The sequence below is a fragment of the Argiope bruennichi genome, chromosome 7 (genome assembly GCF_947563725.1).
Source record: "Argiope bruennichi chromosome 7, qqArgBrue1.1, whole genome shotgun sequence".
Taxonomy (NCBI): Eukaryota; Metazoa; Arthropoda; class Arachnida; order Araneae; family Araneidae; genus Argiope; species Argiope bruennichi.
The window spans coordinates 60,659,846-60,717,803 of record NC_079157.1 but is presented as its reverse complement, the minus strand read 5'-3'; the positions used below and the strand labels follow the sequence as shown (position 1 = coordinate 60,717,803).

General features: G+C 29.1%; 1 protein-coding gene across 3 annotated transcripts; it reads right to left on the bottom strand.

Moving 5' to 3' along the window:
* Positions 1–8,797: 8,797 nt before the first annotated feature.
* LOC129975095 (clavesin-2-like) lies at positions 8,798–42,499 on the bottom strand. 3 transcript variants are annotated; one of them, XM_056088007.1, is made up of 6 exons: positions 42,351–42,499; positions 30,527–30,704; positions 20,627–20,866; positions 17,703–17,896; positions 13,042–13,152; positions 8,798–9,084 (listed from the first exon to the last, which is right to left on the bottom strand). In XM_056088007.1, the coding sequence occupies exons 2-6, from the start codon at positions 30,687–30,689 to the stop codon at positions 8,860–8,862; spliced, it is 933 nt and encodes a 310-aa protein (XP_055943982.1). In that variant the 5' UTR covers positions 30,690–30,704; positions 42,351–42,499; the 3' UTR covers positions 8,798–8,859. The 3 variants fall into 3 exon arrangements, with proteins under 3 accessions (XP_055943982.1, XP_055943984.1, XP_055943983.1); XM_056088009.1 differs by lacking the exon at positions 42,351–42,499 and adding an exon at positions 40,288–40,569; XM_056088008.1 differs by lacking the exon at positions 42,351–42,499 and adding an exon at positions 33,847–34,633.
* Between the last annotated feature and the right edge of the window lie 15,459 nt (positions 42,500–57,958).

Here is a 57,958-nt window from a genome sequence, read left to right as displayed (position 1 = left end):
ATATAATTAAAAATTTAGAAAGTTCTTTATTATTGAGTACTTACTATCTCAAAAATAACTAAAAATCAAATTTGACATTTCTAGGCTCAAAAGTGAACCGCATAAATTGTTTTAAATGTTATTTTTTTTCATTAAATATATCCTATCGGGCATAATGCAATTTACAGATAGCATACCAATTTATAAACGTCACCATGTTAGAAAAGTCCTCCATCGTCACTAAAATATTGCATTGTTAGATGCTGAGCCCCAAACATTTTGTATAAATTTTGGTGAGTAAACATCTAAAATGCTTATCATCAACATTTATTCGATCAAATCAACACTGGCAATCAACATTTGCAATTCGATAAAAATACGCTGCTGAAAAACAAATGATATTGTTTCTGTAAAAAACTATCTACACGAAGGAAATGCATTTCTGCAGAAGCATAAATCTGATTACAGCATCATTGAGAGGACGAATAAGTTATTCAGTTCCATTTACAAAATAAAATAAGACAAGAAATTATAACTATCAACCTATTCATTTGAGAAGATGTATTGGTAGATTTGTATGATACAACTGTTATGGTAGATTTGTATGATATTTATATGAAAGATTTCGACTGTATTTATTGTTGGTAGATTTCGATTGTATTTATTTGTATTTGTGGATTTCGGTAAAATATGCTAAATTCTATCTGGAATATGATATTTCATGATATCTCTGTGATGTTATTCGACGTTTAAAATGGGGCCCCGGTGGCAAAGTCTCGGCTTCATAACCGGAGGATTTCAGGTTCGAGACCCGATTCCACCGAAGAGAGTCGTGTAAGCGAGTCTGGTGCATTTTAATCCGTCAAAGCCAAACGTCTTCCCACTGGTGTGATGTGGAAGTTTCGAGAGTGGGGTGCCAGATCAGATGTCGTCCTCATCATCTGACGGTGGTTCAAAATTACGAGGTCCGTCCCAAAGTAGACTTAGTGCCTCTTTAAAATGGGACGTTAATCTAACTAACTAAATCGAAGTTTTAAATGTCGCACCTTATCACAAATATCCTTATTGTATTGTTGAGTATTTTGTGAAAATAGGCACCTCTATTCCCCTACCCTAATGTATCCTTACACAACAGTATGGAATATAACGATCTATGGACTTATAAGTTATACTTAATACTTAGGATATTTAATGGAAGTGTAGTGAATAGCTTTTAAGCCAGTTAACAGCTACACTACCCAAACAATTGCTTTTGTATCGTGGTCATGTTACTGGACTGCGAACCACAAGGTCCCAGGTTCTGTCCTCGCTCATCATAATCCGCCACATTGGTGACCTCGGACACTGAACCTTCAACCTTCGTACAGCTGTTGTGGCGCCATCTACCCACAGCAAACCTAAGTCGTCAGTCTCACTTGACGCAGCAACACAAAAAGGCCGCAGCAACCCAAAGTCGTCAGACTCACTTGACGCAGCAACAGCAACCACTCACCCGTACAAGTTTTCATAAGGCTTGGCGCTACTCAAATGGGTACAGGCGCATTAGAATCAACAACTAATACATCACCACTCAACAACCATATCTTTCGTCTCACCTCCAACTCACTGGAGGGAGAGTCTGTAGTGAATAGCTTATATGCCAGTTAACAGCTACGCTACCCGAGCAATTGCTTTTGTATCGTGGTCATGTTACTGGGCTGCGAACCACAAGATCCCAGGTTCTATCCTAGTTCATCACAATCAGCTACAGAAGCTTAGATAATATAGAAGGCTATGATATTATCCTTCTCGCATGGATGTATACAATAGGGCATAGATAAGTATTGTTGGAAAGAAGATACTGATTAGGTGACTTGGGGAGAAGTTGATTATTTCTAAAAGAAGAAATCGCTTAAAATATAGGATATGGATAGTTATCAAAGAAACAAAGCTAGAAACAGGGTGATTTGAGGAGAAATTGATTAATTCTAAGGGAAGAAAGAATAGCTTATACAATAGAGCATGGACTAATATCGAAGGAATAAAGCTACTGATTAGGTGATTTGAGGAGAAGTTGATTCATTCTAAGAGAAGAAAAAAAATCACTTTTACTTTGAAAGTACATGAGATCGTTTAAATCAGCTCGCCAAGGATGACAAAATATTCTTTTGGTTCAACTTCCGTATTGCACGGAAGAAAAAATAGTAGGTCATGACCGGTTTACACCAAAATTTGATGCTGAAAAATTATGTAATCTAGTTTTTACTACACATTTCAAAACATTCGTGAAATTTCCTGATGTTTCAAAAGTTCATTAGCTCCAATAAGTGGAAAATTTCCATGTTACCGCTTTTTTTCTTTCCTTTGCTGCTGTTAATCGAGTGAATATTTGGTATCAAATTATTTTTCCTTACTATTTTCAGTCTAAGCATTTGCGATAAGATTTATGATATAATTTTTAATATATATAATCGTCTGAATCAAGATTTTTTTCCTTCCCATTTGCAATCTAAATGTTTTTGTAAGGCTTATGATTCAATTTTTGATATATTATCACCGAGATCAAAATCTTTTCCTTGCTATTTATAATCTAAGTGTTTGCGCAAAGCTTATGATATAATTTTTGTTAAGTAACATTCTTTATCAATTTTTTTCCTTGCTATTTGTAATCTAAGCTTTTACGTCGGAAGACTTATGACAGAATTTTAGATACATAACCTACTTGAAGAATTTTAATTGATCCACAAATGATAGAAATACTAGTCTGTAATAAACTAAATGTTGTACTTGCCTTTCACCAATTTTAGTTATTGGATTTGCTTTTTTTCTTTCCAAATAAGAAGAGCAAAAAAAGGTTGATTAGAAAATGAAAACTAGATGATTTAAAGAGCTTAGCACAAATCATAAAATGAATCTATGTTTAATTGTCACATTTCCAATTTGAAAATAACGAATTTTGTTGCTATTTTGGATTTTAATATCTAACTTCTCACTAGCAACTTCATTTGAGCGGAAAAAAAAATGTTCCACCATTTTACTTGAGTAAACATTGAATAATGAGTAAAGAAAAGAAAATTTGCGAAAATAAAGATTTTACTTTTCCCCATATGGCAACATTAACTTTTGAGGAGGGCAATAAAAATTTATATATATATATATATATATATATATATATATATATATATATATATATATATATATATATATATATATATATATATATATATATATATATATATATATATATATATATATATATATATATATATATATATATATATATATATATATTTGTAATATTTCTTGAGTTTTTCTCATAGAGTCAATGAAATGTAGTACATTTAATTATTAGGCTTAATATGAACGTTAATTGGACTAAATTCACATATTTCACGTGCTTTTTTTCCCATGTTTTGAAATATATAAATATTTTATTTTTTTTCCCAAAATGATTTTTTATATTTATAAAACGTTAAAAATATCAAACCAGATAATTAAAATAGAAAAGAAAAAAACTTTTATAAATGATTATTAAAATCTATTAATGTGCGCAAAATGAAATTTATAATATACAATAATACAATAGTCCTTTAACCCTTTAAAGGGCCATTTTTTTTTCTAGTCATATTATGTTAAAATATTTTTAGGCTTGAAATTAGAATAAGAAAAGGGATTCATTTAGCTTATTAAAAAATTTAATTTGATTCATTAATTAATTTGGTTAATTAATAATTAAGTAAAAAAATCAAGACACATTATTTTGTCTGAGATAAAGAACTGAAGCACCTAAGTTTCTGACTTACTAAAAATATGCGTCAGAACTTATGCCAACCTGCATAATTTCATACAAAGATTGATAAATTTGGTGGGAAGCATACTTCCCACGGCCCTAGAAAGGGTTAAGTATTTGAATTTATTCTATCTAATTCCCCCTTGACGAACATTTAAAGTACTATCTAAATTATATAATGAATCATATGACATGACTAATGCAAAAATAGTCCAAAACGTTCAATAGAACATTTGATCGAAATCTATTACATTTGACGCATTCACTTATTGAGTAAAAGGAGCTTGCTAAAACAATAGCGTTCACTTTCTCTCATGCCTAGTGGAGGATTTGTTATCATCAAAAAGTTCAAATTCGGGATTTTGATAAATCAGTATATTTCATATTTCCCTGAGTCAGTAAAACACGTTTTTCTAATTATGCCTGCCTGTCTATTTGTTGGTCAGACTGTCTATCAGTTTGTCTGTGTATTTAATAACTCAATAACGCTTTGAGCTAGACGGATGAAATTTCGTATATGGAATTAAGACCAAACTTGTAGATTTTTGTCAAATTTTAAACGAAATCTATTTACAAAGAATCTGTCCGTCTGAACGTTCGTATAAAAGAAAACTCGATAGCTTCAAAATGAAAAGAGCTAGTTAGACAAAATTTGAAATTTTGAACTAAATCCGTCAAACGGTTGACCGTCTTTCGGTTTGTACTTCAGTATGCATGTTAACGTAATAACAAATAAACACAATGACTTAAAAATAATGAAATTCGGTATTGTTATTTTATAAAACGGCTGGGAATTCAGCCGTTTGATATTAGAGTATTGCAGTGGAAATGATGACAAATAAAAAGTCTCCAAAGATTGGGTCCAACAAAAGGAAAGGTTTAATTTAAATACAATTTATTACGAGGAAATAGAATTGAATACATGATGAACTATTTACAGATATGACGGGGAAAACTTACAAATACATAAACGGTCATTACAGGTCCTGAGACCAATACCGAACCAAAACATCTTACAAACATAACGACACGTATTTTATTTCATGTCTTAATTCTAAAGTTTTTATATTACAGTTGCTAGGTTTCATAAATATCAGATGCGATACCGATTAAATAGTTAGATGTTTAATGTTACGTGAAGGGATTTATTCATACCAATGACGCACAAAAGCAGGTTCAAAATGCATTGCATCATTTTTTCAATAAAGTACGGGAGACAAAATAATTTGGAATTTATAACCTTAATGCCGAAATTTCCTAACAGGTATGTTATCTAGTGATTGTAACAGTAATTTTGCATCAAATTTTTGGTGTCAAGCGGCCAAAACAGAAATATCTCCAAAATGCATACCCTCGTGATAGATTCAGTAAAAATGTAAAATTCACATTAAAGATCTATATTTTACTACTATCATTCATCAATTCCATGTAAGGTTTCGTGGCATTACACATGGTTCACAAATATAGGCGGCGGAAGAGAAATCAGACCTTTATTCGAATGTGTACGATAAAGTTTGAGGGCGACAACTCCCGTTAGTTTCAAATTAGATTTACATTTAAAAATTAATTAAAGTCCTTCATCAATAACTTCGGAGAATATTAAAACATTAAAGATTTTTAAGCACGTTAAAAATTATATTTTCAGTGATATTAATTTTATTTTCTTGAAATATTGTGTGTAATAATTTTTAGTGTAATTTCATTTAATATATTTGTCAAATATTTGTTTAGTAATTTGTTAATTTAATATTTTTGTTTCATATTTTAAAAACGTTTATGTATATCTCACAGCGATAATTTTCATTGTTTTTAATACTATATAAAAAAATTTTTAATTCGAAAATAATATAAAAGTCAGTTTATGCAAAACTAATTTTGGGGATAATCTTGGAAAATCATAAATCACCCTAAATTTTTAATTATTTAAATATATAATTAAAATTTTTAAACAATAGCCCAGTGTTGTAAATCTCCACTCTACATAGCTTGCGTATAGAATAGTGGAGAATCTTCTTGATTGTTAAGTTTCATCCTTTTTATGTCATATGCATGTTTAGCTTCCAGAGTTATTTTGAAGACGATGAAAAAAAAATAATAATATTTGACCATCTCTCTGTCTCTGAGCTTTATTTTAAAACAATGTAAATATATCATTACTTTACCTTTACATTTTTTTAAAGGTACCAGAGGAATGATGGCAAAAAATATAGAAAATTGCATATTACGGGGAACCATTCTTAGGTAAAAATGTCCAGGAAAAACTTTTCAAACATTGCGTAAATGCATAGTATGAAAATTACAGAATATATTTATTTCTTAAGGTGTACGTACACACTTGAAGATTTTTTTAAAAATTTTGATGTTAAAAATCCAGTTTTTTCACAGTAGGTTATTAATATATGTTTAAACTCATTTCAATGAGCAAAAAACCATATTACACTAATTATTAATTAATTAAATAATATTTAATGAGCTCATTAGACTATTTTTTGAAACATGATATCTTAAATTCTAATTTGTACAGACACACAATTCTAGTTGGAAATGATGCCTAATATTAGTCTTCATGTTGTCTGCCTCAATCAAATTATAAAAATTCATAGTTTTTTTTTTTTTTTTTTTTTACAATTTTTTCATCCACGATGAATAGTAAAAGCGAGATTTTTTCTGTAATTTTAACATTTAAACAGCTATTAAAAATTTATTTCTATCAATATAACTTTGATTGAGGCACAAAACATCCACTATTTCATACAGATTATTTTGATATATAAATAACTATATTTGGTTCATTTCTTGTTGAGTTATGATTGTTTGAATGAAGCAACAGAGTGGAAAAATATCATTCTTCATAAAATGAGTTTTAAAAACACCGTAACTAGAGTTTTCAATGAAAGCACCTCAAGAAAAATAATTATAACTCGAGAAATATTTGGAATATTGGCAACATCTTGATATCGTTTGAAAGCTAAAGAATCAGAGAACATTATTAAGCAATAAAGAAATATTCGATATTTTGAACGATTTTCGAAGTTTCAAGTGTGCACATACACCTTAATTTACTTAATATTATTAATATTGCCGATGTCATTCTGCCTTTAATTGACCTTGAAAGACCCCGTTTAATTATATTGTAATAAATTCTTTTCATTTGGTTACCTTCTATGGTATATATTTGACATTTTTTTAGATGTAATAAAGGTTATTTTTCTCTGCTTGAAATATTGAAATTTTATTAAACAAGCACTGTATAAAAAATTATAACAAAATTTATTTCAATCGAAAAATACTATTACTCTTCCTGTAACCTATTATTACAAAAGTGTCATTTTGCTTTCCAGCACGAATAGTGTCATCATAAGAGAGACCATTTTACAATCATCTGTATTGGTTGTTGTTGGATACCGAGCCAGTGATCCCAGTGCTTGGCGACCATTTGGCAATAAAATGGATAATGCTCGAAACTTCGAGAATTTTGTCAAGCCGTCCATTAGGAACCGAGATAAGCCTGATTGGTCTCGAAGATTCTAAGCACGCCTCCCGGGAACTATAAAAGTCCGGCACTCTCAAGCTGGTGTCGTCGAGAGTCATCGTCGAGAATTGTAGTCGGAGTCGCCGGCAAGTAACGAGTTTTCCAGAGAATAGCGAAGAAACAGCGGAGTGCTGAGCTGAGCTGTGAGCATAGAGTCCTGTTGCCTACTCTAGAGACAACGTCTTATATTGGGTGTAGTAGCCAGTTGTGAGAAGTAGTGAGTCGGCAACTAAAGCGAGAGAAAACAGCGAAAAGTTCAGCCGTTTGGAGAGAGCGTAGAGCGAAGCTCCGAGGAACCCCTCTCCTGTTGGATTCTTTCTAGCCGCTTCGTGTGCTGTGGACGATTACTACTTGTGGGCTACTGTCTGCTGTAGCGTGTTGCTGTGTGCTGACCTCTGTTCGTCTCGGCTGTAAATATTTGTCGTCTTTGTGTACTCGTGTCTTCGTGTAAATAAATGTCGTCTTTGTGTACTCGTGTCTTCGTGTAAATAAATGTCGTCTTTGTGTACTCGTGTCTTCGTGTAAATAAATGCCGTCTTTGTTTTCTACTGAGGCCTGCTGATTGTGTTCTCTTCACCATATCACTACCACTATCAAGCGAATCCGACGGAGGAAAATCCGTAATAATATAAACAAAAGATAATTTCTGTTTACATTTCCAAATTCTTAGGAACTTTATTTGACTTTCAGTTTCCATAAATTAATTAGGTTTTTCTCTTTTTCCCTAAATTTGAATCTCTCAAAACGTTTCTGCTTGGTTGCGAAGCCACTTTTTTTTTTTTTTAAATTCGCTCCTTCGAACTATATAATGTTGTTGAAACGACAGGATATATGGTATTTAATAAATCTAAACTGAGAATGTGACATATTGTAAAAATTAGAAATCTGAGTGTACAAAAAAAATGCGTTTTAATCTATAAGTAAATATTATAAAGAAGAATGTAAGAACCGCGAATTATTGCAGAACGAAAACACCTCTATCAGTACAAGAAATGCAACAATTTTGTCACGATATCTTCTACATTTTTAGCAACATCAGAGAAATATCGTACAAAAGCAAATCGTAAGTAAGCGAAAGAGAATTTCTGCTGGCATCTCTAATTCTTATGACCTTTATTTGACTTTCAAAATCATAAATATTAATGAATTAATTTAAAATTTTTTCTCCACAGATGATTCTGTCAAACAGTTCCTGCTTCAGGGTGATACTGTTTTTGCCGACTTTTTTTTTTTCGCTACTTTTTGTACAATTTTTCTACGATATCTTCCTGATAATTAGAATATGTATCAACATCATAGAAATATCGTGCAGAATCCTGTGCTAATAAGGCATGAAGGATTTATTTTTTCTATTAATAAACAGTAATAAGAAAATGATCCACTTTTTTTGTTTTATTTCATACTAAGACAAAATTGTACAAACATATTATCACTGAAATTTCACCACATGTATATATATATATATATATATATATATATATATATATATATATATATATATATATATATATATATATATATATATATATATACACTTCAATTTTTTAATTAGAAAATAAATTAGGTGATTATTTTTGCATCATTTATCAGACACAATTATCTTCATTGACATTCTAACAAGCTTTGTTTTCTTGTAACCAAACCGAGATTGTTCCAAATAGTCTTTTTCAAAAGTTTCGACATGTTCTAGAAGGTCGATCAATTGTGTTTGAGGTAAGTATCCTCCAAGATCTTCTGGAAGAATTTCAGGAGGAATGCAGCTGTGGAGACTTTTCCAGTTATCATTATTTGGATGAACGTATACCTGTGAAAGAAATTTTTGTTTTTTTCATTTTGTATTTATTTTATACATGAAGAAGACAGTAACCGTCGCAAATTCAGTAAAATGTAAAAGAAATGCATTCTCTTTTTTTCATTGGTTAATTATTGTAACAATAAAAGTGACATTCGAAAAATTTAAAAATCTGTATACAATGGAATGAAAATAAATAAATAAGTACAGTCATTTTCAAGAATACTGTTCCATCCAAAGTACAGGAATGAAGGATGTCTTTTTTCAAGAATGCCTGTTATGTACATAATCAATAAAAATGATATATACAAATGATATATAAAATACAAATAAATAAAGAATTTTATATCATAAATAAATTGGCACTGTATTTTTTGGATAATATTTTAATAACAAATGGACCAAATAATTTTTTATAATATCAATTGAGAAAAGATGTGTTGCTGCTGATAATTCTGTAGGAAAAAATATTAAGAAAATAATACAATTGAGGTATTTATAAATATTATACAAAATATATGACTTCATTTTTTAAGAAGGGTATGTAGTTATTTTCTAATCTATACAAATTTGGCGCCATCTATTGGCCATTTTCAATAAGACAATATTATAAATAAGACTAAGACCTCAGATAAAATCTTGTACAATTACTAATATCAGCCAATAGTTCGTTGAAATAAAAATTAGACAACAATGCACTATTAAGAATAAACATACCATTATTAAAAGATTAAACTAATAAGATATATATTATATATATATATATATATATATATATATATATATATATATATATATATATATATATATATATATATATATATATAAATTCAATTTGTATATATAAAAAAGGATATTGAATTTATTTATTTATTACAGTCAATGAATACTATTAAATATATGATAAGTATGTAGTTGTTTTATTGATTTTCAATTTCCACTGATTGAGAAATGTTATGTTAAAATACCTTTACAAAATTATGTATATAAATCATTAAAATAAATCCATAATTATCGATACTGAGAAATTGGTAAATATATTTTTCCTGCATATAAAAGAAATATATATATTTACTCATGATTTCAATATCTGCAAATTAGGAGATGCCCAAAATGTTTAGTGATATTATTGAAAACTAGATGAATTGATAAGGCATAAAATTGTAACAAATTCAAAAGAAATTTATCTAAGCTATAAAGTGTTATATGTCAATTTCTTTTTTTAGATTATTTTAATGAATACTTTGAGGAAGAATTTCCATTAAATGAGTTATATTTTCTTGAAGCAGCTGTAATTTGTTTTAAATAATTAAATTCATTGAAGAAAATTAATTATTTTGGTTTTAAATATTAGTTTTGAAAATATTTCTTTAAAAATAATGAATAACATCAAAGTAACCTTACCTTATAACAATCTTAAAAATTTAAACTTCAGAATTTTTGAACTCTGTATTTTTTATTGGCACAAAACATATAATTATTATTTAATGTATTTAAAATAATTGGCCAACTGATATATCATTTTTAAAGGTTCAAATATTGTTTTTAAAACCATTATTAGAGATAATATATTAGTTTATAGATCTCGATGCAAGCGATTTGGATTTCCTTTATTTCATTGACTACTGATTCCTTATTACGAATAAAAAGATAAATTTATTATTATTTTTTTTCAGCACACCTACATTCTACAATAAATATATTATGTTAATTTCAATTAAAAAAAAATACTGAGTATAAAAAATAGTTTGCAAATGTTTATTATGACGGTGCTATTTTTTAAAATTTTTTTCCCAGTAAAACAATTTTTTTAAGCAAGCTTTTCCAGTTGAAATTATAATTGTTGTTTAAATATGCTGTTGTCCGATAGATGGTAGAACATACTTTATGTACAACGTAATCTTTATGACAATTGTGCTGCCATCTAGTGTCTAAAACTCTATTTAAAGAATGATGTGCAGATTTACGGTAAAATAATACATTTCTGTGAGTAAAAGAATATGTGACATAAATACTTTGCAACTCAATGATTCATATTGAAATGAATTTGCATCATAAATGTTTAGTGAAAAGGGTGGGGGGGGGGGTTCTGTTTAAATTTTATTTTAAATAAGAAAAAGAAGCTAATACTATAAATTAGAAAAAGCTGGCTAATACTATACTAACTTTATGTTATATTATTCGATTCCTATGAGAGACTGCATTAATCTTTAAAGACTGATTTCAGGATTAGATAAAATAATGGATGTTTTAGCGATTATTTAATCCTAATAATGGCTAAAATATGGACTTTTTATTACATTGGCTTATTTTGTTGCTCGTGACCTTTTATTTATTATATCGAAATTTGAAAATTTTATCTTTAATATTTGGGGAGAAATTTAGATTCCTATTTATGGTATCAAATAAAATAATGCACAAATGAAAAAATTGCAATGATTTTTTTTCCATGTTATATTTTCTTTTTCCGTGGCGCTTTAAATATTCTAGATTAAAGATACAATTTTCACAATTTTTTAATCTATATCTATTATTATGTATATGAAGAAATTGAGCACGTGATAGACATTAATGATTTAATTTGTTTGATAAGATATAAAATGAGGTACTGATAAATCTTCCCCCCTTTTTTTAACTGTAGATAAAAGTTTAAGTGCTATATTAATATTCATGTTAGATGTTTCTTAAAATTCATAGCCGGTTTAGAAAAATTATTTTCGTGAGGCTACAAATAATACCTGAAGGAAAAATATGCCTATTTTAAAAAGTAGCCTTTAAATAAGGTGGATTTTTAAAAAGATTAGTTCAACTAAAGAGGCTGATGACCGTTAAAGCATAATTAGTTCTACAAAAAAAAAAAAAAAAAAATGAAATTTTTAAAAATGAAAAGTTAATGCTATATTAAATTTAATATTAGATGTTTCTTAAAATTCATAGCCTATTAAGTGAAATTATTTTCGTGAATCTACAAATAATACCTGAAGGGAAAATATGCCTATTTTAAAAAGCAGATTTTAAAAAAGGCGGATTTTTAAAAAGATTAGTTCAACTAAAGGGGCTTCATAACCGTTAAAGCATAATTAGTTCTACAAAAAAAAAAAAAAAAAAAAAAAAAAATGAAATTTTTAAAAATGAAAAGTTAATGCTATATTAAATTTGATATTAGATGTTTCTTAAAATTCATAGCCTATTAAGTGAAACTATTTTCGTGAATCTACAAATAATACCCGAAGGAAAAATATGCCTATTTTAAAAAGTAGACTTTGAAAAAGGTGGATTTTCAAAAATAATAATTATAATAATAAGAAGCTCTAATAAATAAATTATAATAATAAGAGAGGCTGATTAAAATACATTTTAACTTCCAAAGACTATTTTATTTGAAGATTAAATTGCAATATAATAAAACCCGTTTGAATAATGCTTAAAAGAAAAATGTTTAGAATGCAAATTGTGTTCTCTTAAGTATAATGTTTTTAAATTTTTACCATTCACATCTAATTCACCGTACGTGTAGCAATGAATTTGCTTTTAATTAAGAAGATTTTGTTATATTTCAGAGAAAAAAAAAGGGGGGATGGCAGTTTGATTACGGACGAATAAATCTCAAAATATCCTTTAAAAAGAGGATTACTATAGAAAAGCAGGAAAATATTATGCTTCACAACTTTAAGACACTGGAATATAAAATCTACGGTAAGTTAGTTACAAATATAATTGAAAAATCTTAAATGCTTTTGAAATTCAAAAATTTTGACACACTTCTTCAAATTAGAACTCTCTTATAATTGAATATTCTCGCTGGTATGGTGTGGAAGTTTGGAGAGGAGGGTGCCAGCTCAGATGTCGTCTCCGTTCAACCGCGATTCAACATTACGAGGCCCATCCCAAAATAGTGTTGCTTTCAAACTGGACGTTAGTAAAATTAAAACTTAAAACCTTATAATTGGATATTATAATATAACTTACTCTCTTTCTCAGCTTTTCAGACATAGCAGGGTAAAATAACTTGTAGAAAACCCAGAAGATTGAAGGAGCATTGACGACATGAAAAGATCTGATTCGAAGAGGGAATGCTTTCTACAGGATGAAAGATTAAAAAAAAGTTTTCATTAGGTTTCAGTTGTTTAGAAGGGGATTTATCTATACTTATAATAAAGCTCAATGTGTGTGTGTGTGTGTTGGCGCTCTACAGGCCAGGTCATTTGACATACAGCTATCAAATTTGGTACATGTATACCTTAGAGGTCGGGAATGTGCACCTGGGGTCCCTTTTTTTAAAATTTTAATTAGAATTTTAATTATTAATTAAAAACTAACTTTCCCGCCAAAAAAATCTTCTATTTTCGACACCGCCAAATGAGTAAGGCTTCAATTTTTTTTCTCCCAACAGTAATGAGGCTAGGGTTAAGATTTTTCGGCGGATTATTTCAAACGATTCTGTTTATTTTCTTAATGTTTTATGCATTTAAAATGAAACATTGTTAATTAATCCATGTTTCAGATTCATTCTGAAGTACTTTTGAATTAAAATAACACAGAATAAAGGAAATTAAAAATGTATAATCTGCATAGCGTTACCCCAACTGGCGTAGAAAAATTCACGCATTTGCGTTACCGGAGCTGGCAAAGAAAATTCACGCATTTGCGTTACCGGAGCTGGCAAAGAAAATTCACGCATTTGCGTTACCGGAGCTGGCAAAGAAAATTCACGCATGCGCATTCTGATTGTTGCCATGACAACCGTTATCAACGGATGATTTAAATTATTTTTAGGTTAGTTGCATGCTTTTGTAAGTAAATTGCATTTATGTTAGTTATATATTTTTTGTATATGCTTATAGTTTTAAGTAGATTTTTTTAACCTGTTTTTAATTATTTAAATTATTTTTAGGTTAGTTGCATGCTTTTGTAATTAAATTGTATTTATGTTAGTTATATATTTTTTGTATATGCTTATAGTTTTAAGTACATCGTTTTTTAAGTAGTTTTTTAAACCTGTTTTCGACCGATTATTTTAAACGATTCATTTTATTTTCTTAAAGTTTGATGCATTTAAAGTTAAACATTGTCAATCAATCGATCTGTACATGATGAATCTGAGAAAATTTTGTTGACAAATTCTTGAGATATTACATAAATTAAGAAAGATATTCTTTAGTGCCCATAAAGTTTAAACGCTCAGTGACTCTATTATCAGTAATCATATTATTAAAAAAATGCTTTGTTTCAGTAAAAAATATTATTATATTAATTGAAGATTAATTCTTTCCACTTTAATTTAAAGCATAAATTCTTCGGGTGCTAACAGAAAATTAGAGAGATACATATTACGTTATAATTGAAGGCCTTTATAATATTATGAATGAATTATATGACAATCAAAATTCGAAGTTTTAAAATATTTTGATGAAGAAGCTATTAAAGTAGGAATTGCATAAAATATTTAATTATTAAAATTTTAACGAACATTAAGTTTGGCGAACCGGCTGGTCGCCAAAGGCTGCTAGTACATAAATAAATCAAAATCGGCACTCTACAATTGTACATTTCGCGCATCATTGCGCAATACTTCATGACATATTTCAAAGTTTTCTACCTACCATCATTTCTAATAATTTATTCATTAAACTATGAATCTTCCTGTTTAATTGAAAAATTATGTATAGTGTTCAGGATATGAAATAACCATTTGAATATCAAAACCTCAGCAATACAGACATTACAGAATCTGCAATATAGAACACAATTAATGAATTAAATCCTATAATAATGTATAATAATTTGTACAGTGCATCCCAAAACTAATGCGATATTTGCATTTACCACCATTCGTACAGTAAAATGTTGGCAACCCTATTAAAAAAATATTTGATGGCTGATAGTTGAGGTTAGTAAAATTGGAGCGAAACACGACAGAACAATGCGTTAACGCAAGATTTAAATTAAATAAAAAAACACAGGTTTTTTTTTCTTTAAATTGATATATTTTTTGTAAATACATAAGACAGAGTTATGCATGGGGCTCTACGCACATAGCATAGGGCTCACTGCACATAGGGCTCTACGGCTTTGCTGGCATATATGCACTATTTTGTCGAAATTTTCGATGAACGTTTTGCTTAAATGTGGCTGAATTTCGTTGATGCAGCAATGAATTTCCTCCTTCAATGCACGCGTGCTTTGGGCTTGTTTAGCAAAGACCTTTGACTTCAAATAACCCTTTAAAGAGAAATCCAATGCTGTTAAATCAAACGATCTAGGGGGCCAATTCTCAAATTTTCGAACTGTAACCGCTAGAATTTTATTATTTCTGAAATATTGTTCAACAATGAAAGCACATTGTTCTATCGTTTAATGCTCCATTTTTATTAACCCTGTATTATCAGGTGTCAAATGGTATTTTAATAGGGTTGCCAGCACTCATAGGGTTGCACGAATGAGGACAAATTGAAATTTTGCGTTAATTTTGGGACACTCTTCAGTAACAGATTAGAATGCTCTCTTGCTTCGTCTTATCTAAGTTTATCCATAAAGTTTTGAATCATTCTGAAATATCTTTCCTGATAAAAAAAAAACTATCGAAGATATCTACGATTTGAATACTTAATGCACGATATGGCAGCCTCATAAGTGTTGAATTTAGAGCTATTTGGAGCATGGTATTGATTATTGTTCAGAGGTACTCACAAAACCGTTCACTGATTACAAATATGTTATTGTAAAATTAAAACTTGGAACATAGTCCTTTTGATGCATGGTAAATACATTTATAAAGTTTATAATAAAACCACTTACGTCAGAAAATTTCAATGCGAGCACCTCGAAAAATGTTAAGGCAAGATTTCGATTTCCGATAAGTATTGTTCTGATCCTTTGAATTTATCAATATCTCCAACTGGTATTGCAACTACAGTGTTCTTTGTGACACTAAACTGCTAATGAAGAGTACCCAGGTAGTACAGAACATTGTACAATGTTGTACGATACTATATTATATTATTAAACATCCATCAATATTATACAACGAATATTGTTTAATATCATATAATATTGTACAATATACGTGTGCTACTGGGTGCGCTGGGATAATGGCCTACTTGAGTTCATGAAACAAAAGAATACATTAAACGTTTTCCTTCATTGACTCCGTTGTTTGGATATGTTTTTTTTTTTGTTAATGTCTGTATTTTAATATTTTATTTTATTTTATCTTGTGTATTGTCCCAGTGTATTTTTTTACTATTTATAATGCTATTGTATCTGCCAATCAGTTTTATTCTGATGCCATTGATTTTATCTTTTTGTGAAAGGGCAATGTTACTGTAGTTCTGTATTCTGTGTCCATACATATATAATTATGATAATTTTTCTGTCTATTGTTTTATGTGCCGTTTTAGTCTTTAAGTTTAAAATAAACAAATGAGCATGCGAGAATTTTGGTCTTTTATTTCAAAGCTACTAGATGTTTTTATAACAATCGAATATTAAATCCCCATTTCTGTATTAGTCTGTTTATCTTGTGGACTAAAAAAAGTGAGAACGCGACAATTTATAGAATAAATTTTACAGTATTATATTCAATGGTTCTTTTATACTAATGTTTTGTAACCAAGAAAAAGATATTACGACCATCCTGCATTGTAGTATATGGTATATAGAGTGTATATTGTGTAACACAAAGTCAACAGACTTCAACAGCAAATGACGATGTTTACTAATATGTAGACATGAATATACAGACGACAAAACACAGCCGAGACTTACACAAGCAAGACACAACAATACACTTAAAACAAACAATAGCCCACAAATAGCGATCGGTAGTAACAACAATCACAGCACACAAAGTGGCCAGACAGAACTCAGCAAGAGGATGGAATCTACGTAGCTACACTCTATGGTCTCTTCAAACGCCTGCAATTATCCACTGTCTCTTCGCTTTAGCTGTATCCAACTGCCAGCTCACTACTATACGACTGGCTACTCCACGCACGACTTGACGCTGCTTCAATACTAGTCTCGAAAACTCGGCGTAAGGTACCAATTCTCAGTCCACTAATTGCTTGAGCTCTATTCAACGCTTGCGCTTTGCTGGGCTGGTTCAACTAATTCGTCATTGACTCACAATACTACTTATATGGCTTGACCAACCGGTCTTTTATAGTTTTCGGAGAAGGGCAAAGAAGGTTCTGGAACAATCAAGCATAACTCGTTTACTACTGGTTTTTATAGCCAAAATTCCAGAAGATTTCAGTATCACCTATTTTGTCGCCAAGGTCGCAAAATTCATCGCCAAGATGCGAAATAATCACCAAATTTGCCGACAAGCCCTGAGGGTTATAGATCCGATATCCGATCTGCATCCAATAAAGTTGACCGTAAAACTGTCTCTCTTACGATGGAGTTAATTGTGTTGGGAAGTAACATTACAGATTCGTAATAGTATATTATTTGTTACTGGATAATACACAATGGTGTTGAGTATTTCTTTGTAATAAAGAAAATGGCAACTCGAAATTATTGTAATTATTTTCTGTGAGTTTTTAACTCCTTAAATTTTTCTTTTTACATCGCATTTAATAAACATTTAATTATAAATAGATTAAAAGATTGAAAGTAAATCTTACCTGCACAGTATGCATGTAGTCGTAGGCTGTTTTAGGGTTTACTGCCAGCACAGAACTAAATTTAAAGTCCGTAAAATCAAAGACTGTAGTGATCCCACACATCTGTGTTATAGGATTGTTTAATAAATGTTCTGTGGATAAGACGTCCAAGAAAGACCTACTTTCGAAACTGATTTTAGAATAATCAATGACACCTGCAAATAATAAATAAATATTTTTTCAATTAAATAAAAAAAAAAAATGTTCGAAGATTACACTTTTATTAAGTTACCAGGTATTTTTTGATATTTCTGCTTTCGCAGAGTTCTTTTTTTATCTATTCAAAGTAGTTAATTAAAGATATCTTTGTGAAATGAAAGAAATGACTGAGATACCCCCTCATTTTGAAGAGATTGCAAATCAATGCCCAGTGACAGTCAATGAAATGGTATGTTATAATAAGTTTGTATGTATTATAATAATTTATAATAAATTAATTTATACATTTAATATATTATACATAAAAGAATATGAAATCCAAGCAGCGCCAGGTACTTGGCCTACAATTTATTAATAAAGATGCGTACATATACGGCGTTAAGCAAATAGCTTCAAAAATTATTAGGGGTGGTTGAGAGAAACAAAACATTGAGTTTTTCCCACGGAATATACATTCGGAAACGCTTCTTTTATCAGATATTCAGTTGACTGATGATATCGTGTATTGTTGTGAGTGCAATTTTCCCTATATTTATTGCTGTATCCATTGTTACACAAATTCATAGCTTGTAGGTATCCACCAAATATAAGGAAATGCAGGAGAAACACGGTGAACACCATAAAGGTTCAGCAGTGAACGATTCTCAATTAGATAACTGCTGAATCGGCGTAAGTTGGATTGTGTTTATCGGTAGATTTGCGAAAGCAAGAATTTATGTACCACTCCTGAATTTGTTTGAATAGTTAATTCTGAGTTCGCGTAGCAATATGATTGCAAATCGCAGGAGAGAACGGCGCCTTTTACCAGTGAAAAATATTAATGATTTTCTTGAATAGCGCCCTCTACTGCCTAAATAAGACAATTCTGCATTATTTTTTTAAAAAATAAAAGGTTATTTATTTAGATCCTTTATTCATTACAATTTTTCAAAAATCATTATTATATTTATTATGGATTCTTATAATAATTTCTTTCAAATTCACTTAGTGGTGAGGTCTCTCGTGGATAATTAAAATCTAATTCGAATCAATCAATTCATTGATAATTACTAAGTTCTGAAAATTTTGAAACAATTTATTGTGAACTGAATAAAAAGTATATTTATCTAGTACATTATGAAGTGAGCAACAAATTGAACAACAAGATATTATAAATTTAAACCAGCAGGAGTGATTCCTCCCAAACTAGCGTATACTCTCTAGTAGTAAAAGTGTTATCACAGAGAGCTCTTAACATAGCATTAGAGTACAATTTGTTACGAAATTTTAACTTTTGGCGTGGATTTAGAAATTTAATTGCATCAATCAATTGATCCCTGTGGATTTTTCTGTTGATTAAACCCTGAAATTCGTTTAATAGTATCCGAATATCGAATTTGGGCTTTAGACATGTTTTTTCCAATCGATTGAAACAAAAATTTGACACAAAATTACTCTTGTAGTTACAAAATCGCATATCAAATTTGATAAACTGAAGTCAATGCTTTTTTTAGCTATCCCGTTTATATTTATCTGAAAAGACAGCCCAACAGATGGTCAACCCCTTGTTGGATTTGACACAAAATTTGGCAGTTGTTGACACCATAGTTTTTAAATCTGTGTACCGTATTTTATCTATACAGCTCCTTTCGTTTTGTACATTCCGTATTAATAATATTGGGACAACTGGGCAGGCAGACATCCTCTTAAGGGATTTTGCTCAAAGATTGATATAAATCTACAAATTTGGTGTAAAGACCATGTACCAAATTTCATCCTTCTGGCTTTAAGCGTTTTTTAATTATATTTATCAGAGACAGCCAGACAGACTGACATTTCTCCAAAATATTGCTACAAATCTGTAATTTTGTTACCCGGCATGAATAGTGTCATCGTGAGAAAGACCGTTGTAAGATCTGTGCTGAGCAGCTGCCGCGTAAATGACCTGAGAGCTTGGCGACCATTTGGCGACTTGGCGCCAAATTTGGTGAGTTTGGTAACTAAATGGATACTACTGGAAAGTTTGAGAACTTTCACGATCCATCCACTAAGACCCGAGATACAGTCAGGTACGCCCTGATTGGTCTGAAGATTCCAGCCCCGCCTCTCGGAACTATAAAAGACAGGGAATCTGAATCAAAAGTTGTGTGTGTGAGAGGAGTCGGAGTCGCCGACAAATAAGAGAAATTAGAGGATTAGACAGCAAGAAAGCTGCTGAACTATAGCAATTAAATGCGTTGAGTTATTACGATTGATTGGCGGTATTTGTAGCTGAAAAAAATTTTTGTAACAATATGTTTTTTGAACTCAAGGAGTTATAATACGAGAAGATTGGTCAAAATTTTGAGTTCGAATTTTTTATGATGAACTATACTTTCTCTATATTGCATATACGAGAAAAAAATGCCAAGTTAAATAAATTAAATAGTTCTTGTAAGAACTGAAACTGTTTTGAGAAAATTCAACTTATATTATTAAAAAAAATTAATTTTGTAAGATTTCGTTGTTCATTATATTGTTTTAAGTCAATACCTAAAAGATAAAAGAGTAAACTTAGGAAATTTTAGAAGTTTTATTTTCAAGACAGTAAACCCAAATTTTAGAAAAAATTTAGATCGCGCTGAAACTTCCAAAATTGCCCACATTAACAGAACTGCCTGTTAGATAAAATCATTTTTCAAAATGAATATAAAAGAGATTCAAATAAGAGCTAAGAGATCAGAATTAAGAAGCTATGTATTGCTTACCCATTCTGGCAATAGTGACTGCAGAATTATCTTCGGCTCGATATGGCAAGGCAAATGTGTATTTCATATTTCGAATTGTAGAAATGGGAACCGAAGCATTCTTCAATAGACTTACCATCTTTTCTTGCATCAGGTAATATTTTTTTATTCTATCAAAAGCTTTTTCACAATCAAACTTAGATACTCTGAGGAATTTCAGAAGAAATCCTTCATCCATACAGCATTCTATGTCTTGTAGACCTAAAAAACACATAAATAAGTAGGTCAGTTAAGAAGTTGGCTGCACCCTTAAAAAAATTTTTTTTGTGCATATAAGCCGCATAACATATATACCGCAAAGCATATAAGCCAGTTAACAACTCTTCTACCCGAACGATAGTTTTGGTAAAATGGTGTAGTTACTGGACTGCTAACCACAAGCTCCCAGGTTCTATCCTCGCGCAGCACATACCGTTAAATTGGTGACCTCGGACGGACGATGAACCTTCAACCTTCATACAGCTGTTGTGGCGCCATCTACCCGCAACCAAAGTCGTCAGATTCACTTGACGCATCAAATCAAAGTCGTCAGATTCACGTGACGCAGCAACCCAAAGCCGTCAGACACACTTGGTGCACCAGCACCCACACACACTCGCCATAACGCTTGGCGCTATTCAACTGGGTACAGGCCCATTTAGACAACAGCTTAATAAATACATCACCACTCAACAGCCATATCGTTCGTCTCACTTCCGACTCACTCGAGGGAGAGTACTGTGGTGAATAGTATATTAGCCAGTTAACAACTACGCTACACGAGAGTATGCTTTTGTATCATGGTCATGTTACTGGACTGCAAACTACAAGGTCCCAGGTTCTATCCTCGCGCATCACATACCGCCACAGATGTAAGGCTATTCGATGAACCTTTTTGTCAACATTTCAGATTTATATTTGAATTGCTTGACACAGCAGCTTTCGTGTAGTAATTTTGATTGGTCTGATAATCAGAAGTAAACATGTCTTGGCAGCTGTAAGCGGCATCCAAATTAGAAACGGTAGCAATGATTTGTTTTTGTGTGCGAAATTGTATAATTGCAATAAAATTCATCTATAGTTGCAGGAAGTGCATGGTGAAGGTGCAATGTCATTTCAAGCTATCGCGAAGTGATACATTATGTTTAAGAATAGACTTAAAAACATTGACAATGTTGAGGGAGAGGAAAGACCATCAACTGTGACATATTATGAGATAGATGCTTGTGTAAATATGACTTTGGGCTGGATTTCTTTGCAAAACGCTTAAAAAAATGTGTGCCACTTCTTGACTTGAGATTTTGCATGGAATTTGAGGAGACAAATAAAATAATTATCAAGAAGAAATTTTTTTAAATCTTATTTTGTTTTCTTAAATAAATCAACTAACTTTTTGATTGACCATTCTAATATTTCAAATTGGTTGTAGCAATGGCATAAAATCATTTAACTTACGATTTGGATTTGGCTAGTATTTGCGAGACGAAAATGCTTCTTATATTTTGCATGAGTCCTCGATGATTTCAAAAATCCATTTCTTATTAACTAGCCGCATTTGGCGACTAGTTTGTTCACCAAATTATTTACTTTTTTAGCTGTTGAATTATTAATACGGATAAGTTTTTTTGAAATTGTCTTTTAATTGATAGGGCTGTAAATCATGAATTCAATCGAATGACCTTCAGCAAATAAAAACAAATTATGTATATCACGAAATAAAAGCAGAAAAGAAATTCCAACAAAGAAGTTAAAACACGTGATCGAATGTTTTGATGGATGCATTTGAATTTCATCGTAACATCTCAAAACATTGTTACAGACAATACATCCAATTGAATTTTTAAATATTAAGAAGGGAAATTAAACGGAGAAGAAATTATTATGACTTAGAAAGGTAATATTTTGAGTTACGCTAACACAAAGAACAATTTTTAGCAGTTATATGAACTACTTGAGTATCATCAAAGAATTCATATCCATCTCCATAGTAAAGTCATAGTGATTATCCATCTAGAGTAAAATAAGATTCATTATCTTAATAAGATTAACTAAAAATAAGATTAATTATCTAGAGATAATTATTTTTGGGCTCGATTAAACTTTCTGTTCAAAGTCTATTTCTTGATTTATTTTGATCTCCTTATCGCTGACTGAATGTTCTTTTTGACTACAATATTTGTAACAACATTTTTCATCTTCTTTAATTTGTTAAGAGACGCGCGCATTTCAGTGAAGCAGCAAAAAAACGTGAAAATGAAGCAGCCTGAAATTCGTATGATGGTTTATTTACGTTTGATTGTTGCCATTCGATAGTAAGTAATAAGAGTAATTATTGTGCCACGAACGTTAGCGTGTTATATATTAAGGTGTCCCCAAAATTTATTTCTCATTGTGCTATGAACAGCCTTATCTGTCTCTACTTGTACAAACATGCAAGCTAATTTATTAGTAGTCTATATCACTTGGTGCAAGGACAATAGGGCTTCAACTGCACCTCAAAAAAGTTCTTTTGTTCATTTAGTGGGATTGGAAAGGCGCAATTTTCTACCAGCTTCTTCCTCAAGGTAACAAATAAATTAATTCTATGAAATACTGTCATCAACCGGATCAATTAAAAGCTCTCATAGCAAAAAAAAAAAAAAAACCCGCCAGAATTAATCGACGAGACGTTGTTTTTCATCACGACAAAGCGAGACCACATATTACATTAGTCGTAAGCTCTTACAGTTTGATTGGGACGTTTTACCGCATCCTGCATACTCTCCAGATCTCGCTCCGTCTGATTATTACTTCTTTCTGTCCTTAAAAAATTCTCTTCATGATAAGTGATTTAAATCCATCAGCGAAATGAAAGCGCACCTCGAGGATGATTTCATGTCTAAAGCACAATTATTTTGGAAAGAAGACATAATGAGGCTTCTTGAGAGATGGAAGAAGGTAATAGAGCAGAAGAGTTCTTATTTAACGAAATAAATAATATCTTAAACAGTAAATATTATGTATTCATTTCATATTAGAAAAAGGAAAGAAACTTATGGGACACCCTAATATGTATAGATGATCAGTGAGAATTTGATTGAAATGGGCCCTCAAACTAGGCTAATGTTCTAGCGCAAGGGTAACAACATTTTGTATCTTTTCAATTTCCGTTTTGATACTGTTAAAAATTAAATGTCACACCATTTCATTAGTATAGCAATAACTAGAAATATTTATATTGATTATTTCCTTTTTTTACTCTTCAGTATATAATTCATCATCATAAATATTATAGAATCTACAAACATACATAAAATACTATCGAATCACTAAACGTATTACAGAATATAATTTCGCGACACTATTTCAATCCCACGAAGCTAAGCTCAGAGGAGTAAGAACTAAATTAAATTAATCTGGAAATGGATAATTAAATTCTGATGATATTAAAAACATGCATTTTCATATCAAATAAACAATTGGAGAGAATTAAAAATCACTAACACATCTGCATGTGAATTCAAATCGGTTATAAAATTCCAACCTTATACGCATTAAAACTAGAATAGATAAATAAAAATGGGCAAAAGTCAAAAAATAATATATGCCATTGATATTGTTACGAAATTTCCGGGGTTCGTTTGGATAGTGGAAGTTATATCTAAGTTATCACAGGGCAGCACAAGGACGACAACTATATACAGCACAGAAGACGATTATCTTCAGCCGAGACGTGCAGAATACAACAAGACTCTCTACTGCAGACAGTAGCGCACAGATTAGTTCAGCACTAGCTTGACTCCGTCGCTAATCCGCTTATCCCTGGAAGACCAGTTCTTCACCGTCGCTTCCGACTACTCTTCGACTCCACTGGTCCATGACTCTCTGCTCGGTCGCTTCCGACTACGACTCAATTCACGACGACCCGGCAGCTGCAGGCTGTTCCATTTATAGGTCTCAGGAGGCGGGGCTAGAAGCCTCTCAACCAATCAGGAACGTTCGAGGCGTAACTCGGTTCCTACTGGACGGATCGGGAAAATTCTCGATGTTTCGGGTATAATCTATTTCGTGACCAAAGTCGCCAAATTTGTCGCCAAGCTCTGGGACCTCCTATGGTACCAGCTATGCTGGGAAGCAGCATCTCAGATTCGTAACAATATCTTTCCTCGTCAATATTTCGATAAAAAACAATTAAAACAAACAATCATGCTCTATTTCCTGTTACTCGAAGTGGGGAAAAATGGGAAGTTCCTCTTTCGTTACATAGTTGAGAAATATTTAAAAACGAAAGAATAAAAACTACCAGAAATATTACAGATAAAACTTTATCATATAAATAGAAAAACAATTTTTTGTACAAAGTTTAAAGGTTTGCATTTCAATATCTCTAAATTTAAAAGTTCATTGACGTTTAGATTTATGAAAGGTTTTCAAGGATATTTGATAACATATCTTTTTCAATATAATGATTCTCATCACTTGAATATCAACTCGCGATTAGACTTTTCAAGTGCACACAGGAAAAATGGTGTGAATGGAAGAAAAATGTTAAACTAGTATAATTATTTGCATAACTGAACTAACATAGAATATCATGATAATCTGGCGGGAGAAGTCTCTCCTAAACTTTCTCACATATTTTCAGATAAAGGAATTACTGCACTTAAGTACTTGTGTATTATTAACCGCATGCCATTGGGGAAAAATAGTTACAAAAAGTCTATTAGCAAGCAATCTTTGGTGATTAGCAGCTGTATGCAGTTAATACGCAAGTACCTTAACATCTTAACACCACACCATACCTCCGTTTCTAGAACTCATGTAGCCCCTTTCTGGTTTGGTATAGATGTAGGTGGACTTTATTAAAAAATTACACAACAATTAAAAGGAAAGAAACAAACAAATACAAACAACATAACAAGAAATTATAAAATCTAGAATGAAAAATATCTTAAGAACAAAAAACTGGATGTTTGCACAAGTGCCAGAAAAGCGAATATGTATTTCGGACTCCCTTTTTTACGACCATTTAAAATCAAATTTCGACAGACAACTACAATTATAAGCACAAGACCATCTGCCAAACTTCATTTATTTAAGTCTTCGGGTGTTGGAAATATTGCGTTCAAATCCATAAGAAAGTATAAATCAACAAATGGGCAGTACCTTTTCAATTTCATTTGAAATTTTGTTTCGATATGTACTTTAGATTATAAATCTGTTTATTAAATACTAGCCGCCTTTGGCGACCAGCCGGTTCGCCAATCTTAATGTTCGTTAAAATTTTAATAATTAAATATTTTATACAATTTTTACTTTAATAGCTTCTTCATCAAAATATTTTAAAACTTCAAATTTTGATTGTCATATAATTCATTCATAATATTAAAAAGGCCTTCAGTCATAACGTAATATGTATCTCTCATTTTCTGTTAGCACCCGTAGAATTTATGCTTTAAATTAAAGTGGAAAGAATTAATCTTCAATTAATATAATAATATTTTTTACTGAAACAAAGCATTTTTTTTATAATCTGATTACTGAAAATAGAGTCACTCAGCGTTTAAACTTTATGGGCACTAAAGAATATCTTTTTTAATTTATGTAATATCTCAAGAGTTTGTCAACAAAATTTTCTTAGATTTATTATGAGCAGATCGATTAATTAACAATGTTTAAATTTAAATGCATCAAACACTAAGAAAATAAAACGAATCGTTTAAAATAAACAGTTGAAAACAGGTTTTAAAAAAACTACTTAAAAAACGATGTACTTAAAACTATAAGCATATACAAAAAATATATAACTAACATAAATACAATTTACTTACAAAAGCATGCGACTAACTCAAAAATAATTTAAATCGTCCATTGATAACGGTTGTCATGGCAACAATCAGAACAGAATGCGCATGCGTGAATTTTCTTCCCCAGTTACGTAAGGCAAATACGTGATTTTTTCTACGCCAGTTGGGGTAACGCTATGCGGATTAGAAATTTTTAATTTCCTTTATTCTGTTTTATTTTAATTCAAAAGTACTTCAGAATGAATCTGAAAGATCGATTCATTAACAATGTTTAATTTTAAATGCATCAAACATTAAGAAAATAAACAGAATCGATTGAAATAATCCGCCGAAAAATTTTAACCCTAGCCTCATTACTGTTGGAAGAAAAAAAATTTGAAGCCTTTCTCATTTGGCGGTGGGGAAAATGGAAGATTTTTTTGGCGGAAAAGTTGGCGGTGGGGAAAATGGAAGATATTTTTGGCGGGAAAGTTAGTTTTTAATTAATAATTAAAATTCTAATTAAAAATTCGAAAAAAGGAACCCCAGGTGCACATTCCCAACCTCCAAAGTATACATGTACCAAATTTGGTAGCTGTTGGTCAAACGGTCTGGCCTGTAGAGCGCCAACACACACACACACACACACACATTGAGCTTTATTATAAGTATAGATTATAATGTTTCTGTTTTGTAGTTATAGCATACACTTATAATCTGACGGCCGGTCAGTTATACTTCCTCAGAATGGTTTTTCTTTACAATTTGACAGAAATCGGCAAATTCAATGTAAATCTTATAGTTTAAATTTCGGCCATATAACTCAAAGCGTATTCAGTTACTGAGCTTACAAACAGACAAATTTCAAAAATGGGCTTATCATATGGAGGTATGAAACATGAAAATTTCAAGTTCGAATTTTTTTTAGGATCATAGTGCTTTTTCTTTGTATATTTCGTACACAAGTAAAGAAAGTTAAGGTGTATGTACACACTTGGAACTTCGAAAATCGTTCAAAATATCGAATATTTTTTTATTACTTAATAATGTTCTCTGATCCTTCAGCTTTCAAACGATACCAAGATGTTGTCAATATTCGAAATATTTCTGAAGTTATAATTATTTTTCTTGAGGTGCTTTCATTAAAAACTGTAGTTACGTTGTTTTTAAAACTCATTTTATGAAGAATAATATTTTTCCACTATGTTGCTTCATTCAAACAATCATAACTCAACAAGAAATGAACCAAATACAGTTATTTGTATATCAAAATAATCTGTATGAAATAGCAAATGTTTTGTCCCTCAATCAAAGTTATATTTATAGAAATAAATTTTTAATAGCTATTTAAAAGGTAAAATGACAGAAAAAATCTCGCTTTTTCTATTCATCGTTGATGAAAAAATTGTTTAAAAAAACTATATATGTTTATAACTTGATTGAGACAGACTACATGAAGACTAATATTAGACATAATTTTCAACTGGAATTGTGTGTCTGTACAAATTAGAATTTAAGATATCATGTTTCAAAAAATAAGCTAATTAGCTCATTAAATATTATTTCATTAATTAATAATTAGTGTAATATGGTTTTTTCTCACTAAAATGAGTTTAAACATATATTAATGAACTACTGTGAAAAAACTGGATTTTTAAAGTTAAAATTTTAAAAAAAAATCTTCTAGTGTGTACTTACACCTTAAGTAAAAAAGTAAATTAAAGTAAAAAAATAAATAAATAAACGTTTCAAAAGCAACTTTATTTTAATGTTATAATAATTTATTCATTGCATTTCATTTTTATTCATTTATTTTATTTCAAATACTTCCCTTCCAAGTGTAAGTATAGACGATTAACAGTTAATATACTTATCAATATGGTTCCAAATTTGATAGGGTATCTGCGCTTAAGATATTAAAACTGTATACGAAAACATTACTCATCTAGTTCTCTTCGTTTTGTAGTTATCCTAATAAGTTATTGTCAGATAGTCGGACAGACAGAATTCATCCTAATGGATTGGAAGGAATTTTGAAATTCATAAAATTAGTGTAAGGACCATAAGCAAAATTTTATCTATCTAGCTCAAAATGTTTTTGAGTTTTTATATTCACAGACGGCCAGACAGACGTAATTAATTCTAAAATGTGTTTTTTCGGAGAAAATATGGAACGTGTGGACGTCAAAATCATTAGATCGATCTTTTATATATATATATATATATAGTTGGTATACTTCATATATGAGAAAATAACCTGTAAGAATAGTCTCCGCGAAATTTTCTTGCATGTTTTTAAATAAAAGTGTAATTTTCCAACCATTTCTTAAAACATTGTCTACTTTGGGTAAGGCAGAGAATGTCTGGAATGGGACAGGCGTACGATAATTATGAAATATTAACCTTTGGGACGAATTCAGAATTGTTGCAGTATCTATCGGTACTTGGCGATTTTTTTAGCGATTAATCTCTGGCATGCAGTTAATCGTAACCGAAAATCAAATTTGGGCTTTTTACAACCAATTGAAACCAAAATTTGAATCAGAACACAAATTCAAAATATTTAAGTTATAGTGCTTTTGAGTTATCATGTTTACATGTTTTTGAAAGTACAGACAGACAGACGTTCAACCCTAGTTGGATTTGGCTTGAAATTCGATAATTGCCCTCAAAACAAATATTAAATCTATGTACCGAATTTTATCCATTAAACCCTCTTCTTCTTGTAGTTGTCAAGTTAACTTATATTCGTGGATAGGCAGACTTCCTCTGAATAATTTTGCACAAAAGTTGATAAAAATTCACATTAAATCATGTACCGTATTTCATCATTCATCACTTGTTCCAAGAGATTTTAATTATCTTGTCAAAGACAAATAGATATATTCCAAAAAAGTGTTTTTCGAATTCTGGGAGGTCTGAAACGTGGAGATTCGACACAATCTCGAATTCGAATTTTCTGACAATTACAATAATTTCTGTCTACTTCATACACAAGAAAGTAAAATGCAACTTTTCAGTAATGTTGATTGTATTTTGGCCCATTGTTTTATAATTTTCATAAATGTGTAAAAATATTCTTAAGTATATTTTACAACAATATTTCTCCCATCTTTGTTAACAGATTTACACCAACGACTTAGAGATGGTATTTCACACATTAGTTAAGGCATGTTTTTGCTATCATATATAACTGAGAGTTAATTTTTTATTATTCTATTTCAATATAAAAATTATAAATAAATAGCAAGTTTTCAACCTCATTGATAATTGGCCGAAAAGATGAATCCCATTCTCTTAACAATTCTAGAATGTTAAACACAAAATGAGATATATTGAATAAGGACACGAGAAAACAGTAAAAGAAATCATTGTTAGAAATGATAAATTTTGTAAAGGTTGTCCCAGAATTAATTCAAGATTTGAATTTGCCACCATTCGTTCAGCAAAGTGTTGGTAACCCTATTAAAAGCCCATTTGAATTTTGATAGTTTAGGGTTAGTAAAAACGGAGCGTTACTCGATAGAACAACTTGTTTTCATGGTTGAACAATATTTCAAAAATAAATGTTTGATTGCCACAGTTCAAAAATTTCAAAATTGGCCCTCTAAATCGTGAGATTTAACCCCATTGGATTTCTTTTTATGGTGTTATTTGAAGTCAAAGGTCTATGCCAGCAAGTCCAGAAGCACGCGTGCATTGAAGGAGGAAATTCAACGCTGCATCAACGAAATTCAGCCAAATTTATTCAAAATGGTCATGGAAAATTTCGACAAAAGAGGGCGTATGTGCCAGCAAAGTCGAGGAGGCGTTTCGTCCTATGTGTTATTCCATACATAACTATCCTGTGTACTCTACGATTCAATAAAAGTATAACAATTTAAAGAAAAGAAAACTGTGTTTTTTTTTATTTAATTCAAGTCTTGCATTAACACGTTGTTCTGTTGTGTAACACTCTAGTTTTACTAGCCTTAAACTATCAACTGTGAGATGTTTTTTTAATAGGGTAGCCAACACTTTTCTGCACGTATTGGTGGCAAATTCAAATGTTGCGATGATTTTGAGACACCATTTAATTAATAATTCATTGAAAAAAAACACGCTATTTTTCACTTACCTTTTAACTTTTCTCTCAAAGTTTTCAAACACTCTACTTTCTCATTCTCTGTTTCTCCAATTTCTTCCAGAATATCTTTAAGTACACTCTCTTCTAGCGTTGTAGCTTTCAAGCTAGTGTATTCGATTGTTCGATTTCTGCCGTTTGATACAGACATATTCATCAATTGAAATCAGAACTGAAAAAAATCAATATTATTTCATTACAAAAAGCAAATGGGATAGAAACTAACAACTTCTCAGAGAATTAATAATACAAATAAAAAGTTCCATTCGATAATTGTCTCTAAATAAATCTCTCTCTTCGATAATTGTCTCTTGTGATACTCTCTATCAATTACTTATCCTTAGCTTATCATATTTTTATTCAAATTAATAATTTCGACATATTAGTGAAATGATAAGAGTAATAATCTCTAATTGGGAAAGTCAAATATAATGAAAGATTATCACAAATATAAAGAGTTAGATTGATTATTTATGAATAAGTTTTTTTTTTCTGAATTCATTAAAGTGTGTAATCAGTATTCATTATTGACGATGAGATCATCCAGGTATATTTATCACAGGTAGTGATATTTATCAGGATATTTATTATCAGGTATATTTATATACATATCAGTTATTATTACCATGTATATTTATCAGGAGTGGTCTTCCTGAAACATTTTTAGCATACTCACTAATAAATGAACTTACGTAATCTAACCGTATGCCATTGGCGAACCATGGGTATGAACTAGGCCAGTGATGCGCAACTATTTTCATTTGCAACCCCCTATTTTGTGTAAAATTTTCTCGCGACCCCTGGATAAACAGTAGAATTTTTGTTTAATCATCAACGAAGTTAAAATGAAATTCTTTCTGGGATTTGCTCTTACAGGGTGTTTTTAAAAGAGTGTCGTGACGTCATCGGTTGAAATAACGCCTTTTTAAAATAACGCACTAAACTTAAAAACCATCATAAAAATTTTATAAAAGTTGTAACATCATAAAAATTAGTTCATAAATGAGCACAAAATTTTGTGAAACAATGCTTTATTTATGCATATGAGTAAATTTTTTTTAATAAAGAATACTTTAAAAAAATTAAGCATCATAAGAGGTCAGTGTGAGTTATGTGCTTGCAAAGAGCTCATGATTGCTTCTATGTTCGGATGTGTATTGGAAATCGCAAGCCGTAAGTGATCCTCTGGATCCAATCTAGATTGATATTTTGTTTCAATGGAAACTAATTTTGAAAAGCTAGATTCACATGAGTAAGTCGATGCAAATTAATCAAAATATTGATTGCCTTTCTTTTCAAATAGGCATATTCGTTTCCAACCCAAATTTTTGGCACGTCAGAGAGTTAAATTTAATGCGCACTGTTTCGTCGCTGTTCTTTTTTATTTAAAAAGATATTGGAATTTATTATATCAAACGAAAATGGATCACAGATCTAACCTAATTTATTTTCTGGAAATTTTTTGTACCTTTTCGTAAAGTTTTCAACCAATTTTATCAAATGATGGGAAATAATGTTTTTAAATTATAATTAGGATTCTATATTATATTCTTTAATAAATTCTGAAAAACACGAGAACATGTCTGTGTTGTTTTTGTTCAATTTCCCTTTCCAAAGTATCAGCATATTCTTAAAAGCTTCAATTTTACTACTAAACGTTAAAATGTTTGTACCCTCTCCCTGTAGACTCATATTCAGATCGTTCAGTTTTTTGAAAATATTAACCATGTAACTGAGCTTTCCGAATCAATCATCGGGTCACTTGTCCACCAAAAATATATAAACTTCGTTTCTCAAATCGAAAATACGTCGCAATACCTTGCCGACTTCGGTATGTAGCAATAACGTCCCACACGCAGAACCCATCTCATTACAGAGTATTGAAAAGAGACGACTGTTTAGGCTGTTGCTTTTAATGTAATTAATTACAATAACAACATCTCTTAATATCTTGTGCAATTCTTCATCGATATCTTTTGCAACTAGAACTAGTCTTTGTATCATGCAATGGTTTAATACTATATGGGGGAGCAATTTTCATTATTAATTCTCTTAATCCTTTATTACTACTTGTTAAGGCTGCAGCACCATCTGTGCAAACCGCGACGCAGTGGGTCCAGGTAAGGTCATTTTCCTCAAAATATTTATTAATAATTTCAAATATTTTCTCTCCAGTTGCCCTCTCTACAAATTTTTTACAACATAAAAAATCTTCCGATATGTCTTCTTCAAAATTGTATCTCATATAAGCAATTAATTGAGACATTTTAGTAATGTCAGTAGTTTCGTCCAGTTGTAGAGCAAACATAGGAAAGTTTCGTATTTGATGTAACAGAACCGATTTTATATTACGTGATATGGCGGAAATTCGGCGAGAAACGGTATCTCTTGTTAATGGTATTGTTTATAAATTGTTACCATATTTTTCTCCATGCATAATTGATGTCATTTTAATTGCTGAAGGAAGAATGAGGGATTCTCCAATTGTATGTGGTTTCAAATTTTTCCCTATTAAATATGAAACTTCTAAGGATGCTCGTAAAGCTTTTTCAGGAGTTGATTTATATGTTTTTATAAATATAGTTTGGTTTTTCATAAGTTCAGCGCGTCTTTTAAAAAATGATTCAGATTTTTTTGCAAATCCTTTATGTTTAGTTTCCCAAATGCCTTTTTAATTTTGCAGGTTTAAAACTTTCATTTGCTAATTTATCTGGGCAAATAACACACAGCGGACATTTTCCCCCATTAACAACGCAGAATCCAGATCCGTATTTAATAAACTCTTCTTGATATTTTCTCAATTTTTTTTTATTTTTTAATGTTCAATATTTTTTGATTTGATATATTTTTATTGATTTCGTTCAATACTTTTTGAAGTAGAAACAGTGCCACTGGATTCATATTTTTGGGGGTTTTTTTCTAAAGTTTTTCTAATTTTATTAGATTTTGGTTCATTATTCTCATTTGTATTGTCATTCTTTTCATACCTTTTCGTACCTTCATACCTTTTCCTTTCTTTTCATACCTTTCATATTCTTTTCTTTAGGTACCTATTTTTAGTCACTTATCCATTATGAGGATTTTAAAACTGAATTTTTAACTACAAAATTAGAAATAAATAAATAATATTTTTATTTAACAATATTAAAAAAAGAAAAGAATTATACAAAAATACATGCAAATATTTTAGAAAAAGAAGTTTTTCTTTGTTAACATTTCAATATCTATATTAATTTTTGAAGTAATTATTATAATTGCACTCGGAGCATGCTACAAAACTATCCAATACTGGAAAAAATAAGTTATGTACATACCTGATAATAAATTGAGCAGAATTGACAAAAGCAGTGTATAAACCAAAACCCAATTACAGAATGCAATTGAATCTTCTTATTTTCAAGCTTGGAACAGCTGCTTTTGATGTTGGCACTTCGCTGCAATTGAGAGATAGGAAATCCGTTGGCTGAATGCCAACGGTCTCTGGTGTTGCTCTGATTTTTGATATTTGAATAGGGAATTTGTGTTTCTGCTGCCTACTGTTTGCTTTGCGTTGAATGCTGGCATTTATTATAGAAGGAAGTGAGCAGCCGATACCGCGGATCACTATGCATGATAAAGCCGGATACACTCATTTTTTTCCCGACGCTGTTGATTCACCTTCGCCGCCATAACAACATTAGGGTATTGAATAATATTAGAGCTTACACATTTGGCGGAAAAATAAAGGCGCGGTCAATTTGCCTTTGGCGGACTTTGTTCAGATGTCGGTTGCCAATGGCGGTATTTTTGCCATCTCGTTCAAGTACTGGCGCACATAATCAAATGTAAACTTACACACTCGGCGTTATTCTGATGATGATTCTATGGATGAAACGCACATCACACTTTGGCGCGCTTTCTCCGAGAGAATTAGAACGATCGCTACAAACATTAAAAGGCCGATGGAATATTCTCCATATAGAGCTGAGAGCATCAAAGGCTCACTCTGTGTACTTTCTTGCTTGACAAATCGTAGATAAATATTTTCATTTCGACTGTCAAATGTGTTCCAGCATATGGCCTTAGTAAACTTTTATTCAGTCCAAATGAGGCACCAACAAAAAAGTATGGATTTTCTGTGCCTGGCAAGCACAAAATAAAACGGTATTTACTGTCGGTAATGCCCATTAACATAACTGAACGGCAATACTAATTATATAATTAATATATGGTAATATTAATTGTATATTAATGTTTATTTGTATGTTTATGTGTATAAAACGTATCCCTGTACATATTTGTATGTTTTTAAGCGATTGCATCAATAAACAAATTTACTTTCAAAACTTTATAATAACAATGTACGGAAATAATTGTAAGTGAACCATTTATTGTACTTAATGCAATTAAATACTCCAACTTATAGATTTCAAAAGGTATTGCCAGCATTTATACAGACTGAATGGAATTCCTAATTTTGGTATTTTTGTGCTATTGTATTTTAGCCGCCCATGTAATCCACCAAAGGAAGTCTTCGACATTCTGAAATGTTTGAAGAATTTCAATGTCAATTTCTTTTATCTCAAATCTTCAAATAGCATGTAAACAGCTCCGAACTCGACTCTTTTTTTCATTAATTGAAAAAATACAAATGTCCTTTTTTTTCCTTTTCATTCGATGACAAAATAACAATAAAGATAGAATCTGCACTCTATTCATTTCAAATTACACTTAAGCAGTAAATAGTTTAAATAACACGGTTAAATTAAATTTGTTTGTTGATGAAATTACGGCGACTCTTACGACGGCGATGAAAATTTTACAGCTGTGAGTGTAAACTTCCGATTTCTGGGTGTAATAACGATGAAATATCGCAGCGGAAATAAACGCTGTGTGTGTAACCAGTCTAATGGGGATTTGAAGCCCCGTGAGAGCGATTGAAAATATCAGGTTCTTAAAATAATAATTGTTAGTTTCTTCGCTTGTATTATTTCAGTTCTTTGAAATGAATAATTGCAGATTTTCCATAAATTTGAATTTCTTTAAATTTAGTGATCCCAAAAATTTGTGACCCTTCCGGGGGTCGCGACCCTCGGTGTGCGCACCACTGAACTAGGCTATTAGAGCACAAGTGGAATATTGTTAATACATAAGTACCAGAAAACCGAATATGTATTTTTACACTTTTCTCCCGATTTAACTGAAATTAAAACTTGGGCAGAATTACAACTGTAGTCACAAAATCAAATATTAAATTTCTCATATTTTAGTAAAGTTATCACTTTTATATACTTGTGAAAGCACAGACCGATAGAAGATCAACCTCTTGACAGATTTGGGTTGAATTTTGACATCTATATACATTTCAAATTTTAAATCTGTGTACCAAATTTAATCCATCTAGTGTTTTTTTCTTCATTTTGATGTTATCTTGTTAAGTTATATTTTGATAATCTCAGAGGTATGCTGTTTTTATATGGATTTCATTCAAAATTTAACGAAAATAAATAAATTTGGAATACTAATCATATACCGAATTTCACATTCCTAACAAAAGCGGTTTTGTGTCACCGTGTTTACAGATAGACAGACGGACAAATTCCAAATTAAGAACGGACGGGACATATTCCAGACGACAAAAAAAATTTCAGATTTAGATTTTTTTTAAAAAAATCAAGATCGAATTTTCTGATGATTATGTTATTTTTTGTTTGTATACTTCATACAAGGAAAAGTGAAAAAGCAATAATCTTTATTAAAAAAAAAAAAAAAAAAAAAAAAAGATTATGAAAAGTTGATAGCGTGACTCAGAAGTAGTGACAAAGATCAAGAATTTGATGGTATAGAACTTTTTAAATAATTTTGACGTTCCATTTGTGAATTATTAGCTATGATTAATAATTGACAGAGTTACGGGCTAGGATAGTATGGTTTATTTAGGTTAATTAAGATTCTCACCTCTTATGGATTAGTAACATTTGCGTATTTTTGTAATATTAGGCAAAAGTCTGTAAAAGTTCAGAAATTCAATTTGTCAATTTAAGCTGAATTACGATGACGCGTTACAGGCAATTTTATATATACACAGCATGTTTTTTTTATATTATATTGAATATAAAGTAAAATATCAATTTTCTCTAGTAATTTATGAATAAATATAGAAAAATCCTTTTAATTGAGGTGCTAATATTTAAATAATAAAAATAAAACGGTACCAAAAAGTAGGAAAGAGAAATTTTATCAAAATTCTAGATATCAGATCAAAAATTTAAAAGGGTTATAACAATCTATGCGTTTTAAAAACATTCTATCTAAATTTGGAATTTTAATAACAATTAAATTTTTTTTTAATGTTTCCCGATTTAAAGAAATTTATGGTGGGTTAAGGGAATAGTGGGCTGGATTAGACAATTTTACTAATTATTGATTTAAAGTTATGAAAATCTTTTATTCAGATATTAGAATACACATGCGTTCAAATTAATGAATAATTGCATTTAATATATTTTAAATAGAATATATATATATATATATATATATATGTATATATATATTAAAAATTTAAAACGCTGTAATTTTTTTTAAATTCTAAAGTATTCAGGGGGAAATAATTTTTTCTCCAATTTTTTCTTTATTACCATATAAAATTACATTTCATATTTATTTCATTTCATAAATATTTATTCATAAATGTATATTTCATATAAAATTTCATCATATAAAATTTAAATTATTTTATATAATTCCATTTAAAAAATTAATATTTTTGGAATTATTATATGCGAATATACTAAATTTTTATATGAAATTTGTGTTTTCTGAACTGAAATTAATTTTCATTATTTGAAAGAACCTACAACATAAAATGCATATATATTTCTATTTAAAGTTCAGCAGATATTTTTATATTAATTGTAAATTTCATTTCATATTCACAAAAGACACTTGGAACAATTCAAAGATAGTTAAATCTGATAATTAAATCGTTTTCAGAAAAATATTTAAGAATATTTTTTACTTTTTTGAAGCCACTGAATATTCACTTTATTTAGTAACACATTTTAGAATGCTATTTTAGTCGAATGTAAGCATATATTTTGTAGACGAAAAGACAAAAATTTGGCATTTGAGATTTAAGTTTTTTTTTAAATAATAATTTTACCCATGCTTCAATTAACGTTATAATACCATTGTATCCAGTATTTCTTTATTTTACTTCGACAATAAAATTTTTATGAAATAATTATGTTGAATTTTTTAAAGATATTAATAAAAGCGAATTATTCAAGTTTTTAAAAAATTTATTTTTTAGTCTTTAATATTGTCAATGTACATAAATATATACCCAGAATATGCAAGCAAAATTTCTTAAGTGAATAAAAATAATAATACCGTCAATTTATTTACAAAGTAGAAAAAAAACTAGAAACTGAAGTAAAAAAAAAAAAAAATGACGAATAATATAAAGTTCCAAACGATTAAAATTTTGTTGTATGCGTAAGCTGAATCGGAATAGGAAGTTGTTGCCAGCTAGAAAATAGAAACTCTTCGGATTATGAAAAGTGGAAAAAAAAAAGTGTGACAATAAACAAATGAATAATTTCTTAGATTCAGATAAATATATTTCATTATTTAATAATATAAATGTTATGGAAGTTTAAAGTCATTTTTTCTTGAATTCATAAACAGATATACGTCTCAATTAACATTTATTAATTGATAATCAAGTTTTTAAAACATGTAAACAAGTTTTGAAAACGGGAATTGTACAAAACTTTACCATCTTTGCATATGAATGTCAAGAATGGATTGCGAAATTTCTTCTTAAGAAATATGAAGTTTACTAACATGGAAAAAGTAAATAAACATGGGCAATAATGGAATTGGATTAATTTTTGTATATTGAAACAGAAACAAACCTCTTAAACTGATTTTACCCTTCACTTTTGTTAATCTTCGTTGCACTCTATTTTTAATCAGGATATGTCAATATTTGAAAGAAATACACTATTATACAAAAAAGTATTCAGTGAAGGAAAAAAACGATGACATGTTCTACACGCATGCGTATTGTGAACTTTCTGTCTTTTACTCTTCTGTTTACACTATCAACATTGCGACTAAAATGATTGTATCAAGAATACAAACAAAAAAGGAGGGTGTTTTTAAAGATTTCTTGTTTATAAACAATAACTCTTCACGCAAAAATTTAACAAATTTTTAAAAAAAATCTAGCAGATCATTTTGATAAAGATAGTATCAAGAATAGAAATAATTAAAGAGAGAATTTTTACAGGTTTCGTGTTTACAAACAACAATTCTTCAAGCAAAGATTGAAGAGAATTTTAAACAGTCTAGACGACCATTTAGAAATTTTTCTTATATTCACTCAAACAAATGCTAGGAAATAGGAAACACATTCCAAAGGTTCTCATATAACAATTAACCAAAAGAAAATATATGATAATAAATTTAACAATACAAGTACAGCTATGTTTAAAAAAATGGCATGAATGTGAAAAACTAGGAAACATATTCCAAAGGTTCTCATGCAACTAACCAAAAGTAAATATATATGATAATAAATTTAAAAATACAAATAAACTCTATGTTGTAAGAATATAGCAAAAATGTGAGAAATTAGAAAACACATTTCAAGGGTCCTCATGCAAATAACCAAAAGTAAATATATATGATAATAACTTTAACAATACAAATAACATCTATGTTGTAAGAATATAACAAGAATGTGAGAGCTATGAAACACTTTCCGAGGGTTCTCATATAACTAAACCAAAATAAACATTTGATAATAATTTTAACAGTACAAATAACATCTATGTTGTAAGAACATAACAAGAATGTCGAAAACTAAAAAACGCATTTCAAGGGTACTAATATAACTAATCCAAAGTAAATATATAATAATAATTTTAACAATACAAATAAAATCTATGTTGTAAGAACATAGCAAGAATGTGAGAACTATGAATCACATTCCGAGGTTCTCATGCGACTAACCTAAAATAAATATATGATAATAACTTTACCAGTACAAATAACATATATGTTGTAAGAATATAACAAAAATGTGAGAAACTAGGAAAGCAGTTCCCAGGGTCCTCTTGCAACTAACCAAAAGTAAATATATGATAATAACTTTAACAATACAAATAACAAATATGTTGAAAGAATATTGCATGAATGTGAGGAAATTCCAAGGGTTCTCAACTAATCAAAAGTAAATATATGAAAATAAATTTTTAAAAAATTCATAAAGTATTTGAATGAACCGGTTTTTATATATATTTTTTAATTTACTATTATTATTTGCATCGTTGTGAAACACAGTCCTGGAATTTCCTTATTTTTGTTGAACAACATACGATAACAAGCAACGGATAAACACTGTCCCTTTCAAGGACAACAAGTTAGGTGCAGTGCTCTTTCGCTAGTTCAATGAGAACTTGCAAGACGACATTTCAATTATTTTTTTTAAAAATTCAGTTTCTAGAAATAGCTTTGTCTAATTCAGAACAATAAAGCTAAACTCTTGTTTTCTTAGTTCGTTAAAGAAAGAACTTCGAATTTTAACTTCCAAAAAGAGGTAAATATCAGAAAGTACAAAAGTGAATTAACTATATTAATATTGATATAATAATTAAATAATTAATTCACTTTCATAAATAAACTTTATCTTTAGTAGCCAAAGGAATTAAAAGAAAGTCAAATTTTCAATTCCCGAATTCCAAAGATAACTATATAGTGGAACTTACCTATTTTGATTCAGCTGATATCAATATAAAAGTAGAATCAATCCAAGAATTTTTCATTTAAGAAAATTATATTTTAATAAAACGCAGTACAAAAAAAAATATAATTTCTAATTGAAGCCGATATTGAAGATTTATTTAACAACTTTAATAAATATTAATTATTAATAAATAAATAAAATAATAATTAATACCAATTTTAACTCTTAAAAATATCTTTACTAACATGTGTAATTTTTTAAATCAATAAACTATATGTATTGTTACAACTATAATAATTGCGTTTCAAAACTATAAAATCAGCAATAACATTGATAACTAACGAATGCGCTTTTTAACAGTAAAATTTTCTACGCAAAGTCATATTCGATACTGGAAATTTTACATAGTGATAAAAAAAATCATAATTCAGCATTATTCATTCTCATATCAATTGTTATCGATATTATACGCAGATATCGATAAGTACATAAAAAGTAACGATAAATAGATAATTTAGGTAGATGTTGTCATTTTTAGATCACATCACTTCTGCAATTTTGTCGTGAATGAATTAAAGTAATATAAAATTTATTTCGAAAATATCTCTAAATATATTGTTTAGCAGATATTTAGACAAAACAGGTTTCCTTTAAATATCAAAACATAATTTATATAAGCTTAAAAATAAATCTTACAGATATCAGAAGGGAGCAAAATTTAAATGAAAAAGAATTGAATGTAGAAAAATCAATTTGTTGAAGAGAGTTATCAAAAAAAAAGATAAAAAAATTTTAAAAGTGATTTACATACATTATAGTTTTAAAATTATTTTTTATACAAGAGTATAAAAAATAATGTAATGTCAATTTACAACATTTAAAAAAATAGATCTTACGTCCACGTTAATGATATCATGTTTCGCCTATGGTCTTAATAAAGCCTTAATAAGTAGTAACTCAGAAAATAATTTAATTGATGCTGTGGTTCTCCCATGCATCATTAGTAAGCAGACCATGAATGCAAAATTAATAAGCAGACCATGAATGCAAAATTAATAAGCAGACCATGAATGCAAAATTAATAAGCAGACCATGAATGCAAAATTAATAAGCAGACCATGAATGCAAAATTAATAAGCAGACCATGAATGCAAAATTAATAAGCAGACCATGAATGCAAAATTAATAAGCAGACCATGAATGCAAAATTAATAAGCAGACCATATTTTTTATGTAGTTTTAATAATAGGTTATACATTTCTTTGATATGCTTATTCTTTATTCTAAACACTTCAAGTGGCTTCAATGCTTAAAAAGCATGTGAAATAATACAGACCGAGTTAAATTACATCAATTAAAAGACAAGAGGTACAAAAAGGTATAAAGCAAAATTTTTTCTACCTCAGAAATTTATCAAGAAATTAAACGTTTTGCCAAGGAACTTAGAAATATATTACACTTTAAACTAAACTATAGGCCTGGTCTTTACTCAGTTTTCCCACATTATGAAACATTTAAAATCTTTTTTGAATGAATAAATTATTGAAAATATTGAAAAACTGTTACTCGAATTATAAATAAAAAAATATATTCTATATTTGATTTTATGAGGTTTTTTACACAATTCATTTTACCAAAAATTAAATATTTGACATTTTGTTAAATGAAATGTCATTTTTGAAAGAATAAACACAGAAGCAAAATTAAAACTATTAAACTAAGAACACAATTCAGAGATCAAAATTATTGAATGAAAATACTTTTGCTCAAAATCAGCTTTTCAGTATAGTCATATATTTCATGAATGGCGATATTTTGTTGCCTCAGCAATAATATTGTGATATTCACTGATTAAAATTAAAACATATCTTCCAACATAGATTGTTGATAACAGCCGTTTTACTATAAACTGAACTGCAAACACTTTTATCATTTAAATAAAGAATAAAAACTGCCATTAAATTTTTTAAAAATTTTAATATTAATTTATTTCTATAAGAAAAAGCTTTTTTCGTATTGACAGTAATATACGCTCTAACTTTACAAGTTTAGCAGCATATTTAATAACATAAACTTTATACTAACCCCAGTAATTCCAATCGGTTTTAGCGATGATTTAAACTATAATTAAATTAAACTAAACAAGAACCTACTTAAAATAAAAAAGTACACACACTAATGAAAACGTAGAGTGAGATAGAATATATACTAGTTATAATTCTTCCATTTCTGCATATCGGCGCCAGTATCTGCTATTTCTTCCATCCGTTTCAAAGCTCAAGGTCAACCACTCCTCTTTACAGATCGACGTAAATGAGCGTCATGCGTCTAAAGAGAAACAATTTAAGACAAATTGTATCTTAAATTGATGACTATAAATCTTAAAAGTATATTTATTCGAGAGAATACAATTGAATTGGATTATACATTTTGTTTTTTCAAAACTGTGACTGGCATCAAAACGTGACTTTACAACGTGGCATAGCATGAGAACACGAATTTGTTTATTCCTTACAGAACATGATTTTCATGGAAGCACAATTTAAGTCAGAATATTGCTTTTAAATTAATATAGGTATATTGAATTTCAGAAAAAAATTTCAAAAAGCGAATTATATATTAGTTCCGATAAAAAGTGGATTTTTTAAGTTTATTTTTATATTTTTTTTCCTTAATTAATCATTTTATATTAATTTTATGTTAAATTTGGCTTTATTTTAATACTAAACTATTTTCTTACTTTAATGTTACATTATTTTTTTATTTTAATTTTATATTGTTATATTGTTTTATTTTTATATTATTCATTTATTATTCAACATTATAGAAAAATAGAATTAATAACTCATTCATTACTCAACATTATAGAACAATGAAATTAATTATTTATTCATTATTCAACATTATAGAAAAATGGAATTAATTATTCATTCATTATTCAACATTATAGAACAACGAAATTAATTATTCATCGAATTATTCAACATTATAGAACAACAAAATTAATTATTTATTCATTATTGAACATTATAGAAAAATAGAATTAATAACTCATTCATTACTCAACATTATAGAACAATGAAATTAATTATTTATTCATTATTCAACATTATAGAAAAATGGAATTAATTATTCATTCATTATTCAACATTATAGAACAACGAAATTAATTATTCATCGAATTATTCAACATTATAGAACAACAAAATTAATTATTTATTCATTATTCAACATTATAGAAAAATAGAATTAATAACTCATTCATTACTCAACATTATAGAACAATGAAATTAATTATTTATTCATTATTCAACATTATAGAAAAATGGAATTAATTATTCATTCATTATTCAACATTATAGAACAACGAAATTAATTATTCATCGAATTATTCAACATTATAGAACAACAAAATTAATTATTTATTCATTATTCAACATTATAGAAAAATAGAATTAATAACTCATTCATTACTCAACATTATAGAACAATGAAATTAATTATTCATTCATTATTAAACATTATAGAACAACGAAATTAATCATTCATTCACTATTCAACATTATAGAAAAATAGAATCAATTATTCATTCATTATTAAACATTATAGAACAACGAAATTAATCATTCATTCACTATTCAACATTATAGAAAAATAGAATCAATTATTCATTCATTATTAAACATTATAGAACAACGAAATTAATCATTCATCGGATTATTAAACATTATAGAACAAAGAAATTAATTATTCATTCATTATTCAATATTATAGAAAAATGGAATTAATAACTAATTCATTATTTAGCATTATAGAACAATGAAATTAATTATTCATTCATTCATTATTCAACATTTTAGAACAATGAAAATAATTACTCATTCATTATTCAACATTATAGAGCAGTAAAAAAAAATTCTCCGATTCTTTACCAAAATGCATCAAGTCTACGAAATTAATATTTAAATAAATTAGTGAATTATTATATTTTTGAATTGTAAATAAATTAAAATAGAATATGATAATAGAGAAAACATTATTGTGCTAATTTCGAAATTCTAGCACATCAACACATCGTTCGAATAAATGAGTGAAGCCATTTACTAAACTTTATTTCAAAAATATGACAATCATGAGCGTTACAAACATGAAACATATCATGTTCTATAAAAATTATAAACATCCTATTGAAGTTTATATGACATTTTATAAAAAAAAAAAAAAAAAAAAAAAAATGGCGAATGAAAAGAATTAAATTCAAAATAAATAAATTCAAAAATATGGAGAACCTACCTTATTACCTTATTTTTCCACTTTTCAAAAGACCATAGAAAAAATGGTGACATAGGTAAAAATGTTTATGTAAAATAGAATTTAAAATTTTGCAAATGCTTATAATTATCAGTATTAAGAATTTTGTTTTTATATTTTACCTCAAATCAATATCCGAATAATATATTATATAATTAATAATTTGCATATTAATTAATGGCACTATTATCCTTTACGTTTACTAAAGAGGTAAAAGACATTTAAAGCTTGCAACATATGTTATTTTAATTTCTTTCTATTATATATTAAAAAAAAGAAATTGCTTAAAATAACATGAATATTTTTTTCTAAATTATATTTATAATACTAAGAAATATTTATTTATAAAGAAAAATCTGTACTATGTAATCGCAAATGTATTTCTATTTATACTTTTTATTCTTATTGATTTCTATTTATGTTTCAAATTAATAAAAAAATATAGAGAGAGAAATTATTTTCCACCCCCAACAGATGTCGCCACGGTTGCTCGAATCATAACTGGGCGAAGTCAAGAGCATCATAACACCAATACACTTCTTATCAATTTTTACTTTTTCTTATGCGAAGTATAGAGCAAGTATCGCAATCGTCAAAAAATTCGAATTCGAAAAATTAACGCATCTCCCCGTTTCATATTTCTTTAAATCTGTTAAACACACTTTTGAATTGTGTCTAGTTTAGTTATATTAACGTCCCGTTGTAAAGAAACCCTAGGGCTATTTTGGGACGGACCTGGTTATTTTAAACCGTGGTCATACGACGAGGACGACACCTGAGCTGGCAACCCATTCTCCATCACACCAGCTGGCGAACATTTGACCCTGACGGATTTAAAGTGCAACAGAACGGTTACACAGCGGTTCTTCAGTGGGATCGGGTCTCGAACCTGAAGCCTTATGGCTCGCGAGCCGAAACTTTACCACCTGCCAACGCGGCTCGAAATGGGTCTAGCTTTCTGTCTATTTGTCCTTTAGTACGATGACACAAAAACTTTGTGACCTGAAAAGATGAGATATGGTATATAAACTGACGACAAGATTGTTTTTATCAACTTTTGAACGAAATTCGTTTAGAGGAAGTCTGTTTGTCTGGCTATTCCTGTAAAAGTGAACTCGAAAATTACGAAATACAAAAAGCTAGGTAGATGAAATTTGTGCACAGGTTCAGCGACTAAAATATAGATTATGTCTAGATTTCGATTCATATTTTGAACTATCCTTTATTAACACTTTTCTTTTAAAAAATAAAACTTTTATTTGTGTATTGAAAGGTAGAAACTTAATTTTTATCAAACTTCTGTAACACTTTATAAAAATATAACATTTTAATTAATGTAACTTTTTATCAAAATGTAATTTAACCAAATATCATGTACGGTTATTAAAAAGTGAAATGTGTTGTGGCTGGGTTTAAAATTCAAATTTACTAAAGAATATTTATATCAGCAAGTCAAATTTTTCGTTTTTTTTTTTTTTTTTTTTTTTTTTTTTTGACTTACAGATATATTATTTCAAAATTTTGTTCTTCATTTTTGCTTTCTAATAAAAGGGCGCTTTTAAACATTTTTTTAAATTTTTTCTTTCTTAAGACATAAGCTTAATAGGTTAATAATAATACAATTAGTTTTATGTTATAAATGGATACAACAGTATTATCACTTTTAAAAAGAAATAATAATGTGATAAAAGTAGATTAATTAATTAATTAGTTTAAAATAACAGCAAAAGTTTTAAAAGAATAAAAGAAATATTCGTATATTTTAGCATAGAACAATCAGTCACAATGCTAGTAAATAAACGTGACATAAATTTTGCTTATTTCTACTCAATAAACTCAAACATCTGTGCATTTAATATACGTTATGGACTTTGTTGAATTATTATTCGACATAATAATATGCAGCAACTTGTTTCCTTATGACTAGTTTTTGGAATTTTTTTTGCTGTGAATAATGTATTTTCCCTGTCACATTTTTGAAACGAATGTTCGAAAGATATCTCTGACGTGCAGTATACTTAAAGTATTGAATAAAATTCCAAGGTTAAAATGTTTTATTTTTTTATATATATATTTAAAATTAGAAGGGAAAAAAATCTTAATAACCTTACAGATATCAATTGTTATTGAAAAATATTAGCATTATAACCGTCAACTATTTATTATGAAAACAGAGTAATCACACCTAAAAATAGAGTTTAAAGACTTTGAGAATAACAAAATAACAATAATTACAATACACTAGCTGATACCCAGCGCGTAGCTGCCACAGAAGAAATGATTTTGGAAATATCGTTTGAAATTTAAAATAGCAGTCTTGTTTAATTCGGAATCATGGAAAGAATGATATTTATTTTCCTATCAGCAATGAATACATTCATTGAAATTTTATAATATATAAAGGAGAAGTACAAATAATATTTATTCTATTTTTTTTATTTTATTATTCAAGGGCTTTAGGGTAGATAATATTTTTTATCTTTTGTTTTTCCATTTTCAGCAAAAACAAATAAATTTCTTGGCTGTGAATTAGTGAGCATCCAGCACACAACTGGCCATGTGAAAAACAAGGATTTTCTAAGTTCAATCCGAACATTTGAAGTAATTGACCTTGCGTCTTATTGATGGTCATCGAGAATGCAAGTCTAATGGGGAACTGCAATCGTTTGACATCAAATGGCATGTCGGTGGGAATAATGGGAATGCGTGGAATGAGAACATCTTCTCCAATTGACTTTCCGTTAGGAATAGTTGACACGCTTCTTGTCGCAAATTGGTCATTTGATTCTGATGTGCATGATCAGGTAGCATATAAAAGTTGTTTTTCGATTCTTGCCGCATCTTAATCCTGGGATTTTGAAGCATGCGAATTTCAATTTGTAAACGATCTTCTTTATTGCTCGCTTGTCGTACCCCGTTTGTTTGAGAGGTTCGAATTGGCTTATTTCTAAGTGTTGCGTTGGTAGACCTATGAAGTGACGAATGTTTGGGGACATATTTTTTGTCGAAGCAGTCAACACGATATACGCTTGCATAATAGAAATATCGTTTGGCGATTCACTGAATAAATAGAAAATAACTGTTTGCACGGGAAAATTTCGATTATATACAATCTAACTTGATCGACATCGATAAAAATAATTCTACTTTGTATGTGTGAGATAAACTTTGAATAATATGTGTGGTTCGCTGCAGCCAAAATATTGTGCACGCTGAATGACGTCATCCTGTGTAGATGACTATTCATTAATGAGAAAGAAAACAATTAGCGCTTGCATAAAATATTTTCGATTTTATTTCGCTCACATTGATTGACATCGATGGCAATAATTTTATTTTTTACATATGTGCGATTAACTCCGAATGACATGTGCCGTTTGCCGTTTTACTGTTCGTCTTTTGCCAATGCTTAATTTTAAAATACGCAAGTGCAAGCCATAAGTTGGCAAAGTTTCATCGCAATCGCTTGAATGGGACGGCAGCGCATAAGGTACGAACAAACACAAATTTATTTATATTTTTTTTAGATATAACTGTATTGTTATAACTGCCCATAACCTTCGAGCACGTGCAAACATTAAGTTGACCAAGTTTCATCGCAATCGCTTGAATGGGATTGCATCGCATAAGGTATGAACAAACAAAAATTCATTTTTATATATTAGATAATAACGGAAATTTTTTATTAATGAATTAAGCTGAATAAATATGGTAAACTATTTTAAGTAAATTGGAATCGTAGCCATAGCTATAATATATTTTAATTTTTATGTAATAAATATTTATGTAATGTTAATAATGTGTAATAAATATTTATGTAATGTTAATAATATGCAATAAATATTTGTGTAATGTTAATAATATGTAATAAATGTTTATGTAATGTTAATAATATGTAATAAATATTTGTGCAATGTTAATAATATGTAATAAATATTTATAATATGTAATAAATATTTATGGGAATTTTTAATATTTTATACATTAATAAAGGATTTATAATCATGTTTCGTTGCGTAAGCTTTTACAAATTTTAACTTCCGGATTTTCTTAAGATTATTTTCCTTTTTTAATACATGCAGGAAACGCTTTTTTACAGAAGTTTTTTATATTTATTATTTTCTAATTTTTAGCTTATATTTCTAATGATACTTTATGTATAACTTAAATGAAGAAGTAAATAATCTAAACCTGTTGAGAAATTAAACGCTACCGCTGAAATGCCATATGTAAACCTCGATATCACATCGATCGTCGCTTTTTAAGTTTATATTTCTATTTTCAAGAGGCTTATGAATTTTTATCTTCAATTACTTCTTATCAATATTCAAGATATCTAAGAATATTTTTCATGTTAAGATGAAAGTCACATAATCATTATCTTGATATAATTTTGAAAGTTGGTGCAGATTGTATTTCAGATATTACTGACAGAAAATCACTGTCGGTTTATCTGCTAATTTCCGGTAATTGTAGTATTTTAAGCTGCTGCAAAAATCATTTTCTTCTACAGAAGCTGAAATAATCGACTAAAGTAAATATATTTTAGATCGCTTTACTTTCTGTAACAAAAATATAAATTAAATTCTTTTTATCGACATAAACATTGTTTTATAGGCATTGTTTTATATATGAAGATAATTATGATTATTAGATTATTTAATATATGAAAATCTACTATTAAAAGTGCTATTAATGAAATTTTATATGGAACATTGGTGAATTTAAATTCAAATTCAAAATCATAAAAAAATTTTATATTAACATCTGTAGCCGGTATTAAATTAACGACTACAAGATTCTAAATTGTTGTTCTTTTTACAAAAAAAAAAAAAAAAAAAAAAAAAAAAAACCCTAAATATAAAATATAAAATTGATGTGTTTATGTTGCTTATGGTTGCGCAATTAAGGTCAAATCTTGAGATTGATTTTTTTTTATCCAGTAATTGCACAATCCATGAATTTTATCCTTTTCTCCACCACGTTCTGCGGTGATGTCAAAATCAATTTATTTTTGTTTGGCGAAATTTACTGTGATTGACATGATTATATAAATGATTTTCTTTTCAACCTTTAAATGTAAATAAAAGCCATGGTGGCTATTATCATGTCTATGTATTATAAGTTATATAGTGTGTGTGTGTGTGTATAAGTAGTTCATATATTTAAGTAGTTTCGGCCAAGGAAAGAAAAAACGCTTTTGAAATTTCAAAACCTCTTATTTATTCCATCCCGTTCGCTTCCAAAATTTCGCTTTTTTTTCACAGTTACATAAAAAGGAATTATTTCAGAAATATTTTAATACTGTCTTAAAATTCAAAACTTTGCAATTTTCATAATAACAAATTCATTTCTGCACGCTTTTTCTTTCAACTTTTATTAATTAAAAAAATTAACCGCATTAATCTTAAAAAATTAAGTTATGTATTGTCATCGGGAATCAGTTAATTTATTGAGAGTTCTAGTGCGGAATGGAAGTAAAATTCGATTAAGAAACCCATCTTCGCAAACGTGAAATTTGCTAAACAGAAACATATAATTAAACACTTCAAAAGTAATATTTTACTTTTATTAATAAAGTTTTAATATTTACCATAATACTAGCATCAGCAAATTTATTTTAAGAATAACATAAACAAATAAATCGAAATCAGCCTATGAATTTTGAAATTTGCTGAATTGAAGTAAAGTTAAGTAAATCAGCATAATTTTGCGCTGAATTTGAATAATCGCATTTCTTTTGTACATGTAATACTTATAATATCACAACATATTATGTAATGTGATATAAATATATAAATTTAAGATTTAAATCAATGTCTTTAAAATAGTACATAATACATTTTCATGAAAAATTGTTTTTGTGTAGATAGTAAATATTTTTGATGCTGTAAACATCGCGGTAACAAATTTTTTCCATTTAATAAATGCTTCTTTATCCTGTAATATTAAAACCTACAAATAGTATTTTAATTTTGATTTACATTTTTATCATAAAGTATCAGACATGAATTTTGAGAAGTAAGTGATAAATAAACGCTTATGTTAATAAATTCAAAATTCATAAAACATTTTAAAACATGAGATCATGAGTATTATTTTAAAGTGGTAAAGTTAATATGAATTATGCATAATAACAATTCTTTGGTTCTTTTTTTAAATATCAGACGATTCTTTTATTAATATTGTATAAAATAAATTTGGATTCTTTTTTCTTTTTCTTTTTTACTAATCAGACGATTCTTTTATTAATATTGTAGAAAATAAATTTGGAAAATTGTGACTGAAAAAGAAGCGGGAAAATTTCATTTTTGATTATTACAAATTTTGAAGAAATAATTTCATTTTTCCAAACAGCTGTACGTAAAACTTCTGGTCCTCTAACTGTAATACTTCTGAATGGTAATTGAATATTTATTTTTTGAAGAAAAACTTAAACTCCTTTAGTATTTTGTAATATTTTGTAATATGGATTATGTTTTGAAAGAGTACTGTTAATACCAAGGCTAAATAAACATTTTATATTTGCTTTTTCTTTATTAAATGGTTTATTTTTTATTTAGATTTTAATTTTGTTTTTACAATATGTGAATTTTTAAAACAAATATATTAAAGAAATTCAAAATGTTCGTTTTTCGAAAAAGTATAAAAAAATTTTTATTTCTGGTAAAAAAAAAAAAAAAAAAAAAAAAAAAAAAAAAAATCTGTTATTTTATATTTTTATTCGAAATATGATAAAAATCAATAATAATTTAGGGGAAACATATATAAATAAAGGTGTAAAATCAATAAATTGTTACCATGTATAGAAATCTAATTTGCTGAATATTTCAATTCTTTCAAAATTTTCCTTACAAATAATATCCAGAACCATTTTATGTTGATATTTTTTATATATAAATAAAAGAATTTTTCATATGTAATTCTTATTTCCTTTTTCTAATTCGTAAATTTTTAAAATAAGATTGTTATAAAAGCCCAAAACTTATATTTCCAATGAAACATCGTGCTCTTTATTAATCGTAAAGAAATTCTTTTATTTTATTTTCATACTAGCCGCTTTTGGCGACCAGCCGGTTCGCCAATCTTAATGTTCGTTAAAATTTTAATAATTAAATATTTTATGCAATTCCAACTTTAATAGATTCTTCAGCAAAATATTAAAAAACTTCAAATTTTGATAGTCATATAATTCACTCATAATATTATAAAGCCCTTTAGTCATAACGTGATATATATCTCTTTCATTTTCTGTTACCCCTCGTAGAATTTATGCTTTAAATTAAAGTGTAAATGATTAATCTGCAATTAATATAATAATATTTTTTACTGAAACAAAGCATTTTTTTTAATAATATGATTACTGATAATAGATCACTGAGCGTTTAAACTTTATGGGCACTAAAGAATATCTTTCTTAATTTATGTAATATCTCAAGAATTTGTCAACAAAATTTTCTCAGATTCATCATGAACAGATCGATTCATTAACAATGTTTCATTTTAAATGCATCAAACACTAAGAAAATAAAATGAATCGTTTAAAATAATCGGTCTAAAACAGGTTTAAAAAAACTACTTAAAAAACGATGTACTTAAAACTATAAGCATATACAAAAAATATATAACTAACATAAATACAATTTACTTACAAAAGCATGCAACTAACCTAAAAATAATTTAAATCATCCGTTCATAACGGTTGTCATGGCAACAATCAGAACACAGTGCGCATGCGTGAATTTTCTTCGCCAGTTACGTTAACGCAAATGCGTGAATTTTTCTACGCCAGTTGGGGTAACGCTATGCAGATTATACATTTTTAATTTCTTTTATTCTGTGTTATTTTAATTCAAAAGTACTTCAGAATGAATCTGAAACATGGATTAATTAAAAATGTTTAATTTTAAATGCATCAAACATTAAGAAAATAAACAGAATCGTTTGAAATAATCCGCCGAAAAATATTAACCCTAGCCTCATTACTGTTGGGAGAAAATAAAACTGAAGCCTTAGTCATTTGGCGGTGGAGAAAAGGGAAGATTTTTTGGTGGAAAAGTTGGCGGTGGGGAAAATGGAAGATTTTTTTGGCGGGAAAGTTAGTTTTTAATTAATAATTAAAATTCTAATTAAAAATTCGAAAAACGGAACCCCAGGTGCACATTCCCGACCTTCAAAGTATACATGTACCAAATTTGATAGCTGTATGTCAAACGGTCTGGCCTGTAGAGCGCCAACACACACACACACACACACACACACATTGAGCTTTATTATAAGTATAGATTACAGAATATGATACAATGCACACATGTAAATAGAGGTGAAAATTCATAAAGAATTTGCACTCTTCAGAATTCAAAGCAAATTATTTATTATTTATTTATTTATTTTGTATGTTCATACTTCAATTGCTGTTAGCATGAGGATAGATTTAGTGAGCAAATCGAAAAAAGATAAAACAGTTATTTTTTAATAAGCAACTATGTTTTCATGTATAAAGAAATATTTAACATTTCAAATACAAATATAAAAAATAATAAATATTTCAAGACATGCTATTTATTTTATTCCGTTTGTCATTCGAAATCTTTGCTTAAATTTTATATAATTCTTGAAGTACTTGCGAGTAAAATTAAATTTGTGTGCTTTTTAAAATGATTTGGTAACGTTTCTATTTTTTCGACGAAATTTAAAAAAAATAGCTTGTTGAAACTAATATTCCTATTTTAATTAAAACTAAATTTACAGATGATATAAGTTCTTTTTATATAAGATAGTGATTCCCATAAATTTATGTTTTTTAGATTAAAAATAATATTGTGGCGCATTGAATTGAGCAAGGATAGAACCTTGGACCTTGTGTTTTGCAGCCCAGTAATATGACCACGATAAAAAAGCAATTGCTCGTGTAGCGTAGCTGTTATCTGGCTTATAAGCTTTCACCACAGACTCTCCCTCCAGTGAGTAGGAGGTGAGACGAACGATATGGCTGTTGATTGGTGATGTATTAGCTGTTGATTCTATCACGTCCGGGTCACCAATGTAGCGGATTGAATTGAGCGAGGATAGAACCTGGGACCTTGTGGTGTGCAGTTTAGTAACATGACCACGATACAAAAGCAATTGCTCGTGTAGCATAGCTGTTAACTGGCTTATAAGCTTTCACCACAATATATAAGAAGCATCCGTCGATATTTCGTTGAGTAATAATATTAAATATATTTTTATTATCTCTCATATTCAGTTAACACATCTGTTAACAGCTCATCGAATCTCTGGTATCCGTAATATTTATGATATTATAATATTTAATATATTCTCATGTCAAATTTTGCTCACAAACATTGAAACCTAAGGGTGACTGTGGTGAATGTATTGAGCAAATTAATGAACTGAATTATTAATGAAAGACATGGAAATATTTTAATTCCGTGCAATTCTGAGCATGTAAATGAATTTTATAATATATATAATTAATTAAATAACATGATTAGTTAAATAATATACATGGCATCCGTGCTAATTATAGTTTAATAAGTATTTCTAAACTTTAGAAATAAGCTTAAACGAAATGAGCTAGATGGAAAAGATTTGTTATATAATTTTTGCTCTATAACAATTAATTAACCAGATTGCGTAACAAACGGGTCAAAAGGCCTTCCTTTCTATTCGTGGGTATGTGCATGGTGATGAATCAGAAATACTACGAGACAAACAATGATTTTTTTCTGTATGATCTCAAATTAGGGGATATGTATCTGAATTTCTCCAAACTACAGAAAAATATAGACTTTTGTCTAATTGTCATGTATGAAAATGCGATAAGGCAGTAACGCTTGATAAATGAAATTTTGTATGTGGGCTCAGATCAGAATAAGAGGGTTGCATGTTCACATTACATTCCGGTTATCATTGTGATTTGGTATGTTGATAGTGTCATTAAATTCCTGAATACATCTAGATAAACTGGATTTTTCTACTTACAAAAATTAAAATCTAGATAATATTTAAATTCTCGAATACGTTACTGGTACATAAGAGAAGTCATATCGTATCGCTGACTCTCCGACCCGCCCGAAAGCACATGGATAAAAATTACTGAATTATCGGACCGCCGCTACAGCAACACTGGTGGGAAGTGTGGTCGAGTCCTAAGGGCCATCACCGGCCACAGTACAACCCTTCCCTAAGGAAGTACGTCCCGTCATCAATAGGAGGAGCCAGACCCTCACCTTTTCGTGTACTCTCCAGAGTGGCGAGAACCAACCACCGTGCAGGAAGCATATCATACTCATTTCCAGGTGCCCCCTCAGGGGAGGCGGATGAGAGAAATAATCTTTCATAATGTGTTAATTACAATTACAAAAACTGACACGAAAATTAAAATTCTGTTTCAATTATGAATCTCAACATAGTGGATATGCATCTGAATATGTCCAAGCTACAGAAGAAGATATATTTTTTATCTATTTGTCTATCTTTATATATGAGAATACGATAAAGCAAAAAAGCTTGATAAATGAAATTTTGTATGTGGTCTCAGATTACGTTGCATTGCACGTGGTAATTACATCCCGGATTTGATATGTTGTTGGAGTCATTAAATTCAACGATACGTCTTGACAAACTAGATTTTTGTTGATACAAAAAATAAATAAATTAATAAAATCTAAATAATATTTACATTCTCGAGCGTGTTGAATATGCATGAGAGAAATAAGCTTTCATAATGTTTTAACAAGCACTCACTGCAGTTAATAAAACTGACACGAAAATTAAAAATCTGTTTCAATTATGAATCTCAACAACAATTATGTATCTGAATATGTCCAAACTACAGAAGAAGATAGATTTTTATCTATTTGTCTATCTTTATATGTGAGAATACGATGAAGCAAAAAAGCTTGATAAATGAAATTTTGTATGTGGTCTCAGATTACGTTGCATTGCACGTGGTAATTACATCCCGGATTTGATATGTTGTTGGAGTCATTAAATTCAACGATACGTCTTGACAAACTAGATTTTTGTTGATACAAAAAATAAATAAATTAATAAAATCTAAATAATATTTACATTCTCGAGCGTGTTGAATATGCATGAGAGAAATAAGCTTTCATAATGTTTTAACAAGCACTCACTGCAGTTAATAAAACTGACACGAAAATTAAAAATCTGTTTCAATTATGAATCTCAACAACAATTATGTATCTGAATATGTCCAAACTACAGAAGAAGATAGATTTTTATCTATTTGTCTATCTTTATATGTGAGAATACGATGAAGCAAAAAAGCTTGATAAATGAAATTTTGTATGTGGTCTCAGATTACGTTGCATTGCACGTGGTAATTACATCCCGGATTTGATATGTTGTTGGAGTCATTAAATTCAACGATACGTCTTGACAAACTAGATTTTTGTTGATACAAAAAATAAATAAATTAATAAAATCTAAATAATATTTACATTCTCGAGCGTGTTGAATATGCATGAGAGAAATAAGCTTTCATAATGTTTTAACAAGCACTCACTGCAGTTAATAAAACTGACACGAAAATTAAAAATCTGTTTCAATTATGAATCTCAACAACAATTATGTATCTGAATATGTCCAAACTACAGAAGAAGATAGATTTTTATCTATTTGTCTATCTTTATATGTGAGAATACGATGAAGCAAAAAAGCTGGATAAAAATTGTTTTTGTATATGGTCGTAAATCACGTTACACCGCACGTGGCAATTACATCACGGTTATCATTGTGATTTGGAATGTGCCGTTGGAGTCATTAAATTCATCGATACATCTAGAAAAACTGTATTTTTCTAGTTATAAATATTAAATCTAAGTAATATCCGCATTCGCAAGCACGTTACGCATACACGAGTGAAATAAGCTTTCATAACGTGTTATCAGGCATTCACTACGCGAGTTCGCAAATTGTACAGACTAAGTCTATGGCAAAGGATACCGACGTGCTCTGATTGGTTTAAGCCTTGGCATCCTTTTGGCAATGTTTTGCCAAAAAGGTGCCATACCGAAATATATTTTTACAAAAATAAATAAAATTTGTGGATTTATCCCCCCCCCCTTCCTATTTTTTACGGTTTACATGTAATATTAATCTGGAACACATATACAGAGGAAAAGATCAAATCCTGAAACCTAAATTCAGGAAATATAAAAATGACAATTTATTAAAAATAATTTTTGTATGTGTTTCTTCTTAATATTATTTTGATAAAACTAAAAAAAATTAGCTACGAAATCACATATTCCGTTAAAGCTTACATATTTATACGTTTTGGGCATTAAGTAATCATCTCCCCATATGTAGTTGATGGGAAAGTAACAAATGTTCAGCAACAAGTTTCAATGACTGCATAAATTATCTAATAAAGGCATGAAAATCCTAGAAAAATAAGAATTATTTCATTGCTGCATCATATGTTTAGTAATTACTTTCATACAGTTTTTATACTTCTGTGCATAAACAACATTAGTTACTTGTATTACTAATACTAATAGCAATATTTATTATTATTATGAATTAGTATTAGTAGTATTACTAATAATATTTAGAGAAAACAATTATATTAATAAAAATTAGATCGTGTTGATATTCACTCGTTTCTTCCATAAAACTAATGAAAGGTACAAGGTTTGAGCCAAATAAGCGAAAACTAGACTAGTATGAGTGCAAAACATTGCCAAAAAGATGCCAAGGCTTAAACTAATCAGAGCACGTCGGTATCCTTTGCCATAGACTTAGTCTGTACAATTTGCGAACTCGCATTCACTACAATCACAAAAACTGATAACAAATTTAAAAATTTATTTCAAATATGAATGCGTACAGTATAAAAGAAGAGTTTCAAAATGTATGCTTACATTAAAAGGATAAGCATAAAGCGACGTGTTATGTTCATCTAAGAGCTAATACTTCAATTTCAATTTTTATTTTTATAGCCTCTAAGAGCACACACAATAACAGATGTTGAAAACAATTGCTGGCACAAGGAAATGCATTTATTTCCCTGCAGGTGATTTCGCAAAGCATTCACTTCGGAAATATTACTAATGATTATTATTAAGTGAAAAAAAACATTTTAGAATATGTTTCCTCAAGCAGTTGTAAACAAGTAGCAATTTTTTTTTCTCGCGTAGCAAGCAATATATGAGAACAAATTAGGAGAGTAACGAATTATTTAATCGTTTTCTTTCTTCTTTACCACAATTATTTGATTTTCCTTGACTTGCAATCGTTGATGTCACTCTTCAAAGCTTGTAAATTTTCATTTAAAAGCTTAGAACTAACATTTCTGTGTCGTCATCATTAACCTCGAACTAAGACCTTTCATAGAAATGTGAAGATAA

Excerpts from the sequence above, each read along its gene's own strand:
- LOC129975095 (XM_056088007.1), bottom strand. The coding sequence starts at position 30,689 with ATGAATATGTCTGTATCAAACGGCAGAAATCGAACAATCGAATACACT. Across the intron at positions 17,897-20,626 it reads AGTCACTATTGCCAGAATGG|GTGTCATTGATTATTCTAAA; the intron begins GTAAGCAATACA and ends TATTATTTGCAG. Across the intron at positions 9,085-13,041 it reads CTGAAAAGCTGAGAAAGAGA|GTATACGTTCATCCAAATAA; the intron begins GTAAGTTATATT and ends TTTCTTTCACAG.